Source organism: Nannobrachium achirus (assembly GCF_963921795.1).
Source record: "Nannobrachium achirus genome assembly, chromosome: 12".
In the NCBI taxonomy this organism is placed as follows: domain Eukaryota; kingdom Metazoa; phylum Chordata; class Actinopteri; order Myctophiformes; family Myctophidae; genus Nannobrachium; species Nannobrachium achirus.
The window spans coordinates 53,847,608-53,919,696 of record NC_137832.1 but is presented as its reverse complement, the minus strand read 5'-3'; the positions used below and the strand labels follow the sequence as shown (position 1 = coordinate 53,919,696).

General features: G+C 44.1%; 3 protein-coding genes across 3 annotated transcripts; 1 reads left to right on the top strand and 2 right to left on the bottom strand.

Annotated features, from left to right (window-relative positions):
* Nucleotides 1-24,701: 24,701 nt before the first annotated feature.
* Nucleotides 24,702-30,152, bottom strand: LOC308295710 (uncharacterized protein; the record flags this gene model as incomplete). The annotated part of the gene is made up of 1 exon (XM_080738757.1): nucleotides 24,702-30,152. The coding sequence occupies one exon, from the start codon at nucleotides 30,150-30,152 to the stop codon at nucleotides 24,702-24,704; it is 5,451 nt and encodes a 1,816-aa protein (XP_080594883.1).
* Nucleotides 30,153-33,751: 3,599 nt separating this feature from the next.
* On the bottom strand, nucleotides 33,752-34,876 carry LOC308295028 (L-threonine 3-dehydrogenase, mitochondrial-like; the record flags this gene model as incomplete). Its single annotated transcript, XM_080737968.1, has 1 exon — nucleotides 33,752-34,876. One exon carries the CDS (start codon nucleotides 34,874-34,876, stop codon nucleotides 33,752-33,754), a length of 1,125 nt encoding a protein of 374 aa, XP_080594094.1.
* A 4,379-nt stretch (nucleotides 34,877-39,255) lies between these two features.
* Nucleotides 39,256-39,756, top strand: LOC308295709 (uncharacterized protein; the record flags this gene model as incomplete). Its single annotated transcript, XM_080738756.1, has 1 exon — nucleotides 39,256-39,756. One exon carries the CDS (start codon nucleotides 39,256-39,258, stop codon nucleotides 39,754-39,756), a length of 501 nt encoding a protein of 166 aa, XP_080594882.1.
* Between the last annotated feature and the right edge of the window lie 32,333 nt (nucleotides 39,757-72,089).

Below are 72,089 nucleotides of genomic sequence, written 5' to 3'. Positions count from 1 at the left end.
ACACAAGATTTTGCAAGTGGGTCTGTCTGCAGACCAAAGATTAGGGGGCGGATTGTGGGGGGGATGCTATTGGATAGTATGAGTTAGGGGGCGGATTGTGGGGGGGATGCTATTGGATAGTATGAGAATGAATCAATCCGCCCCCTGGAATCTCAATCCACCCCCTATGACGTTGCACGGACGGGGCGGAAATGAGCCCAGGGGGTCCCCGGACCCCCAAGAGAACCAGGGACCACCCTCCCCACCCCAAACCCGAGTTAAGACACCCATCTGGGCCACTTTCCACCCAGCACCACCCTCTTCACCTCCGTGATGGAGGGTGTGCTCACTTTGTGCGGGAGGATTTTTCAAAGGACAGGGGCAGGGGAGATTTGCCCAGGCTCTGGTACCTCCAGAGCACCAGGGCCGACTCTCCACACCCTCTAGCCCGACTCGGGGCTCCCTCCTCGGCCACTTTCCACCCAGAGCCGGCCTCTATACCTCCGTGATGGAGGAAGTTCCCACTTTGCTCAGGAGAGTTTTACAAAGGAAGGAAGGGGGGAGAGAGCCTGGGAGCCTGGAGCTCGGAGCTCCAGGGCCCAGGGGCCGGCCCCTCACTGCTCGAGGCCGACCTGGGGGCCTCGGCCAGTCGAGCTTCTCCAGGGGCGTCAATTGGGTATGACAGGGGTATGCAGCTGCCATACCTTGGCTACAGGGGGAAATAATAAAAATGTACTTTTCATCGTGCCTGTTGCTAAGGTATGGCAACATGACTGGTGTCAAGACACCAGTCATGTTGCCATACCTTAGCTTGTTCTGAACTGACGCCACTGAGCTTCTCACTGCTGCGCTCAGCAGTGGCCAGTGGGTGGGTGTGTGTGCGTGCGTGTGTGCAGACTGTGCAGTGTGTAACTCTACTCTAGTCCCAGAAGCTTGGCTGGTATGTGATGAAGCCTGTTGAATCATGTGTGTATATCAACATATATTTTGCTTGCTTTCGTGTTGCTATGAAAATATGGTTGTTTGTGACTGAGTTTATTGTATTGGGCTCTGCTACTGGTGCAGGCAGTGGCAGTACGGCGCAATTAATTGTCAGATCGTGGCTACGCGAGGGCGTGTGCACATGCGCGGGCGTGTGCACGCGCGTGCATATGCGCAGCAGCCATGGCGAAGGCCCGGGTATTGAACCCACGGTCCGCCACTGTGTTTAGTTGTAAAGTGCACAATGACTCTGTTGGAACAAAAGAACAGATCTACTGCTGAATGCGTCCAACTTGAATATAGGCCTATTCACAGAAACAGTGGAATGCCCTGAAGCAAGCTGAGATGGTAACGCCATTGAGTATGCTGCTATTCCAATAGCAGAACTACCCTCCTCCCGTCCTCCCGTCCTCGGAAGTCCCTTCTCCCAAGGAGAACTTGCTATTCTGAACTCCCAAGGAGGGAAGTCAAAGTCATCAAGTATTTGATTTGATAATCGGCCTTTGTGTCTCCATAGGGAACCACTGCTGGTCATATTGGCTTAGAAAAAAAATAACGTGAATTTAGGTCTCCATGGGGTGAGTAATTGATGGAAAAATAGTTATTTTTGGGCTTGCCCTTTTTAAAGCTTGTACTTAAATACTGGGGTTACTGCCCAGTCTTTGAAAGCACTTCTTACACCTTCTGCTTTACATGCAACCTTCATCCACTGTCCATACATTATGTCAAAACAAAATCAAAGTTCTTATGCTAATTCCTTCATTCCAGACCGGTCTGTGGGATCCAGCCTCCAGGTGAAGATGAGTTTTCCAGCACTATCCAGCACCGTTTTGTCTAAACAGGAACCCGAAAAACACGTTAAAAGGGAACCCGACGGCCACGTTAAACAGGAACCCGAAGACCACATTAAACAGGAACCCGAAGACCACATTAAACAGGAACCTGAAGACCAGGAACCCGGTCCCGAAGACCACGTTTTACAGATCAATCTCGGAGAGTTAAAATATTGTGTAAGTTTGTTTTCTTCTGTATTATAATATATTTTTAAAACTTTCATATATTTTCCAGCACTATCCAGCACCGTTTTGTCTAAACAGGAACCCAAAGACCACTTTAAACAGGAACCCAAAAAACATGTTAAACAGGAACCTGAAGACCACATTAAACAGGAACCTGAACTAAGACCACGTCAAACAGGAACCGGGTCCCGAAGACCACGTTATACAGATCAATCTCGGAGAATTAGAATATTGTGTAAGTTCGTTTTCTTCTGTAATATAATATTTTTTTCATTCATATATTTCATATATTCTAGATTCATTGTGCATACAGTGAATTATTCAAAACCTTTTTTTGTTTGTTTTGATTTTTATGGCATACAGCTCATGAAAATCAAAAAATCCACATCTCAAAATATTAGAATATTACACACAACCGTTGTCAGGGTCACAAGCTCATCTGTGTGGTTGAGTCTGGTGTCTCTCATCTTCCTCTTGACAATACAACACAGATTCTCTGTGGGGTTCAGATCAGGCCAGTTGGCTGGTCAATTGAGCCCAGTAATACCACCATGGTCAGTGACTCAGTACACCAGTTACTAGTAATGTTGGCTCTGTGGGCAGAAAATGAACTTTTACACAATATTAACATTTTCTGTACAGGAACCAGAAGACCACGTCAAACAGGAACCCGGTCCTGAAGACCACGTTATACAGGAACCAGAAGACCACGTTATACAGGAACCTGAAATCCACCTTGTATGGGAACCCGAAGTACACGTCAAACAGGAACCTGAAGACCATCTTATACAGGAACCAGAAGACCATCTGGACACCAGTAGGTTCCATGCACTCTCTCTTCCTTTAAAAAAATGTTAGTTACTGTATTTTTTTCCAAATAGTAGCCCGGGCGTTTACGGTGTCGGACCCCCGTCGGGTATTCAGTGCCTGGCCGCTATATGCCCCTGGGTGATTATTTGGAAATATACGGTATTAGGGCTATAAATCAAACCATGGACGGTCGCACTGATGAAGGCTGTATAGTCGAAACGACTGTCATCTTGTTTGGAATATGGACTTTTATATCTGAGCTTGACCATCGTGGTTTGATTTATTGAATGGTTATTTGGATATAATAGTGGCAGTAGAGTGAAGTTTGTTAGTTGGCTATCATCACTTTATCAACATGTCAGTATTATGACCAGTAAGACTCCCTAATCGGGAGATAAGTGACCGCTGGTCGCTTATCTCCACAAATATCACAACCTCCACCTCTCACGTCATACGGGCAGCCATAGTTACACCTGGAATGTTGAATCTCCATATATGGAGATAACCATCTCCATATACGGAGATGGCCATATATGGAGATACGATGACATCACAGAGTCCACAGCTGATGATGTGGCGTGATGTCATACAATACACAAACAAGCCCTATATCTTAAGATACTCAGCTAGTGGGGAATGCTCTCTTCCCTGGTGAGAATTGCCCCTTTATATAGGGCTTGTTTGTGTATTGTATGACATCACGCCACATCATCAGCTGTGGACTCTGTGATGTCATCGTATCTCCATATATGGCCATCTCCGTATATGGAGATATAAGTCGTCCATGCCCAAGTATGGGCTGGTGAGGTCAGACTTTGTGTGATGCGTAGGTTATCTCCATATATGGAGATTCAACATTCCAGGTGTAACTATGGCTGCCGATGTCATACTGATGTCAGCAGTGTGATGTCATACTGATGCGGAGATATGAGCAGGGCAAAGGTGTGACGTGTGACGTGTGACCGACGGACGGACGGACGGACGGACGGCCGGTGGAGGTTTTGATACTAAACTGCGACCTTACGGTCGCAATTATCATGGCAAAATGTCACATAAACATGCATTGGAAGTTCTCAGTCACCACAAATCTTTTGGATTCTATAGAAGCCAGCAAAGTTCTTATGCTATTCCTTCATTGCAGACCGGTCTGTGGGATCCAGCCTCCAGGTGAAGATGAGTTTTCCAGCACTATCCAGCACCGTTTTGTCTAAACAGGAACCCGAAGAACACTTTAAACAGGAACCTGAAAAACACGTTAAAAGGGAACCCGACGACCACGTTAAACAGGAACCCGAAGACCACATTAAACAGGAACCCGAAGACCACATTAAACGGGAACCTGAAGACCACGTCAAACAGGAACCCGGTCCCGAAGACCACGTTATACAGATCAATCTCGGAGAATTAGAATATTGTGTAAGTTCGTTTTCTTCTGTAATATATATATATTTTTTTTCTTTCATATATTTCATAGATTCTAGATTCATTGTGCATACAGTGAATTATTCAAAACCTTTTTTTGTTTGTTTTGATTTTTATGGCATACAGCTCATAAAATCCACATCTCAAAATATTAGAATATTACACACAACCGTTGTCAGGGTTTGCTTTGATAGAGATCACAAGCTCATCTGTGTGGTTGAGTCTGGAGTCTCATCTTCCTCTTGACAATACAACACAGATTCTCTGTGGGGTTCAGGTCAGGCCAGTTGGCTGGTCAATTGAGCCCAGTAATACCATGGTCAGTGACTCAGTACACCAGTTACTAGTAATGTTGGCTCTGTGGGCAGAAAATGAACTTTTACACAATATTAACATTTTCTGTACAGGAACCAGAAGACCACGTCAATCAGGAACCCGGTCCTGAAGACCACGTTATACAGGAACCAGAAGACCACGTTATACAGGAACCTGAAATCCAACTTATATGGGAACCCGAAGTACACGTCAAACAGGAACCTGAAGACCATCTTATACAGGAACCAGAAGACCATCTGGACACCAGTAGGTTCCATGCTCTCTCTCTTCCTTTAAAAAAAATGTTAGTTACTGTATTTTTTCCAAATAGTAGCCCGGGCGTTTACGGTGTCGGACCCCCGTCGGGTATTCAGTGCCTGGCCGCTATATGCCCCTGGGTGATTATTTGGAAATATACGGTATTAGGGCTATAAATCAAACCATGGAGGGTCGCACTGATGAAGGCTGTATAGTCGAAACAACTGTCATCTTGTTTGGAATATGGACTTTTATTTCTGAGCGCGACCCCTCATGGTTTGATTTATTGAATGGTTATTTGGATATAATAGTGGCAGTAGAGGGAAGTTTGTTAGTTGGCTATCATCACCTTATCAACATGTCAGTATTATGATTATCATGGCAAAATGTCACATAAACATGCATTGGAAGTTCTCAGTCACCACAAATCTTTTGGATTCTATAGAAGCCAGCATGTATTCATGGAAGCAACATTTGTGGCAAAAACAGCCCTATCTACTGTACAAGCTCTTGATAGGCTATTTTTTGCTTATTATTTTAAGATTGTAGCATTTAAAGTGGCCAAACTAGCAATTGCAGTATGTTCAGAAGCATCTTCCATAAAAACTTAACCGTCTCTGAGAATTTCATATAAAAGCAAAGGTTAAAGTAAGCCATTTACCATGAGAGGGAGTGGGTTATTGGCTGATTTACCACTGTTTCAGGGTTGTGGCACGAGGCTCCCCCAGAGTTGTTGTCGAAGCAATCTGGCTAACCGTCGTCAAATAAAAGGAAACGCCCACTCCGTTTGTTCCTCTTCATCTCATGCGTATAGCCATCAGTCTGTCTCGAGAGATTAGTGTCGAAGAGTCCTTGAACAAGACACTGTCTCTAGTTCCCGGTGAGCAGGTTGGTGCCTTGCATGGTTTCCTTTGCCTTGCATGGCTTCCTCTACCGGCGGTGTATGAATGTGTGTGTCCATGAAAAGATTAAACAAGAAGCAGAGCTGTATTTTTGATTACATCGCATCCTGTTGCCTTTTACTTTATGAAGCAGAACATTATGAAGCCGCTGGTTGCTGCTACGCTGCAACACAGTGTCTGTGTGGGTGAGTTGTTGTTGAAAGCAACATGTTGTCCGCACAAAGTTAAAATGGAGGGACATCAATGTTTTTATCTTATGAGTTTTGACACAAACTGATGACCCCTCCAATTGTTTCATGACTTTATACGAGTGCATGCTTAGTTTTGAGCCATGCACGCACGCTGGGCTGTTTGCAGCCAGCAGTGCACATTGTCGAAATGGCCGACAACATTTTAAGTTTATGGGTTCAGCTTTTATTGTGAAGTTATTATAGTTATAGGGAGTTATTATAAAAGCAGTATTTTTTTTTAAATTTAGAGCAGAACGAGAACATTTGGCTTGAATATTTAGGAAAGTCATAGAAGGGGAAATTTTCGAGAGCTTCATAAGCAGAGATAATCCACTTAAAAATCTCAAAATCAGTCAGAATGACCGCTTAGACACCCGTGTGATTAAAGGGGAAAGTTAAAATAAGAATAAAACTGTTTATATGATCATAACCAGAGAATATGATCATAACCAGAAACCGTGAACATAACCATAGGAGACCAGAAAGAGGAAGGGTCCTTGACCCTGGACCTGCAAAGCTTCAGGAGGTCGGGGAAGAAGCGCAGCAGACTGTTTGTGGAGAACCTGCCGGCCAGCACCAGCAAGGGAGACCTGGAGAGGCTGTTCTCAAAGTACGGCAAGCTCTCGGAGGTCTTCATCAACAACGCCTGCGGCATCGGCGTCATCCGCCTGGAGACGCGCATCCTGGCCGAGATCGCCCGGGCCGAGCTGGACGGCACGCCGTTCCGCGGCCACCAGGTCAGCGTGAGCTTCGCTAGCTGGCGTGGCTGCCAGGCCAACAGCGCCACGCTGGCCGTCAGGAACCTGCCCGAGTTTGTCTCCAACGAGCTGCTTGAGAAGGCGTTCAGCGTCTTCGGTAAGATCGAGCGGGCCGTCGTGATCGTTAATGACCGTGGCCGCAACACGGGCAAGGGCATTGTGGAGTTCACGTCTAAGCCGGACGCCAGGAAGGCTCTGGACGAGTGCAGGGACGGAGCCTTCCTGCTCACAGCCTTCCCCAGGCCTGTCATCGTGGAGCCCATGGAGCAGCTGGACGAAGAGGAGGGCCTGCCCGAGAGGACCATCAACAAGAACCAGCAGTACCTCCAGGAGCGCGAGCAGCGGCCCAGATTCGCCCAGCCGGGCTCCTTCGAGTTCCAGTATGCCATGCGGTGGAAGGCCGTGATGGAGATGGAGAAGCAACAGGTATTTAAACCATTCTTTAAGCTTTTTAATTTAAAGGACCTCCAGATTGGACCCTCATATATCAGAGTGTAAAATTTAAATCTTTAATTTACAGACCTATATCAATACTTCAGCAGGGGACCGCCAAAATGACCGATGGAGGGAACTAATCTAAACTCACCTTATGTCATGTACACTTTTTATGCTAAATCCTTTGATTTGTCATTGTGACTCCATCCACAGGATGAAATGGTTGACAGGAACATGAATATCGTCTCTGTTGGGTGGAAACCTCATGTGTCCAAAACTGTTGCTTTACTACCTTAAAAGTAGCAATGGACCTGCTACCCTCAGTACTTTAGTGTGAAGCTGTAGTATGATCAAGTACGGTATTAATTTACGAAAAAACAAAAGGTTTGAATATGGAGATAAGGGTTTTCTGCCCGACAACAGCGATATAAAAGTCATTGGGTAGGTTTCCAAAAGTGTGCGTAGCTTAGCTCTTGTAGATTGTCTATTTTTTGGCAAAGAGATTTGGTAGAGAGACTGCATCAAGTACGTTATTTCCAGGTCCGTTTTACCATATAGAGGGTTTAAATGGTACCGGATATGCAGCTTGGTAAAGGAAAGGAATTGATTTGAATTGAATTGATCCCTGTGCATGACGGAGGATCATTTCGATAAACGATAATAACAATTATCGTCCCATCCCTAATCCACAGTATGAGATGGTGGACAGGAACATGAAGGAGTGCGCCGAGACGCTGCAACAAGAGATGGAGGCGGTCAGACTCGAGCACCAGAGGATGCTGATGAGGCAGGAGCTCCATGGGCAGGTGCTCCTCCGCATGCAGGAAGACATCCTTCGCATGCAGGAGGACATCCTTCACAGGAACATCCTCTTCCACATGTGGGAGGTGCTCCACAGCCAGGACCTCCATAGCCAGGAGGTGCTCCACGGCCAGGAGGAGTACCACAGGCAGGAGGTGCTCCACGGCCAGGAGGAGTACCACAGGCAGGAGGTGCTCCACAGCCAGGACCTCCTCCGCGGCCAGGACCTCCACAGCCAGGACCTCCTCCACGGCCAGGACCTCCTCCGTCAGGACCTCCTCCACGGCCAGAACCTCCTCCATGGCCAGGACCTTCACGTCCAGGACCTCCTCCACGGCCAGAACCTCCTCCGTCAGGACCTCCTCCACGGCCAGAACCTCCTCCGTCAGGACCTCCTCCACAGCCAGAACCTCATCCACGGCCAGGACCTCCACAGCCAGGACCACCTCCGCGGCCAGAACCTCCTCCGCCAGGACCTCCACAGCCAGGACATCCTCCGTCAGGACCTCCACAGCCAGGACCTCCTCCACGGCCAGAACCTCCTCCGTCAGGACCTCCTCCACGGCCAGGACCTCCTCCACGGCCAGGACCTCCTCCGTGAGGACCTCCTCCACGGCCAGAACCTCCTCCGTCAGGACCTCCTCCACGGCCAGGACCTCCTCCACGGCCAGAACCTCCTCCACGGCCAGGACCTCCACAGCCAGAACCTCCTCCACGTCCAGGAGGAGTACCACAGGCAGGAGGTGCTCCACAGCCAGGACCTCCTCCGCGGCCAGGACCTCCGTGGCCAGGACCTCCACAGCCAGGACCACCTCCGCGGCCAGAACCTCCTCCGCCAGGACCTCCACAGCCAGGACCTCCTCACGGCCAGGACCTCCTCCACGGCCAGGACCTCCAACGCCAGGACCTCCAATGCCAGGACCACCTCTGCGGCCAGGACCTCCTCCGTCAGGACCTCCACAGCCAGGACCTCCTCCATCAGGACCTCCACAGCCAGGACCTCCACAGCCAGGACCAACTCCGTTGCCAGAACCTCCTCCACGGCCAGGACCTCCTCCGCGGCCAGGACCTCCTCCACAGCCAGGACCTCCACGGCCAGAACCTCCTCCGCGGCCAGGACCTCCACAGCCATAACCTCCTCCGCGGCCAGGACCTCCTCCGTCAGGACCTCTACAGCCAGGAGGTGCTCCATGGCCAGGAGGTGCAGAAGATGAGGTAGGCAGGGCTATGGCAGGCAGAGGAGCGGCACCGAAGATGATGAGGAGGCAACTGGCGGGGGAACTTCCAGACATGCATGAGGATGCACATGGGGGGTGGGGTTATGTCCCCCATGAACAGGAACTCTGGATGGTGGTGGGGGCAACACTGGCACCGCTGCTAAGAACTGGCTACTAAGAAGAACACATTACAGTCAACAGGGGTGATTATCCCAATAAGCAACACAGAATTTAAAAGGCCCCAGACATTTTTAGTTTGTTTTGTTTTTGTTCTATTTTTTTTTCCTGTTCACAATTTATGTGTATGAAGTCCAAATGTTGAGCATTGCCTTTGAAATTGGATAAATAATTCATTTTCTTTCTTTACTTATGTATCAACTATCAATGATGATGGTGTTCTTGATTTAAAAAATAAAAATAAGGACAGGAAATCTCACGTCCATGAGTTGGTTGAATTTTACTTATAATTGTGGGTGTGTAGGATTTTTTTTTTCTTATGGGTACATGATATGTGGAAAATGTAATTTATAAATTGAAACTATTCTAGATTCATTACACACAATGAAATGGTTTAAACCTCTTTAATTTCATGGAGAAAAAAGAACAAATTTGCTTGTTTCTTTCAAAGAAATTAGAATATTGGGTAAAGGTAATATCTGTGTTGCCTAGAACTGGAGGATTGATTGTGGGATCATGTGATCAGTGACATCATGAAGGTGTACTCTTTGGCCTGTAGAGTACACCTTCGTGATGTCACTGAACACATGACCTCACAATAAATCCTCAAGTTCTAGGCAACACAGAATGGGGGAGACCTTTTTCTTATTTCCTCTCTTTAAGATATATTAATGACATATAGTTCAATGTTGAAAATGAGAGGTATTCCCCTTTAAGCTATATAGACCTGGAACACCATTATACTTTGGCTATTCAAAATAGCAGATATAAAAACTCAGCGCTATGAGCTTGTAAGAGCTTAATCGTGAAAGTGTGCATATTATATATACATACACACTGCTCAAAGAAATAAAGGGAACAAAATGTTCCCTGAATTCATTTGAGTATAGTATACTGTAGTACTGCTCAAAGAAATCTCAAAGAATTCAGGGAACATTTTGTTCCCTTCATTTCTTTGAGCAGTGTGTGTGTGTATATAGGCCTATATATATATATAGGCCTATATATATAGGCCTCAGGTCTTAGTGGGGACAAGTATGGACAAAAAAAAACATAGGCTCTTTTTCCTACTTGTATTGATCCCAAATGACAGGCCATGGGGTCTATTTGCAGAATTGCCCCTGTCGTCCAGGAATTTGTTGTGGTCAAAAATCACACCAGTCTCATACTTGCATAATAGTAACGGGTTGACGCTAAAGTCTCAGAGGCACTTGCCCGTCGGGCAAGTACAGGTCGTGTCATACGTGCCCAAAGGTCATGCCCACTTGCTCGAAAAGTAAACTGTCCATTATAAAATGATAGGTAAAAATGTAATTACCGTTCAATTTAACACTTATTTATTTACTTTCTGGAGCTGTGCGATAAAATATTTCATCCCTCAATTTGTATCCCAATACCATGTAGCCTATGAGGACGCACACGCAATGCACATGCAGTCACCACTGGAAACCTACTGTAGGTGTTAAAGTAGCCTATCCATATGAATTGGGTAGCCTACTTGGGCTTGTGAATCTGTGGGATGCTGGTAAACCTGGTCAACTTGATATGCAAATAGCCATTTAATTAGATAGGCTATGGCGCATCGTCACTCGTATAGCCTATAACTCTATGGTTCTAGCATGCACTGTTCCGTGCCATTCTTGCGCGTGCATGTGGGAAATATATTGGCCTGACGGATTCCGGTCACGTCCGGCCTCGAAAGCACTACTGGTTTTGTCCCCTCTCAAACGAGCACTTGCCCAGTTGGGCAACCTGAAAGCAAACTTCACCTGCCCGAAAGTTTTATTTACCTGCCGGGGGCAGGTGGGCAAGCCTTAGTGTCAATGTGTGAGTAAGGACGAGTGGTTTGTCTACAAGAAAAATCACTGATAAATGTGTTTAAAAGTGTTTCAACTGGTCATCCAAATGAGATATCGGCATAAGTGGTAATACACTATCTGTTCTTGAGGTAATTGTTTCTCCTCAAAAATCACATAGGCTAATCACATAATCACAATTATTTTAAATAATAGCACAAAAAAATTAATAATCGTCATAATCGATTCAAATTAAAATGTTCATATATTATTATTTTTGCATATATTTTGTTTTGTTATTAATATAGAGTAATTACATGTAATTGTATATTGTTATATATGCCCTGTGCAACTTTTTTTTACCAAGCCTAAAAGCCAAACAGAAATGTCATTTTATGTTCCAGTGTTCTACACGACAGTAACACAATCGTTAATCACAGTTATTTGAGTGAAAATCGATTTTTTTCTGTGGGACAAAGTGAATTTTCTCAATGATGTGACACTCTTAATGTGGATTTGTACTGTAAATCCAGCTACGACAGAGCGGGGGGAACCGGGTCAATCATTATCCTTTTGTTCTTTATAATGTTTCAAAAGGGTCTGACTAATGGCCAATGTTTCCTACTGTGCCTTCCTTTCAATCCATAGTTAAAGCTATATTATGTAACTTTTTTAATAAAACAAATCTTAAAATTGTCCTAATTATTAAATCTCTAAAGTTTTAGAACACCCACTCTGTTAATCTCAGCTCCCAAAGCCTTTTCTTTATATGTGTTCTACTGAGCCCTGGTGGCCGTGACCGGGGCTGTTTTTCCCCAAAATTATGTCATATGCATCATTCTGTACACATGTCTCCCTACAGGCCAATCAAAGCCCAGATCATTCACTGCCGAGCTCTTCAGGAAGTACACTGCAGTGTTTACACTGGTCCAGGAGTTTAGCATGTAACTCCCCATCCGAGGCTCGTAGAGGGACACGAAAGACCTCTATGAATGTGTCTCGGCGAGGCGAGGCGGACACGGTGGTCTGAAGGCCCGGTCCGCGGCGAAAAACGGACGAAAAAAGCAGACGCGACCGTGGTTTACTATACCGCTACTGACCACTAGTTGAGCAACTTACACAGTATAGCTTTAATGCTAGTCGTAAAATAGTGAGATTTTTAAGTTGCTGTCTGCTGATGATGCCTCCTCTCTCTCCTCCTTCTAGATCTCCAATTCCTTCCTGTGTTTAAAGAGGAGGATCCCCCTGAGCAGCAGAAGAGCCCCAGTCTGGTCCAAGTGAAACTAGAACCTCCACAGATTAAGGAAGAACAGCAGGACTGGAGCCCCAGTCTGGTCCAGGTTAAACCAGAACCTCCACAGATTAAGGAAGAACGGCAGGAGTGGAGCCCCAGTCTGGTCCAGGTTAAACCAGAACCTCCACAGATTAAGGAAGAACGGCAGGACTGGAGCCCCAGTCTGGTCCAGGTTAAACCAGAACCTCCACAGATTAAGGAAGAACGACAGGACCGGAGCCCCAGTTTGGTCCAGGTTAAACCAGAACCTCCACAGATTAAAGAGGAACAAGAGGAGCTACATCAGAGAGAAGACGGAGAGGCAGAGCTGTTAGCCAGCCCCTCAAAAACACGGGGGAAAAAAAGGGGGGGGGAAAGGGCTCCTTGTACAGTTTGTAGCAAAACCTTTAGCCAAAATGCAAATCTTAAAACACACATGCTTATTCACACAGGGGAAAAGCCCTTTGAATGTGCGGTTTGTAGCAAAACCTTTAGCCTAAAAGGAAATCTTAAAAAACACATGAGGTTGCATACAGGGGAAAAGCCCTTTGCGTGTACAGTTTGTAGAAGAACCTTTAGCCAAAATGGAGATCTTAAAACACACATGCTTATTCACACAGGGGAAAAGCCCTTTGCATGTGCGGTTTGTAGCAGAACCTTTAACCAAATTCAGAATCTTAAAAAACACATGTCTAAGTTTCATATCGGGGAAAAGGCTTTTGCTTGTACAGTTTGTAACAAAACCTTTGGCCAAAGTAAAGCTCTTAAACAACATGATGACTCATACAGGGGGAAATCCTTAGTTTGTAGATAAGGTTAACTCATTGCATGCCAGGCCCGATAGTCCCGAGATTATTTCAATGTCTTTCCCTGCCAGGCCCGATAGTCCCGAGAATTTCCGCCATTTTGAAAAAAAAAAAAAAAAAAAATCAAAAAAAAATTTTTTTCATTTTTTTTTTCTGACCCCAAAAAATGTAGTAGGCATGATGGAAATCGCGAAATTGCATGTTTAACCCCCATAGCAACCCCATCTATCAAACATGGCAGCCATCTTTGTTTACATTTTAGGAAAACATAATGGCTTCTATCTCATGAATGCCTGAACGGATTTCCATTCGGATTTTTTTGTTTGAAAGCTGTGAGCAATGTGGACACACGTGGTGCATTATCTAGGCATGGGTGTGCATGATCCGTGCACTATGAATTACATGGAAGTCTATGGAGACCAGAGGCACCGTAGAGTACGAAGGTATGTTAAAATGGCGGGGAATGTGTTAAAGCCCTTTTCACACAGGCGCGTTTATCCGCACGGATAAAACGGACAATTTCATTTTTTAAAAAGAAAACAATGATTCTCTACGACCTCAGGCACACCGGATCCGAATTAGCCGTGCAACGAGTGGCTGCGGCCGTGCGTTTATTTCTCGATCTAACCCAGTTCGATTTGTGCGTCTTGTCGCATGCGGTAAAAAACTCATCACTCCTTTTATGACTCCTTTTGGGATCTGCAGCGCCGATTCCGCACAGCATTGCACACCAAATCCAATGCGTTTTATTCACGCAGCAAACAAAAAAAAAGAAAAAAACGCAACTGTCCTGTGTGCAAAGGGCGGTGCCTGATGGCTTGGAAAGGAAATGGTTGGCTGATAAGGTGGACATTTATAATGTACAGTTAATTAGTAATTAGTGAAATGTATAATCTACAGTAAAATGTAGACAAACTGTTTTGAATGGTCTCTTTGTCATTGGTTCTCTTTATAAGTTGTGACTGCCATTCACTCCTCTTCAACATAATACAATATACTGTACGTGGTGCTGTAAGGAGCAGGTTTGTTCGGAGTTTTGTTGCGCCCAAAACCATAGCTACTGTACATACTCTTTCACAGGTGTTTCCCCCAGGTAGGAGTGGTTTTGGGGTTGGGTTTAGGAATAATCTCTTGTGAGGTTAGCAGTGGTGGAAAAAAGTACTCACATTATTTACTTGACTAAAGATATCAATACTGCAATAGGAATACTCTGTTAGGATATGGTCACACGAAAGTATGGTTGCCAGCATGGATAGATGGATTTCTTTGAAAATCCGCTCCATTCCCATTGAAATGCTTTGGCAGAATCCGCTTATCAGCTGGCAACCATACTTTGGTGTGACCGTACCCTTACAAGTAAAAGTCCCAAATAAAAAATATACCTGAGTAAAAGTATAAAAGTATTGGTTAGAGTACCAAAAGTAGAAATCGTAAATAAATGGTGCATTTATATAGCGACTTTATCCAAGGCGCTTTACAGAGATTTATTGAAATTATTATTCACACACACATTCATACACCGATGGCGGAGGAAACCATGCAAGGCTCTAACCTGCTCACCGGGAGCAACTAGGGGTTCAGAGTCTTTCTCAAGGACACTTCGACACTACCTCTGGGGGAGCCCGGGATCGAACTGGGAACCCTTTATGTTCTATAATGACAGTCCCTACAACTGAGCCACTGCCGCCCCTAGAAAGTCCCATTTCACAAGTTTACAAATGTATAAACTGTCTAAAAATCCTTTGAACATAGCTGATCTACAAGTTGCAACACATTGTGAGCTTGTAGATCGGCTATTTTCAAATGGCTGAAAATGTATACAGGCGGGCTGAAGTGGGTAATGTATGTTTTGTGATAATAATCAAAATCTTAAAGTAACTAGCAACTAAGGTTTTCAAATAATTGTAGTGGAGTAAAAGTACATTATTTGCCGGGGAAAAAATATGGGAAAATAGTCAAAAGTAGACGATCATACATGTGACCTGACGGTCGCTTATCTCCCGATTAGGGAGTCTTACTGGTTAAACTAAAATGCGGGTTTGCATACTAAAATACTACTTACGTAGACAACAGACATACGGTATATACAAAGCCAGATGTAGGAGTACCGCTCAAAAATAGCTCTAGTTACTATTTGTGGCAAATGCTTTAGTCAAAATGCAACTCTAACAGAAACATTTAATCGTTAAACAGTAACATGCTTTTTCAAAGAGCTGTATATCATGTGTCAACATGATCTACAGAACAAACCTATTCTGCTGGGTTTGAAAGTTGAAACCTGCCTTACAGTATATTCATTTCTTTAGCAACACAAAATCTCACAAACTGACTTGGGCCCACCCACTGCATGAACTGTAGATTTACTGAATTCAAAGTGTTGATGGATCTGTCTTTAAAGATTTCTTGCAACAGCCTACTGCAGTGAAACCTGATTTTTTTTTTAGATTTATATATAATAGATATACCAGAAGACCAACATATGACGCAAATTCGCAATCCCTGACTCCTTTAACTATTCCTAGTTTCATCCAATCACTGAGGTATGGATGATGACTATCCATGCAGGAATGAATGCAGTCCATTAGGGGGCACAATTACACAAAATATAAGAGAAAAGTAAAAGACACAGATTGCTGAATGAAGCTTCTGTTGTTGTCATCCTGATATGTCCTGACTTGTTCCATCTGAACCAATAGAAAACCCCCCTGTTGACACCATTGATGACAGTCTTGTATTGCTGTAAAATGAGGTGACACTGTTTCAGGTGTTTTTGTTTATGTCAATGCCTATAGCTCTACTGATATGTATTAGTAGTCAGATGTCATTACAGAGAGAGGACACAGAGAAAAGTGATTAGAGGTTTTGGGTCCTAAACTCAAAGAATCAAATTATCAAATTAATACTAGCAGCTGAAGTAGGCTATAGAACAATACAAATCTGCAAACATAACTATTAAATAAATAAATATTTGCAGTGGAGTAAAAAGTATACGCATGTGCCTCTCAGAGGTGGTGCCATTTTGTACTGTTTGTTTTGTATTAGCCTGGTTCCAGACGCTGAATCGCTAGCCACACCCCTTTAAAAATAAGTTGTAGGCGAGTGAAATTAAATGTCAATTCAGGCGTGTCAGGCTAGTTTTGTATGTGTCTATGGGGTTAACATTACTCTAATACAGGGGTTTTCAAAACTTTTTTTTTAACCACTTGAACCCCATTATGCCTATTCTGGGGGAAAGGTTCACCAAAAAATAGCCGATCTACAAATTGTGAGCTTGTAGATCTGCTATTTTTGGTGAAGAGAGTTGTCGTAGATGGAAAAAGATCTCATCAAGTACAGTGCAAATCAAGTCTGTTTTACTAAGCATAGTGAAGTGATATTGATGTAGTGATATTGATGAATTCCAAATATGATCAAATTATCTCGCGGCACCCCTGGACTGGCATCACGGCACCCCAGGGTGCCCCATCACCCACTTTGAAAACCCCTGCTCATTGCTGCAATGTAGAAATACTTTGTTACAAGTAAAAGTCTGGAATTCCAAATTTACTTGAATAAAAGTTAAAAAAAAAGTATTGGTATGAAAATGTAGGCCTACTTAAAGTAACAAAAGTAGAAAGTACTCATTATGCAGCTATATGTCCCATTTCACAAGTGTTAAAATGTATACAAATTTGAAAATAGCAGCTCTACATGCTCACAATGCAGATGCATTGTGAGTTTGTAGATCGGCTATTTTCAAATGGTTGAAATGTATATAGGGCGGAATTTGGTTAATGTATGTTTTGGAATAATAATCCAACACTAAGTACCGGTAACAACCAAAGTTTTCAAATAATTGTAGTGGAGTAAAAAGAAAAACTACAATATTTGCCTCTGAGATGTATAGTGGAGTAGAATAAAAATGACTGAAAACTTGAAATACTCCAGTGAAGTAAAGGTAGGCCCATAACCTAGCAGTGTGCAACGACCTTAACACTTATGTTGCAATGATTTTTTTCTCTTCAATGTCTCGCGTTGCCATGGTTACCATAGACTTCCATGTAATTGTGCAATTGTGTAAAAAGTGCACGCCCATGCCTAGATGATGCACCACGTGTGTAGATGCTGTTCACAGCTTTCAAACAAAAAAATCCGCTTGGAAATCCGTTCAGGCATTCATGATTTATGGGCCATTATGTTTTCTACAGATGTAAACAAACATGGCTGCCATGTTTGAAAGAATGGGTTGGTATGGGGGTTAAACATGCAATTTCGCGATCGCGATCATGCCTAATACATTTCTGGAGGTCCAAAAAAAAAATTTGAAAAAAAAAAATTGAAAATTTTTTTTTTTATTTTTTTTTCAAAAACGGCCCAAACTCGGGAAACTCGGGGTTGGCACAGCGTTGGTATCAATACAAACTCGGGAAACTCGGGGTTGGCACCAGATGTGTTAATAGAATCCCTTTTATGCCCATCAATATTAAGCCCATAACTGGGAATGCCCATACAATAGAATAGAATCCCTTTTATGCTCATCGATATTAAGAATGCCCATATATGGACATATTGTGTCAGTCTAACCAGTGTGGTTGCCCCTTTTGTCCCTTTTATGCCCATATATGGAGATCTCTGTCCCGATGTCATCAATATTAAGCAATATCTGGGAAAACCTCGCTTCTCGCCCTTAGGGCGTCTGATGGGATTTTGGTTTAATTCCCATATTTGTAATTCCTTTTCCAGAAGACGTTTCCACCCACAGAGTAAAACCACAGTTTGTCAGAGTCAATGAATATCCCATATTGATTTGAAGACACAATAAAGGGAGACCACACCGGGGAATATGCGTTTTTTTCTATTAGATGTATTGAAAATATAGTCAGAGCATTTTCACCCATAGTATCTCTGAGTACAAAACATAATGATTCACAGATATATGGAGTTACAGAATACATTAGTCACATTCTGATTGGACAATTAAGCATAACAGTGGGCATCAGATGTTTTCATGTTGTTGGCCCTAGTAGCAAGGCCAGATATCATGGCTTGGTAATATCATTTTGTTTCTTACTGGTGAAATTTAGTCGACTAAAACTAGACTAAAACATTTCAGACTAAAATATGACTAAAACTTCCTGACTGATCGGGCACAACATGTCAGGGTGAATAAAGCAATATCTCTCCCTATTATGACCAACACAGGGCCCCACAAGGGAGTGTGATCTCGCCGGTATTGTTAAATTTGCTAACAACACAGCTATCGTTGGTTTGATTGAGGATGATGATATCTATCTAACTAAACTAGATTTCCTGTCAAAATCAACACTGATTCCAATTGGGATGGACCAGAAATCAGACTTTGGGCAGCCAGTCTAAAGGTAGCTACCCGTAGTAGCGATTAGCAAAGATTGATTGATTGAGTGATTGATTCATTGATTCACTGAAGACTTTATTAGAGGTTTGCGTAGGAAAAGGTACAGTTTCATTACAGTACAGTTCACTGGTACAAGGTCAACTAAAAGGATAAACCCAAAAATGCCTATGGCATGTATATAACATACGTGCCATAGGCATATATAACATATCAGTCAGTCAAGTTCTCCTCAAAACTTTGTACCGACAGTACAAAGGCAGGGCCCTTAGCCAATGAGGTGCAGCCAAAGGGTAGATCTTTGTGCCCATATATGGTGTTGCATGCGAGCCCACACTGTTTCGTAGGAACAGTATTTCTAGTTCAAATTGAGATTTTATGTTTTACTCATATAACATTGAAAGACAGACAGATAGAACACAGTAGGCTACTATGCAGAGGATATCATCAGAAAGTCGTAAAACACAATGCATAATACATTTTATTTACAATAGAAAGGTCAGAGGGAGGTAGGCTTTGTTTTCATTTACCAGTTTCAGATGACGATGAGATGAGATGGGATGAGATTCAATTTATTGTCAGTGTACAGTACAAGTACAGTACAGTACAGCGAAAAGTATTTTCCACATCTCACCCAAAGTGCAAACATGTCAGCATTAATGAGTACAGTAATAAATAAATGCAGAGATGAGCAGTATTAATTAAATGAATAATTAGATAAATATATCACTAAATGTATCACTAAAACTAAATTAGATTTCCTGTCAAAATGAACACTGATTCCAATCAGGATAGACCAGAAATCAGACTTTGGGCAGCCACGGATGGCTTCCCGGCAGCTCATGTTGGCCAATGGGCCCAGGCTGGTCTGTCCGTCGTTGGCTTTATTTATAGTCAGCAGTGCCACAAGACATCTGCTGCAGACTGCATCCTACACTCACGTCTCTGTGTCCACGCACACGCGTGCACACGCGCACACACACACAGAGGGAGCTTGTCAATGTGGTGGTGGAAAGTAACTAAGTACATTTACTTACTGAGGTGTTTGTACTTTACTTGAGTATTTCCAATTTTCTGTATTTTTACTTCTACTCCACTACATTTCAGAGGAAGATATTGTACTTTTACTCCACTACAATTATTTTAAATCTTTAGTTACTAGTTACTTTGTAGATGTTTAGCCCTATATCCACGAGTTTCCAACGCCCCATAGTGCATTGCGCAGACGTCTGCACCGAGCTTCCGCCGCCGATTTACAAGCTCGATCACAACGGGTTGCATCTGCGACGCGACGTGAGCTTGTATGTCTGCTGTTAAACCCGGAAGTTTGGTCCTGATTGCCTCCAGTAAACTCCCGGGGAAACTTGTGGATATATTTATCTGCTATTTTTAAAAGATTGTTTTGTGCATTTTGAACTTGAAATGGGACATTCTGCACAACGAGTACTTTTACTTTTGGTACATTATGTACATTTTCATACCAATATATATATCTTTTTTTCACTTTTACTCAAGTAAAATGTTGAATCCCGGACTTTTACTTGTAACAGAGTATTTCTACATTTCAGTATTGATACTTGTGCTTGCTTTTTCCACCACTGGCCAAGTGTTTGCAAGGGGCAAAGAGATGCCATCTCAGCAGCTTCCTCTTTAAGAGAACATGCGTCCCCCCTCCCCTCCCACAGCGATCTCTGCACCTCTGGCTAACGGGAGCGGACAGAGGGAGGCTGCACAGCGGGTCGTGTCTTGCGCGTTTTGTGCCGACGTTTACTTGATGTGAGAGTGCTGTTGTTTTGTTTGGTGTCTGCGAGTCTGGTCGTAGCTCCACGCTATTCCAGGATGCTGACACTTTGGATACGTCTGGAACATCTTTCTCTCCCCGGGCTGTCCCCCCTCCATGTCACACTCTGTTTTTCTCCTCTCCCATCCCCGTATACTTCTAACCTGAAGATCATGTCCGTGCATAATTGTCAGTCTCATGTGGACGCAGTCATCTCCATATTTGGAAACATGGCCACATATTGTCCAACTTAAACAACCAACCGCAACGCGATTCACACTTGAAAATGAATTCCATCCTTGTCCCTTTTATGCCCATATATGGAGATCCCTGATGTCATCAACATTAAGCCCATATGTGGGAATGCCCATATATGGACATATTGTTTCACACCCAGTGTGACGTGTCGTGAAGCAGAGCTTTATGAGTTAACTTTTGGCCAATGTGATCCTAGGCAACCCTTTTCTGGGGACAAACGGACAAAGCTAGATGTAGGAGCGGTTGGCTCCTTATAGTAGCCAAATATTATTACCAAATCACATTCCACAGTGGTAATGTATGGGCCTGGCATTGTGAGTGCCATCAAGCTCTTATAGTGGAAAGAAATTGTCTTGTTGCTTTAGTGTGCTTTGAGTTTAATCCCTGTAACAATATAGAAAGGCATCTTCCTTTACTCTTTACTATTTATATCCCACGATTTTGTAACCCATTTTTCACCCAGTGCCAATGCCTAAGATGTAATCGTGGGCGCTACTGCCAACCTGGGGAGAGCCCCGAACTGAGCTCATGCTTCCTTTAGTACCGGTACATGAGGAGTGAGTAGGCCGCTTCTTATCACCTGACGGGGGAGTTTCACCGGCTGGACGTAGCGTGTGGAAGGAACACGTTATTCCAACCAGTTTCTTTCCCCTCATCAGGCGCCCCAGCTGGCCAGGGGGAGGCATTATAGAGAACAGGATTACTGCATGTTTTTGTGAGGGTACATATACCCTAGGGGACACAGGGTAAGGCATCTTCCTTTACTCTTTACTATTTATATCCCACGATTTTGTAACCCATTTTTCACCCAGTGCCAATTAGTGTTTAAGATTTTCCGGGAAATATCAAATTTTAATTCCCGGGAATTTTCTGGCCTTTATATTTTTCAATTAAAACCATGGAATGTGCCTTTAACCAAGCTGAAATGCATTATAGATCCTATTGGGGGCGACATTGCGTAGCCCATCGTCTGAATTTCCATGCGTCTTTGAAAACAGTTGATCTGTAAGCTCACAACGCCTCGTAGATTAGACGCTATGTGAGCTTGTAGATCGGCTATTTTCAGCATGACACAACACTCCCACGACAAACTATAGCCTAATCAAGCTTAATGGGAGATGGACGAGGCTATGCACAACTCTTCCCAATGCAAAAACAATGTTCCTCAATGGCTCGTTATAAAATATCGCATAGGCCTACCTACAGTTACATGGATATTTATTTTGGGGGATATAACATTTGCATGATCATTCTTCATCGTTCACCCCAAAGAAAGCAAGGTATAGAACACAAAACTTGGCTATTATTTACAGAACATTATGCTGTGTCTCTGTAATGGTAAAGGGACTGTCGGAACACAGTATTAATGAGCTTCTAATGAGCCACCACGTTATATTTAATCAAACAACAAGTTTATCTAGTATATGGGACATATGGGAATTCCACAGCACTCTCCGTCCACCGCTTCCCATGATAGCCAAACCAAACTTCCATTCTCATGCTGAGAATCGGCCAGAAGAGAGAGTCAGAGAGAGATTCATTTGGTATTGGAATTGGCAGGATTATTCTAGCCCTGAAACATGACGGTCGTATGATACGACCAGCATGTTTCAGGACTAGGATTTTTGTATTGCAGAGCCTTGTTGGGCTTTAGCAGGACAGGACTGGGCATTCTGATAAATTTTTCCTGTTAAAAAAAGGAGGCGAGGATAATGTGACATGCAGCCAAATTGCCTCTGCTCTGTAGTAGGACTTTCTAGTAATTAGTAGCAATGTCTAGCAAGAAAAAAACAACCTCCGGGATTCCCGGGTAACAAAGCCTTTTCCCGGGAGGCTAAATACGTTCGTTTTTCCCGGGAATCCCGCTTCCCGGGAATCCCGGTATTAAACACTAGTGCCAATGCCTAAGATGTAATCGTGGGCGCTACCTTCCCTCTGCCAACCTGGGGAGAGCCCCGAACTGAGCTCATGCTTCCTTTAGTACCGGTACATGAGGAGTGAGTAAGCCGCTTCTTATCACCTGACAGGTGGGAGTTTCACTGGCTGGACGTAGCGTGTGGAAGGAACACGTTATTCCAACCAGTTTCTTTCCCCTCATCAGGCGCCCCAGCTGGCCAGGGGGAGGCATTATAGGGAACAGGATTACTGCATGTTTTTGTGAGGGTACATATACCCTAGGGGACACAGGGAGAACATGCAAACTCCACACAGAAAGGCCCTTTCACCAACCCCACCTAGGCTGATAACGCGAAAAGAACACGCCCCCCAGCACCCACAGCGTCCCCAGCAGGAATCGAACCCAGGACCTTGGCTTGCACCACCATGCCCCCTCCTTTTAGATTTATTGTTAACAGAAGAATCATCTGGACTGCTGTCTATGTCATTCCTCTGGGATTACGATTATTTCCACCTTAATCAGGAGGTTATAGAGGGTGTGTAGGTTGTTGGAGGTGCATTTAGCTGCCACCAGGAACAAGATTAATACCATCATTTATTATCACATTAATGTTTGTTTGTGATAGGGGCAACCTTTGCTGAAACCTGTAATCCTGAATGGATCAATAAGAATATAAAACTCCCCCCTAATAGGTGAAAAGAAGCAATTGAACTTGGACTCCTCATGCATAAAAGGAAGCATGAGGTCAGTCTGTTGTCTCCACAGGTTGGCAGAGGGAGTGTAGCGCCCAGGATTACATTAGATAATTGATACTGGGTGAGAAATGGGTTACAAAATCATGGGATACAATTTTGGAGTATAGCTTTGCTGGACCAGAGGAGGCTAGCCTAACAGTGTTGATTTTGACAGGTTTTTTTTTCACAGTATTTTGAATAAAATTGCATTTGGGTTTAGACACATTTTGGTCATCTGAAATGTTTTAGTTTTAGTCAACATATAAGATTTTAGTTGACTAAATCTACAGTTGACTTTGTCAACAAAAATGTAGTTTGGCATAACTTCGTAATGCTTGATTATACACTTGGTTGCATGCTGAAAATAGTATCTACAAGGTCACGAGTGCAACCAAACATAAAATGCCATATATTTTAACACTTTAGTCTAGTTTATATTTGTTTGGCGACATTGTCAATATATTTAGTCTTAGTTTTAGTCATCATAGCTTAGTTTTTATTTACTTTTCACTAGTGACAAAAGGTAGTCGCGAACATTTCACATAGTTTTAGTCGATGAAATCAACACTGCAGCCTAATAGGCTGTAGGCTGGCTAACGGACTATTGTCCTTCGGCCAATTGCACTTACTCACAAAACCCTTAACCTCACAAAAACGATGCCTAAACCTAACCTCGCAGTAATAACAACAATTTGTCATGACATGCTGTCGAGTAAAAAAAAATAAAAAGAAGATTTGAACCCATGACTGGAAATGGCTTCCTAACACAGTGTGCTACCAAGCTTGCTGTTCAACCCATTGTTTAGGATGCTATTTGAAGCTCTAACCAATGATAGTTTGTCACTTTTTTGGCCATACCCACTCCAACACATAACTTTTGCACCCCAACTCGTCACATATTGTGGGTATTTTCAGCGGCTACTGTATATACTGTGTAGACGGTCTATACATACATAGCCATTGAAATTACATTGTTTTGACATCTAAGCTAAGCTTAGCCGGCTAAAAAAACCTTTCACTTTTTTTTCACCTTTAGTTACAGGCTAACCCAGTTTTGCCTAACCATTTAGAGGTCGTAAGAGAATATCTCATGGGGTCCCAGACATATCTTTTCAAATAGAGGTCCGTGGGCTAGTAAGTGTCAATTTGGGGGTCCTTGACATGAAAACGTCTGAGAACCACTGGTTTAGAGGTATTTTAGACGTCTAATAGGCCAAAAGACGCAGGTGTCTGTGGGAGGGGCGGGATAGTGCTCTCTCTAATCAGTCAAGAATGTTGTTTAGACAGATGCTAAGTTCATTGTCTACCTGGTATCCAAGTGTCTTCAAGGCACTACTTTGTTCTCTCTGCTCTCTGTTTTTGTGACTATTTACATTGTTTATTTTCTTGAGCTCATGCTTTCTCAACTTATTCCGATTTCGCACTTGTGAGTCCCTCTGGATAAAAAATGTCTACTAAATGGTCATTGTAAATTGTTGATTAACAGTGTTTGGTTCTATGCATTCATGGCTGCTGGCCAAACCCGGAGAAGCTGCCCGGTTGCTGTCCAAAACCCGGAGCCTGCTGGGCCAGGCCACCAAATGAGGGAGTGCTCTGATTGGCCTGGCCACCAAACGAGGGAGTGCTCTGATTGGCTAGGCCACCAAATGAGGGAGTGCTCTGATTGGCTAGGCTACCAAACGAGGGAGTGCTCTGATTGGCTAGGCCACCAAACGAGGGAGTGCTCGGATTGGCTAGGCCGCCAAACGAGGGAGTGCTCTGACTGGCTAGGGCGCCAAACGAGGGAGTGCTCTGATTGGCTAGGGCGCCAAACGAGGGAGTGCTCTGATTGGCTAGGGAGCCAAACGAGGGAGCGCTTTGATTGGCTAGCGAGCCAAAGGAGGAGCTACCTAGGGACGACTTGAAGCCTAAATCTCCCGCGTTAGGAGCTGCGGCTGCCGTGGCGGGACTCGAACCAAACGTAGCTGCACCGCCGAAAGCTGGAGAACCTCCAAAGGAAGCAGCACCCCCAAAGGAAGCAGAACCCCCAAAGGAAGCAGAGCTGCTGCCAAAAGCACTAGGTTTCGCGGGAACAGAGAAGGAGCCGAACCCCTGGGACGCTACGCTTCCTGCTCCCGTGCTGAATGTTCCACTGGGCTTCTCGCCAAACGAGGTCTGTCCAAACCCAAACGTCTTAGTGCCGCTGTTTCCAAACAGGCTTGTAGTGCCAGCACCAGTGTGACTTGACTGAGTGGTACCAAACGGGTTCTTTTTGGCTGCGTCTTCACTGGGCTTACTGCCCAGGCCACTGAAAAACCCACCAGCAGAAGGGCCTGTTTCATTTGCAGAGTTTGAACCAAATAGACTGTCTTCACCTGATGACTGCTGTCCAAAGACGCCCCCACCACCAGACTGTTGGTTGAGCACCGATGAAGTGTTTGACCTGCCAAAAGATGAGGACTGTCCAAAGCTAGTTACGGTAGGTGAGATTGTGGTGGTTTTAGCACCAAACACAGACCCTTGACCAAAACCGGTGCTCTGCTGTCCAAAGGCTGGTGTAGAACCAAATCCGGTAAAAGGCGTGGTGGTGTTACTGCCAAACACTGGCGCCACCGGCCCGAAACGAGGAGAACTTTGACCAAAAATCCCTGTTCCAGAAGTGCTGTTGCCAAAGGAAAAGGGTCCTGCTGTTGCTATGGTAGCTCCAAATCGAGCTCCTCCTGTGGGGGGACTATTGGAACTCACTCCAAACGCTGCTGCCTGGCCAAATGAAAAGCTTGCTACCTCTGGAGCAGGCCTGTGAAAAACATTTCCGTACTCTCTCACAGGGGCTACTGGGGCAGAGGTGACTTGAGCGACATCAGGCTGCCTGGACACAGTGGCAGTGGCTGTACTGCTTGCAATGATAGGAGTAGGGGTTGTGGATGGAGAGGAAACTGCATTCATAAGTGGAGAGGAAACTGTGTTCATAAGTGGTGTGGCCCCTATAGTGCTGCTGCTTGTTGTTGCGGGGGAAGGCTGAGTGAAGATTGAACCTGGTTTGTCAGAACTCACAGCCTGGATGGCTGGTGGGGCTGGCAGAACAAGGGCCTCTGCAGAAGGAGTTGCTGTTGTTGGCAGTGCCCCAGGACCAGGGATATTTTCTGGGGTGGGTTCTGCTATAGCAGTTGGAGAACAACCCTCCGGTGGAGGGGATGCTTTCGCTGGTGTGGCAATGGGTGAAGCAAGGACTAGAGAAGGCTTAGTTGAAGAAAAGCCTTTACTGTTGCTCAGATCCGCCATTCTGCAAGGGTCCACAGATGTATGATGTTTGGGGACTCCACTAAACATGTAGCCCGCCTGCAGAGCAGACACACTTTCTGTGGTTGTCTTTGGGATGTCTTGGGCAGTGTTTTGTTTAGTGTGGTTGGTGGTCAGCGTTGCAAAGTGCAGTGTGGAATTATCGACAGTGGAGCATTGCATGGGAGGTGCTTTGTCCTTAAGCTCTTCACTTTGAACTGCTTGAGAAACAGTCTTCAGAGTGGACTCTGTCAGGGAGGCACTGATAGGAGGCTCATGACTGGCCGTTTGTCTACGCAGGGCAGCGGAGGCAGCAGCTTGCTGAGCAGGAACGGGGACAGGTTCATCATTCTTGGTAGCCCGTATCACCTTACCATCCAGGCAGCCCATGGTGTTACTAAAGGAGTGATTCGAATCTAATGGGGCTGCACCATCAAATGCAGGCGAGTCCCCTAAGAAAGTGGGGCTGTTGGACACTGGGGCCCCACCAAAACCACTTGGTTTTGTTGGTGTAGAGAAGGAGACAAATGCCTGGGATGCTGCACTCCCTCGATCCGTGTTGATGGCCCCACTAGGCTTCTGCTCACCAGAGGAGGTCTGTCCAAACCCAAATAATGTCTTGGAACGGCTGTTTTCAAACAGGCTTGTGGCACCAGCCTGACTTGACTGACCAGATGGCCTTGGGGAGGCAGTGGTACCAAGTGGGCTCTTTATGGCTGCATCTTCACTTTGTTTACCAAATGGGCTCTTTATGGCTGCATCTTCACTTTGTTTACCAAAAGGGCTCTTTATGGATGCATCTTCACTTCGTTTACCACTAACAACCCCACCAGCAGAAGGGCATGTCACATTTGCTGAGTCTGAACCAAATAGACTGTATGCAGATGGTGACTGCTGCTGTTCAAAGACACTCACAACACTGGACTGTTGCACTAGAAGGGTGCTAGGTTCCAACTCCTTTTCCTCTTCCTTGTGCTCCAGGTGGGTGGGGTCAGGGTGTATGCTTTTAGGTGAGAGGAAGGCAGAGCGATTCAGGTTGGCTGGTGCAGTTGAGCGAACTCGAGGCATTCCCTTAGAGAGAAAGTTATGCAGCTGGGACTGTTTTGCAGAGGATATTTTTATTGGGGATTTGATGGTGGTTTTTGGAGGGGTAACATCCAGTTTGAAGTTCAGGAGGGCATCTTTCAAACTCTCGAGCTCATTGTCCAATCCAGCAGGTGTATCCGTGGTAATCTGTGCCTTTGGTTCTGGTGTATCAGTGGTCCAAGTTGTGGGCGTGTTGTAGAGGTGTAGAGAGCTGAGTTCCTTGGTCAGCTGATCCAGTCTGCTCTTCTGCTGACTGATGATGGACAAGTTGTTGGCCAGTGTGGTGAACAGAGTCTCACCTCCCGGGAGCACCATATCTGTCCGTTTCCTTCTGTCTTTCTCCAGGTGTTTATCCAGGACATCATTGACATCCTCCACCGCAAATGCAACAGACTGGTGCAGCCTACGGATCTCCATAAGCTGCTCTTCACTACGAGGATCAAGCGGTTTCTTGCACAGGAGTTGCAGGTAGTTTCTATCTTTGCCAAGCTCAATTCGGGACTTGGCATCCACTGCCCCTGCAAAGCCCTCCAGCAAGTTGGTCTTAAGTGTGCCAATGTCCCTGTGAACAGACTCTGTGGTCTCCTTGATCTCAAGCGTGAATTCATGGAGGTCCTTTGATTCCTTCCTCAGCTTCCTCATCTCCTCAGTGGTGCCCACCTCAAAGTCAGCCTTGGCAGTGCGTGTCTGCAAGTCATCCAGCTCTTTCTGAAAGTGTTTAATCTCTTCCAGTGTGCCCAACACAATGGGGTCAGAGTCTTCTTTCAGTTGAAGCTGTTTCTCCAGGTCCTCAACACTAATGGCTGGCTGAGCAGCAGTGTTGGCGGCATTGGACCTGGGTGATGGGGAGGGCTTCCGGTCCACAGTGGTGTGTATGTTGGTTGGGAGTGGATGCGATAGTGTGTATGTCATGGCAGGGGGCTTGGAAACAGAGGGAGCAGGAACTGCCAGACTACTCGGTTCAGAGAATGCCAACTTGGACATGGGATGTTTTAAGGTAGAACCCTGGGAAGTTGGTGCTGGGGTGTCCACTGTTAAAAATGTCTCAAGAGCTGCAGCAGACTCAGGTTTGTCGCTCTGTGCCATGATCGGGGGATGCACCAGTGAAGCAGGTGGTACATCTGTTTCAAGTTTGCCTGGACAAATTCGCGGCAGTACAATGGAATGGCTTGCAGCTGAAGATGTGGAACTCTGCGAGGACAATGTTGAGTGTTTGGTGCCTAGACTGGAGGTCATGCCAAGTGTGAACAATGATGTTGAGGTTGATGCAGGAGAATGTCCCAGGGCAGACAGGTGACTGTTCTTCAGTGGAGTTTGAGTACTAGGGCCTTCACAGGGAATTCTCTCTCCCTCTAAGGGCATGGTGACCGGGGCAGATACCAGTCGCTCAGGTTTCTTGAGGTTGATTAAGGTGAATGGACAAAGCACACCATCTGTGGACAGCACCAGCATGACTGGGGCTGGGGGCAATATCTTCTCCTCGCTGATCTTTATTTCGAGCTGACTGGTTCGGTCTAATGCTACCCCAAGTGGGAGGGTGATGTCGTCGTCCAACGCGGGCAGCTCGGCCCTGCTGGTATCATCCAGAATCCACGCCTCCCAGCTGGTCTTGTCCTCCTGCAGAGCAATGCTGCCGACTTCGTTGGAAGCTGCTGACGCAGCAAAGACAGCGTCCCAGTCCTCTACTTGGCTGAGGAAGTAGTGGTGCTGTCTCTGGGTACAAGTGCCATACACCAAGTCACTGAAGTTCACGTAGCGCTCCGTGGTTCTCTCTTCCTTTTTAGGAAGGCTGATCACCACCAGCTCAGGAGGGGTGGAAGAGGAGCCATCAGCCGCAGCGTACACCACCGCAAACACGTATGTTCTCAGCCACAGCACGTCCAAAGCTTTGAACAGGTCGTCAGAGTTGTAGAAGCTTGGACAGGGAATCACTTTCTTTTCCTCCAGCGTTGGCGAATACTGGACGACGGTGCCGTTCATTTTCCCAGCAGCCACTTGTTTCCCCTTGGGACTCCAGCAAACACACGTAACACTGTTTGAAGCAGGTAGCCGGTGGGCCACTGTGATGCTGTCTGTGATCTCCAAAATCCACATGCTACCATCGGTCAGACAGAGGGCCAAAGTGGATGCCTGGACTGGGTTCCACTTCAGGTCCTGCACACAGATGTGTGGGTCAACCTCTGGCCGTATACACGCAAAAGGTAACTTATATTTGTTGGCTTTGTTCAGGAAGGCACGAGTGTCATAGAAGTTAATCAACAGCCCCTCCTCAGTCATGCCGCACGCCGACAGGGTCCGATCATCACTGCTGAGGGACACATGATGCATGGACATCTGCACGTCCAATTCCACTATCCCCTTCAGCCCTTCTATGACAACGTTGGAGTTGCCATCAAGCACATCCACGGCGAGAATGTCTAAAGTCCAGTAGACTTTAAGCATTTTGTTTAGACCAACAAATGTTAGTCCAAATATATTTGAGAGGGCAAGCAAGCTAGATCTAGATTTTGGCAAATCTGCAGGCTTGTCAAAAACTCTTAATTTCTTCATATGCCGAAACTGAAAATCATCCATTTCCCTCTCGGGGGGAGAGTTCAGAGAGTCACTCATCCTAAACTTCTAACACTCGTCTCCAAGCTTTAAATGCAGATGTATTTGTCACGCTGCACTGAAATGAAATGTGTTGCAAAAAGATAGTTCTCCCCGTCACTGTCACTCTCTGTCTTTTACGCCTCCGTCTCGCAGATATGTTAAATTCAAAGTCAACATCTAAAGGCAATCTTCACCTTTAAATCAGAACCAGAGGGTGTTCTTTGTTGTGTTTGACATCACATTGTGTGTGACATCACAAACGACACAGGCAAGACAAATCTGCTATTATGCTTCATCGTGAACTATACTTTGTCACATTGCATTGAAATGTCGTGAATGAAAGATTTGACTGAAGTGGAAAGCCCTTAGTATCGATGAACAGGATAGCCATCATCGCAACAATTTGGCAGGAGTCGCACTTCTGCAAGGACTCCTGCGCAAATCGGTGTTGTCAGGAATGTCTGGCAACTGTGTGTGATGTCACACACAACCACTCTGTCTTCATTCTGGTCAGCCTATATAAATTCAACTGCTAAGACCAGCTTTACACATCTTTGTTGGAGAGAACACCAGAGGCAGAGTCGGAGAGAAAGTGGCTAAAGGACAGGAGGGGACGAAAACAGCAGGAAAGCATCAGGAAAGACTCATCCCCAAGTATAATAAGTGGTTGCAGTGGCGATGAGCGCTAACGAGTGTTTTGGATGTGGCCAGACGGGTCACTGGATTAAGAGCTGTCCAGGGAGAGGAGTGGGACAGGCCCAGCAGACCCTCCTGGGGACTGGGAGAAGAGCAGGACAGTCGACGAGGTCGAGGGACGGTCGACAAGGTCGGGGTAAACACCTGTTCTGCTATCGCTGTGGTGAAGGACACATCACCAGGGACTGTGAGAAAACCGCAGATGCCTGTTATAACTGCGGCATGTCAGGTCATTTTTCCAGGGATTGTAAGGAACCCAGAAAGGAGAGAGAGCAGGTTTGCTACTCCTGTGGAGGGGTTGGTCACATCCAGTCAGGATGTGAGAAGGTCAAATGTTACAGTTGTGGAGAGATTGGTCATGTGGCGGTTCAATGCAACAACAACAAGGTATCTGAGGCATAGAGTTAACTGCACGTACCCCTACAGACTGGGACGATGGGAGGACCAAGGCTCTACTGTACTGTACTCCTGGTGAGCCACTAGGGTACAACAGCAGTGATGACACACAAATGTGTGTGGTGAGGAATTAATCGCCATGAATGAAGACTCAATTGGGGAGGAAAAGATGTAAAATACCCCCAAAAAATACATTGTAGGAAACTCAAAAAAAGAGGGATAGATAATTTACTTCAGTGTAATTGGGAACCGCTGATCCAGGTTTGGGACCAGAAATCAATGGCCATGCATTTCAATAAACTGGGTAGTACTGGGTTACTCACCCAGTACTGCCTTCCAGGTTTAGGGCCCTCTGGTTTGATTTTACAACTAGAACTTTGCAAATGGAAATCACAAGTGTGGTTGTCGTGACGCGAGTCACAATGGCAAATTAATTCCGTCTTCAATTTTCCCCATAAATGGAGATCTCTGCCTCTGTCCATATCCCTTTTATGCCCATACATGGAGATCCCTGATGTCATCAATATTATGCCCATATCTTGGAATGCCCGTACGTGGACATACTGTGTAAGTCTCATCTGGTCTATGATGTCAGACATCTATGATATCAGTCATCTCCATATTTGGGAAAAGTTTTTTTTTTTTTGCGTTTTTTTCATTCAAGTCAATGGAGAAAATTAATTCACTAATACATTCATTAATATAAATTAAGCTATACTTATCTCTTAGAAAATGCACCCAGAAGCATTGTTTGTTTTGCATGAAAAACATTCCTTGGGCTAAAAACGGCCCCCACAAAACTGTGAAAAGTTATGACTCATTAGTTGTGGGGCTGTTTTTATACCAAGGAATGTTTTTCAGGCAAAACAAATGCTTGCAATGGATTCAGTGGACTATTATAAAAAAAAATCACAGTGTGAAGTGAGCAGTACTACTTTAAGCCAAAACTTTGTGCCAAGATGTAGGCCATATCTAGGCCAGGCTTCAGTTTACTTTAGGGCCTGGAACATTTTTTGGGAACCGGACAAAGCCAGATGTTAGAGCTAAGCTCCCTCCAGGATCACCGCTTCCTGCTCAGAATAATACATTTAGCAATGGGAAAACATAACAAACTAGAACTGCAATCTGTCGAGGTGCCAACTTGCGCCCACACACACACAACAGATATACGCCACTCTACTGGCATCACCAGGAATGGTCCCTCATTGGCTGACGTTACCAGAAATGCTTGTCCCTGATTGGCTATGGGCTTAAACACGCACGGCTACCTACCTACGCAGCCGAAGGCAGTACTTGCACGCTCTGCTGGTGCAGGTAACTAGAAAGATTCGATTCTGGGAAATTGCGAGTGTGGTTGCCGTTTTTGCATTTCCCCATTCAAGTCAATGGGGTTACTTTATAGAGTAAATTTTAGCAAATGAGGAAGCAGTATGACCTTTACATTCTGCAGACATGTAGCTTTGTCCCAGGAAAATAGAGAACAGAGAAAAATACTATGTAACAGGCCAGGTTTCTCCCTTCAGCAGACGACTAAACCCGCTGCTGTTTTGTTCTCTTAGTTGGCACGAGTGACACGTGTTTCCTGGCCAATGTAGTTGAGCATTGTCTGCACAAGCTCTGGAAGGTCATAATCGTGTTTCCAGCCCCAGTCGTTCCGTGCATTGCTGTCATCAAAGTTCATTGGCCAACTGTCAGCGATGGCCTGTCTGACGCGGTCGATATCATAGCTGACCTTCAGGTCAGGCAGCTGCTTCTGGACCTCCTGTGCAAGTTCCTCCGGGGTGAAGCTCATGGCGTTGATGTTGTAGGTCCGCATGGTGAGCGTGTCTGCCGGTGCCTCCAGCACCTCCAAAGTGGCACGTAGGCAGTCATCGATGTACATCAGTGTGAAGTGAGCAGTACTACTTTAAGCCAAAACTTTGTGCCAAGATGTAGGCCATATCTAGGCCAGGCTTCAGTTTACTTTAGGGCCTGGAACATTTTTTGGGAACCGGACAAAGCCAGATGTTAGAGCTAAGCTCCCTCCAGGATCACCGCTTCCTGCTCAGAATAATACATTTAGCAATGGGAAAACATAACAAACTAGAACTGCAATCTGTCGAGGTGCCAACTTGCGCCCACACACACACAACAGATATACACCACTCTACTGGCATCACCAGGAATGGTCCCTCATTGGCTGACGTTACCAGAAATGCTTGTCCCTGATTGGCTATGGGCTTAAACACGCACGGCTACCTACCTACGCAGCCGAAGGCAGTACTTGCACGCTCTGCTGGTGCAGGTAACTAGAAAGATTCGATTCTGGGAAATTGCGAGTGTGGTTGCCGTTTTTGCATTTCCCCATTCAAGTCAATGGGGTTACTTTATAGAGTAAATTTTAGCAAATGAGGAAGCAGTATGACCTTTACATTCTGCAGACATGTAGCTTTGTCCCAGGAAAATAGAGAACAGAGAAAAATACTATGTAACAGGCCAGGTTTCTCCCTTCAGCAGACGACTAAACCCGCTGCTGTTTTGTTCTCTTAGTTGGCACGAGTGACACGTGTTTCCTGGCCAATGTAGTTGAGCATTGTCTGCACAAGCTCTGGAAGGTCATAATCGTGTTTCCAGCCCCAGTCGTTCCGTGCATTGCTGTCATCAAAGTTCATTGGCCAACTGTCAGCGATGGCCTGTCTGACGCGGTCGATATCATAGCTGACCTTCAGGTCAGGCAGCTGCTTCTGGACCTCCTGTGCAAGTTCCTCCGGGGTGAAGCTCATGGCGTTGATGTTGTAGGTCCGCATGGTGAGCGTGTCTGCCGGTGCCTCCAGCACCTCCAAAGTGGCACGTAGGCAGTCATCGATGTACATCATGGGCAGCCGCGTGTCTGGCTTCAGGTTGCACTCAAACTTTCCTGTTTTGACCGCATCGTGGAAAATCTGGACGGCATAGTCTGTTGTGCCACCACCTGGCTGGGAGTCAGCAGAAATGATTCCAGGGTAGCGGAGACAGCGGAAATCCAGGCCGTAGCGATGGTGGTAATACTCGCCCATCAGCTCTGCGTGGACTTTGGAGACCCCATAAATAGTGCGAGGCCTCTGCACACAGAGGTCTGGAGTTGGGTTGCGGGGAGAAGTGGGCCCAAACGCCCCAATTGAGCTGGGGACAAAGAGACGCAAGCTGTGTTCCGCTGCAATGTCCAGGATGTTATGAAGCCCGGTGACGTTGACAGCCCGGGCCAGAGGAACGTTTGCCTCACCGACAGCACTGAGGAGAGCACTGTAGTGAACCAGCCATGTGATGCGGTTGTTCACCACGATCTCTCTCAGATTCTTGTAGTCAAGGATGTCAGAGTAGATGAACGGGCCACTGTGGAAGACATTGCTTGGGGGCTTCCTGATATCAGACAGAATAACGTTGTTGTTTCCAAACCTCTTCCTCAACAATTTGGAAAGTCCCACTCCCAGCTGTCCAAGGCCACCGGTGATGAGCACCTTGGGGTGGTCTGTCTCGGAGGAGACAGAGTGAAAGCTGGTATCGGATCCGGTCACCTGTCGAGGGGAAAAGCTTATGTTGCGTATGGCCACCGTGAGAGGCTGGCTCCCACACCCTGGGGAGGTCAGGAGGGCCTGCTTGGCCACCTTGCTGAGGTTTCTGATGACAGGCATACTGTTACCAATAAATGATTTGTTTTTTTATTATTATTATCAAAAATGAAAAAAGCTTCCTTTTTGCTTTCCTGATGTCCTGATGCGAGATGTAGGATTCTGCCTCCTCGCTCAGTTGGTCCTGTCACTGGAGTAGATTACAACTGACTCTGTGTACACCTGTCTTCCACTAGTATTGTTAAATGGCTCCTAGTGTGAGTCATCAATATGAAGATAGTAAGTTAACCTCAGAATTGTTTACAGTTTTGATGTCACAACAACCCTGGTTGCCCAGGAAACTAAGCACGTCGAGGGGACAACTGACGGCTTGATGTGATGACGCCAGACATAAACCCATATGTGTATAAATCCTTGTATCTCTGTGTTAATGTCAGAAGAATTAATCTGGAAGCATGCTTTTCTAGCGCTTGTATATATAGAGTTTTATATATATATATATATATATACAGAATATATATATATATATATATTGAAATATGAGCATACCAGAAAGACTCCCTAATTGGGGGATAAGTGACCGTCACGTCGCATACACAAACTTTAGAAGGCAATCGTAGGCAATCAGTAGGGAATATGGGAAATGTGTACCGCTTTGCATGATTTTAGGCCCAAATCTGTAGGATTGTCCAAAAATGTGTTTTGCAAACATCTGCCTGGTGGTGGTGCTAGAAGAGGGGCATGTGAGGAATGAGGGTTGGAGGTTGATGTTTGCCAGCCAAGGAGTGTGTGTGCAAGTTCTGATATTTATCTGGCCTCGCTCGGACCCTCTCTGATTAATCCAGGACGTCCGTTTTGGTGGGCAGGATTTATGTTAGTTGAAATGAGGTGATAGATATGACTAATCATGGTTTGCCTTGATCTGGCCCCAATCGAGACGTCACTGATTGGTCCAGGTCCTGACTGTGCTTGCTGGTTTATTTCACTGTTGGATAGATATGGGGTAAGAAAAACAAAGATATCAGATGCAATTCTGGGAAATTGCAAGTGTGGTTGCCATGACACGAGTCGCGAGGAATCCGCTGGGAAATGAATTCTTACTATTTATTTTAGATATTGTGACGTCAAGTGAATTATGACCAAAAGCTTAACTTTTCCGTTGTGCAGCCGCCCAATCCGGATAAGATTACTCGGAAAGTTTACAAAAGTCAGGTTCACTTTGTTGGGAAAAAGTTGGGGTGTGGTTTTTTACAGCCTACATACTGCGAAGCACACTGGCTTTTAAAGCACAATGAGCTCTTTTCTTTAAGGTATGGTGATGACCAAGTGACCCTTATTTGTAACTAGCTTATACCTTTCAAGGCTGGAAGCCCTGTTGGGGTTGCTGTTGCTATGTATAGTATAAAGCAACACACTTTTTTGCCATCTTTCCAGCAAGGCAGAGCTCTCTGAGCGTCCTCATCTTGAAGACGCGTCCTTGTCTTGAAGACGCGCCCTCAAAGTGAGGACGCGTCCTCACGGGAGGACAGAGTGTCGGCAGGTTAGCATTTCACCAGCGTCGAGGACGGAGCATCAGCAGGTTAGCATTTCACCAGCGTTAGTTTTACTGAGGTTGGGTTTAGGTTGTACCTACTGACCCATGAGAACGCATCCTCACCGTGAGGACACATCTTCAAGACGAGGACACTTGGGGAGCTCGCCCTTCCTCCATTTTTGAGTGGTACTAACCACGCCAACATCTATCTGGCTTTGTGTGTAGGTAGGTCCCTATGTCCGTACGAGCACCGTATGCAGTACAAGACTAATATGTCACACGAGACTAACGTCATAGAAAGTACGCAGAGACCAACATCACCACCGCTGATGTCACGGACAGTTTTTCAGAAAACATAGGTCAGGATTTGCCATTCATTTCCTTTGAGCGGTGCTAACCGCTCCTACATCTGGCTTTGTCTGTATGTCTGTCTGTATATTGTCCATGTATTGTTTTGGCATGGCTTTAACTCATAACAGGCACCGCTCACTTCACACTGGGTGTGATCTTTTTTAATCCTTTGAGCTTTGCTAACCGCTCATACGTCTGGCTTTGTGTGTGGGTCCCTAAGTATGAGTGTCCGTTTGAGCACAGAACTCTATGTATGGAGATTATAGACGTAATGGACAGAACCGCCCATACAAGGAGATATGCATGCGTAATGTTTTTAATGTTTTTAGGGTTTTCAGTGTTTTGTCAATTATTTTGGGGTCCATTCTCAATATCTCCAGGTAACTTAAGTAACTTTATTATTGCCAGCTGTTTTGGTTGTGTGCATTTGAGTCACTTTTGATTTTTGAACCAGCTTGTCTGTTGTTTTGACAGCAGTTCTAGTTCATTTTGTGTTTTGAACCTAAAAACCTTCGGTCTATAAAGCCCTGATTTTTTTGCTTGTGTCACGCTGGTGCAGTAAATATGACTGGGAATGAAATAGCCTAAAACTTTCTTTCTTTCTTTCTTTCTTTCTTTCTTTCTTTCTTTCTTTCTTTCTTTCTTTCTTTCTTTCTTTCTTTCACTTCACCAATGTTCAATACTTTAACTTCTACTCTACATCTGAGTGGAAGATGTTGAACTTTTACTCCACTACAATTGTTTAACAGCAATATTTCATATTGATTGATTCAATATAAAATCAACAAAAATGTGCATTAGTCTGGGGCGTTAGTGATATTTCGCGCTATATTAGTCTAAAAGCGCCAAATTTTGCACAGATGTAGCCCAGGGCATGCTCTAATGATTTATCTAGGGCGCCCGAGTCGGCGACCTTCGGGGTCGCCACAGCGGCCAAGTCAAGTTGGGCTCCCATCGACTTTCTATACAGGAGGAAAATACCCAGAAAATAATCTGCTAGTAGGATGGGAGGGGTCTAACTAGGGGTTTGTCATGATGCTGAATCGATTGCAAGCATTTGTTTTGCACAAAAAACATTCCTTGGGCTATAAATGGCCCAAGAAAACGCCCACAAAACGGTGAAAAGTGATGACTCATCACTTTTCATCACTAAACCGCTGCCTAGTTTTCTTCTGCTCTGAGCTGTTTCTGTTGTTTTTTTTTCACACTGTTTTTCGACATTGCACTACTAGGTTGTGTTGGTAGTTTCTGAGTATTTGTCTTGTTTAACAATGACAGTGAGATACTTGTTGCACTAACTAGCATTGACTGCTTTGGTCTTTTTTTTGTAAGACACTTTATGTATATATACTTATATTTAATTCGCCCCCTCTATTGATGCACCTTCTCTTTTTTGGTACTGTACTGCTCTTGTTTTTTACTCTTATCTATCTTTTCCTACTTCTCTGTAACTTTGTAAATAACTGTATACTGCTGTGCTACAACTGGACAACTGAATTTCCCCCTTGGGATAATAAAGGTATCTATCTATCTATCTATCTATCTATCTATCTATCTATCTATCTAGATTCCAATTAGATGATGGCTGAATCGACATTGATTTAGAGTCAGCTATGGTTGAAAATCCAACGTTTGTTCAACATTTTGCTATCTGGGGATGCAGACGATTAAAATCCTTTAAGATTTTATGTTCATTATTTTACATGACTGCAGATTTGATGTGTATCGATCTGTGAGTTTTTGAGAAATGTGTAGGAGAGTAGTTGCAAAAAAAATGTATTTTGTAAGAAAATGCAAAATGTTAGACAATGTAGTTAATGACCAGAGCAAACAAATTAATTCTAATTAGCACTGAGGATTGTACCGTGTAGACTGGAGGTTCCAGTATATCATTTACTTTAGTAAAGCCATGATCACAACAACTGCAGGGCGCCTGCTGGCCTACCGGTCCAGGCGCATACCACATAGGCTCTGATGGATGACAGCATGTCATTTGCAATGTGTCACTCCCCATCTCTCTCCCCATTTTCCCAGAAAAAGTACTCAAATGTATCATTACTTCGCGTTGCGTGGGCGAAACGTATAAGGCTGAAGTTGTTAATGTATCTTTTGTAATAATAATCAAAATCTACGAAGTAACTAGTAACTAATGTTTTCAAAATTATAATGTTTTGATCTGAGATGTAGTGGAGTAGAAGTATTGGAAATTGGAAATACTCAGTTAAAGTACAAATACCTCAAAATTGTAGTACAGTACTTGTAAGTAAATGTACTTACTTTACACCACTTCACTTTTGAAGGATACCTGCGCAAACCAGCATCGCTAGGAACACATTGGCAACTGTGTGTGACGACACACACAACACTCTGTCTCCGTTATGGTCAGTCTTTATAAGATGGAGAAGGTGGCTTTGTACCACTTTGTACTAGAGGTAGCGAGATCGGTAGCGAGAGAGTCAGAGGAGAGACAGAGGTGCGAGAAAGAGGAGAGAAAAGAGGAAGATTAGACAACAAATAAAACAGCTTGAGAAGTCAGATCACGTCACCAGGTGTAACAATGACGAGCAATAACGAGTGCTTTGGGTGTGGCCAAACGGGTCACTGGATCATCAACTGTCCCAACGCTGGGAACGCTGGGAGAGGGCGGGCCAAAGGGCGAGGCCGAGGGAAGGACCAGTTCTGCTACCGCTGCGGTGAGCCGGGTCACTACGCCAAGTTCTGCGAGAGGAACGAGGACGCCTGCTACAACTGTGGCAACGAGGGCCACTTCTCCAGGGACTGCAGGGAGCCCAAGAAGAGAGAGCTGGTCTGCTACACCTGCAACACGGCGGGCCACATAGCGCGGGACTGTGACCACGCCAACGAGCAGAAGTGCTACACCTGCGGAGGGTTTGGGCACATCCAGTCTGCGTGCGAGAAGGTCAAGTGCTACCGGTGCGGAGAGATTGGCCATGTGGCGAATCTCTGCGTCAAGCCGTCCGATGTCAACTGCTACATCTGTCAGCAGCCGGGTCACCTGGCCAAGGAATGTGTGGCAAATACAGTTGAAGCGAACTGAACCCTGCTCGCAAGCTAAACAACCCACACCCCTCCCTATTATGTCTTTCATTTAATGCATGACTATTAAGACGCGAGACCTCAACAATGATGTTTTTGAGCAGCTACATCTGTCTTTGTTTGTTTGTATGCCCAGGGACATATTGGCCAAGCTTCGCGGGATGCTTAATGAAATTAACTCATAAATAGCACCGCTCACTTCATACTGGGTGTGATTTTTTTTTCTGTCCGAGGGTAATTTTGCAAACAGCAGGACAAGCTGAACACCACATTTCTTTGTAGGCCAAGAGGTACCGGAGCGACCAATCTTTTTTTTTACCCAAAGAAGAAACCTCGAGCAGAACCAGGCCTAGGGTGGGTGGCCGGCCATCTGCCTTCACTGTATCAGGGGTAAAACGAGAGGAGGAGAGAGGGAAGAGGGGACACAAGAATGGACAACAATAAAAATGGAGAGATTGAGACAAAACAACACATAATGACAATGATAATAATAATAACAGCAGCTACAATACTGCAGCAGTCAGCAGTCCAATTCCATGGAAGCCTTCCATCCACAACCACGGGGTCTGCAATCACGATCCATGGGAACAAAAACACTGCAAAGAGGTTCCGAAAAATACATTTTATGACATGCATTGACGGGACATGGACACACAAAAAGGGGAGGGAGAGGAGAAGGGAGGACAGGAGAGGATGGCGAACGGAGAGGGAATGGAGGAGAGAGACGAGAGGATGAGATGGAGAGGAGAGGAGAGAAGAGAAGGAGGAGGGGATGAGAGGACAATGGAAGAGGGGAGAAAATATGGAAATGTAGAGGAACGGGGAGAAGGGAGAGAGGAGGAGACAGGAGATTGGTGAGCCATGGGGAAAGTTCACCAGCAACTACACCTATAGCAGCATAGCTGTGGGCTGGTTAGTTCCTTCTAGCGCTACATTAGACCGTAGCGTCAGAAGGAACCACGGGAAAGCCTACTTAATGGGAGCACACAGTGAGCTCTAAGATCTAGTGGTGCCTGAGTGACCATTAAGGCTTAAGTGAGGAGAAATGTAATTCTATTCTGTATTTTACAGGGAGCCAGTGCAGAATATATGTTCTCCTAGTTCCCGTTAGCATAGCGCAGTACAACAGTGTTTCTAATACCTTTAAATGTCAAGGTCTCCCCTTAACTCGGACAGTGTACAAAATGGAACCAAATTGTTGGTTCCATTTTGTACAGTACACTGTCAGAGTTACAGACTTGTATGGGTCCATTTAGACCCCAAAAAGAATCCACAGAATCCCTGGAATCCACATTGAGAAAGATTGCATACAAGGAGGTATGCATGTGTGTCACGTTTGCACCGCTCACTTTGCACAGGTGCAATTTTTATTTTATCTTGTGGAATTGCAGGATGGACAAAAAAAGAGTCCAAAGAGAATTTATCTATGGGGACAACAAAAGCATATATCTTCTCTACGTCATCATGCCAATACGGCTCTAATCGAACTGAAACCTCTTGCCCAAATGAGGAGACATACAGTAGGCTACAGTATGTCCAGATGGCCACATCACTTCACACTAGGTGTGATTTTTTTTTCCATTAGTAGGCTTGATCTCTAAGAGAGCCCATTTTATTGTCACTATTTATTGATTTTATTGAGCGCTGCTAACTGCTCCTATGTCTGGCTTTGTGTGTAGGAGCACGGAATGAGCACAGAACTCCATGCATGGAGATAACTAATGTCACTGACAGAACTGCCCATGAGATATGTATGTGTGTCTTGTTTGATACCGTGCAATTTTTATTTTATTTCGTTGTCTATCTCAAAAGTTTGACATGCACGCTCTAGCTCCACCATACTGTCAAGAAGACTTGTTCAGACTTAGCCTTTATTATCTTTGAAATCTCAATCTTCAAATCTTTTTTGAAATATTAAACTTGAATATATATTTTTCTTTCTTTTGCATGGAACATCCTGTGCCAGGTGTCAAAAGATGAGCCCACAATGTTTCTCTAACAGTACCCATTTGTTTTACTTTGATCAGTTTTTCTTTGATCATCCTTTTTCCAACGGACCGGGAGACGGGAGTCTTTCAGCCTTGGAACCAGACAAATCAGAGCAAAGAAGATACAGAGAACAAACACTTAAGAGAGAAGGGGAAGATAGAAATCCTTTGTGGCATAAGTGTATGTAGGCTACGTCATGGTTGAGATGAATAACAGAAATGTAAGAATAAGATGAGTGACTCTCCAAACTCTCCCTCCAAAGAGTGAAATGGATAGATTTTCAGTTTTAACAGATAGACATTTTGTGACAAGACTAGATTTGGACTAACTTTTTTCTGGAGGAGTGCAGTACAGCAATGACATCCTATCCAACATCGAGGAAGCAGGAAACCAGAAGCCGGTTTTATCACACTGTCAGAGCTGGTTATGTGGATTTGGTGTTTTGCTGTACAATGACAATACTGGTCATAACATTAACATTACTCAAAAGGTTTACAAAGCACAGGTTCACTTTGACTCCCTCATTGGCTAAAGGCCTGTCTTTGTACTGTCTGCCAGTCTTTTGAGGAGAATAACCTGGATATACTGTATAAAGATTCGGAGAACATACTGGCCTGGGAGAACATACGCTTCCATTGTAGTGGTGGTCGATGATCAAGAAGGCTGCTCCCTCATTGGCTAAAGGCCCCGCCTTTGTCGTGAGACACTCTCCGCTGGGAGCCCCAAGGTTTCATGTGGGTGTTGTTGTTATTTATATCAGGTCGCATTTGTTGGTGGTGATGTCACCATGAACACTACTCCTCATTGGCTAAGGGCCCTGCCTTTGTACTGTCAGTCATTTCTTTTAGGAGAATAAACTTGACCGATAAAGTTTTGGTATAACATACTGGTCTCGTCTCTCAGACGAGACCACAATAGCATACTAGTATGGTCAGAAATAAAATAAAAATGTTGGCCAATTCTAAGTTAAAATGATAGTAGGATGGATAATTAAAGGAGTTCCATGTAAACAATGTTCTCAGTGATGCCCTCGTCATTATCCACAATGAAAACCTGACAGCGCAGGCTTTCTTTCCTCTTGAGAATGCCATAGCTGGCCGTGAGCGAATGAACACAGGCTGAGGTAAGTAGATGCCAACTCTTTTTCTTGCCCCTGACCTTTATTGATGGTAACTGAGAACGCTAACCTGATTGGGAACTGGTGTCTGCAAAGGGTGAAGGGAAGCTCTCTACTTCTGTCATGGTGAGGGATTCTTTATGGGAGGAAGATTCTTTCACTCTTGTATGTCCCTGTAGCAATCTCACATTCAATGATGTTGGCCATCGTCTGCAACACTATCATTCTAGTGCCATTTTTGAAAGTGTCTCTTTGCAGGTTTCTAAGCAGCATGACAGGTGCTTGCAGTTTCAGGTTATGGTCAGGGATTCCAGGCGTCTGTGAATTTAGGAAATCTATAGGTACGGATTCTTTCTCATTGTCCTCCAATATCGAATCAGCAGAGAAGTACAATGTTTCTTTTCCGGGAAAGTCAGTCAAGCATTTGTCGTTAATTCATCTGATATCTTTGTTTAATGGAGTGTATATTGTGCCTTTTGAGAAGGTTCTCTTTGTTGATACATGCATTTTGCAAGTCTGGAAAGGTGTATGAAATGAGTGTGTTCAGATCTTTAACCAAGTATTGTGGTGGAATATGAATCTGACTTTCAGTGTTTTCATCTGTGAGTTTGCCTTCACCTAATGGCCTAATGAGGCCTAAAAGGAGATAGTCAGATAAATTCTTTTCAGCTCTGTTCTCATTTTACTTTGCGTGTTACTGCGTATAGTCATAATGTTACAGTAGTAGTTACTAGTTACTGCCCAACATTGGGTATTACTAATGACTAGAATGTTCACATGATTTTGTTCCACTGAATAGGCGATAGACGGTAATTCAACTAGCGTCCTGTAGGTGTCACTCTATATCTGCTCTTACTGTACTTGTGACACAATAGTCTCTGGCTCCACAGAACAAGAGCTGTTGGTTATATTCAGTGATGGAAAAAGTACTCAAATCTTTAACTTGGGTAAAAGTATCAATACGGCAATATAAATATGTAAAAGTGCGGAATTAAAAATGTACTTGAGTAAAAGTACAAAAGTATTGGTATCAAAATGTACTAAAGTAGACTACCAAAATTAAAATGTATAGGCCTACAAATCTTTTGAAAATAGCAGATCTACAAGCTCAGATGCCACATAACTTCAATATGAAATATAGCATGTTTACATTATTATTATTGCACCCAAAAGATAAAGACATTTGCTATCATAAATAGGCCCTTCCTTGATGCTTTCATTTTTGCTAATAGGTTTCAACATTGCATATGCTATGATTTTGAAATAATAAAATGTGTGTGTGTGTGTGTGTGTGTGTGTGTGTGTGTGTGTGTGTGTGTGTGTGTGTGTGTGTGTGTGTGTATTTATGTATATATATATATATATATATATATATATATATATATATATATACATACATGTCATTTTGGGGGTCCTTGACATGAAAAGGTTTGAGCACCACTGACACAGAAACACGAAAAAAAAAAGCTTAGAATGATTTAAAATAATGTGTTCCCAGTCTGGGTTAAACTCCCCTCCCCCTATGAAGAACATTCATGGGGCCCACAGTGAATCCTTGTACCCAGGGCCCAGAATTTGGTGTGATACCCCTGCACACACACACACACACACACACACACACACACACACACACACACACACACACACACACACACACACACACACACACACACCGCGCGCACACTCACAACACAAGCTTGACCGTTTAATAGTGCAAATGAAAAAGGCTGAATGAATGAATGAATGGCAGATTGGGCTGGACTGCCTTTACAGTTCACTCTGCAGACCAATAGGGGGTGCTCTGGTACCTCTGTCTTTATAGAGACGTCAACTCCCAGCGTGCAAGAAGATGCACTCCATGCATGATGCAGCAGGCCGATAATAACTAGTGTACCAATCAGGTGATGATCCATGATTTATTCAAAGCCCATTAGAACAGAACAATAATTGAAGTTATGATCAAGGAAATGACAGGAATGGGACCTGCGGACAATCAGAAGTGGATGCATGGATGGACGGATGGATAGGATAGGGATATATATATATATATATATATATATATATATATATATATATTATATAAACACACACACAGGTCCTTCTCAAAAAATTTGAATAGAATTTACATTTCTTTCAAATTTAACTTTCATAGGCCTTTATTCTAGATTCATTGCGCATGCTAGGGTTATGCAGTGAAATATTCTTATGGCATACAGCTCATAAAAATAAAATAAAAAATAGAATAGGAGACCACTCAAAAGAAGGATTTAAATACTGAAATGTGAACCTTTTGAAAAGTATGTCAATTTATGCACTTAATACTTTGTCTGGAATACTTTTGAACAAATTCAATCATCAATGGGACGTGGCATGGAGGTGGTCAGCCTGCGGCACTGTTGAGGTGTTATGGAAGCCCATGCAAGTTTGCTTTGATAGAGGCCTTAAGCTCATCTGTGTGGTTGAGTCTGGTGTCTCTCATCTTCCTCTTGACAACACAACACTGACTATCTATGGGGTTCAGGTCAGGCCAGTTGGTGGGTGGTCAGTCAAGCACAGTAATACAGTCAGTACACCAGTTATTAGTAGTTGAACGGGTCCATGTGTACCCTTTCAGAGTTATAAGGGTCCACCTGGAACGCCGTTTAGGATTCGTTAGATGGAAGCGTTAAGGAATGGGACAGTTACGAGGGAATCTTTAAGGAACTGGAATCTCTAGAATCCTAAAGGATCCCCAACCCTGTTTGGGACAAAAGAGGAAGGAGCCTGCTTTGTAGCCTAGTAAACTGACTCCTCCCATCTTCTGTTCGAATCTGAGGAGGAGTCTGGTTTACGAGGCTACCTGCTTTGCACCAGTTCTGTCACCACGTGTTTAGCCAGTGACAACTCAAGTTGAACGAGACAGTGAATGTGACAGTGACTCGTTCAGTGACTCTGACTCGTTTTAGTGAATGAATCAGTCAGCCCGACCAACCAGTGAATAAGGTGAGGGCGGGGCCACATGATTCAGACTAACTGTAAATCGCAAAAAAAGAATCCTCAGTGTCAACGACTCCAAGTAGAGAGAACGAAATGCTTGTTAACGCTGCTATACGCGCCTTTCAGATGAGAGGCGGTTGACTCGCCCTAGTGATTCATTTTCAATGAGAGGCGGGCGATTATTTGGGACGCGCGGAGAAATTGAGGAGCGGAGAGGCGAGGATCCCAAGTGGTTATCTTTTTGAAATACCGCCCGGCGTTTACGCACAGAGCAATTGTTTTGTGTCTCCATCGCAGTGCGATTCCCGCTGATCCAAGCGAGAACGCCCGTGTCAACCGCCTCCCATCTGAAATGCGCTATAGACCTTTTTGAGCGGTGGTAAACCGCTCCATAGAGTGGCTGTGCGTGTGTCTGTAGCCACTTTTCCCCAGCGTTTTGCCATAGCAATGTGTTTTCCTCAGCATTTTGCCATAGCAATATGTGTGTGTGAAGCCATATTACATCACCAATTACATCCTAGACCTATCTGTAGCCACTTTTCCTCAGCGTTTTGCCATAGCAATGTGTTTTCCTCAGCGTTTTGCCATAGCAATAGTGTGTGTGTAGCCATATTACATCACCAATTACATCCTAGACCTATATCCTAGTCTTTTTCCTCAGCGTTTTGCCATAGCAATGTGTGTGTGTAGCCTGTATTACATCACCAATTACCAATTGAAGACGTTATGCAAGAACGATTTTTCTTTTGAGCGGTGGTAAACCGCTCCATAGAGTGGCTGTGCGTGTGTCTGTAGCCTTTTTCCTCAGTGTTTTGCCATAGCAAAACATGTGTGTGTAGCACAGCCGCTCCATAGAGTGGCTGTGCGTGTGTCTGTAGCCTTTTTCCTCAGCGTTTTGCCATAGCAAAACGTGTGTGTGTAGCATAGCCTGTATCCTAGACTCAAATCCTAGTCTGAAGACGTTATGCAAGCACGACCACCGCTCACTTCACATTGGGTGTGATTTTTTTTCCCCAGAACGCTGCTGTGTAGCTGCGGTGTCGCTGTGCGAAGCAGTGCCGCTTGACACCGCAGTTATGACTGCCGCTCTGAGAAATCGGTCCATATTTACTCTCTCTGAGTTAAATTGACATTCCTTTCTTTCTGTAGGCCTACATCTTGGCACAAAGTGCTGAATGTCTGTTGATTGGGCTCTGAAGCGTGGCCTACATCTGGCCTCCATCTTGGCACAAAGTGCTCGCTCAAAGTTTGCTGTACACCCAGGGTCACATTGGCCAAGCTTCGTGTGACACTTAATAATGAAATGAACTCATAGCACTGCTCACTTCACACTAGATGTGATCTTTTCTTCTACAATGCAGCTCTTGGGACAACAGGAGGCGGAGTGAGAGGGAGAAGGTGGGTGTGTGCGGATGCTGGGTGGGGTGGGGTGGGGAGGTCTCACTCAGACGCCGTTGCACCAGCCCACCGCCCCTCCACCCAAACCGCCAGTCAACCACGGCAGAGTTAAGTCGTCTGGGGGATGGAGAGGGGGTGGGCGTGAGGTTCTCAAGGTCGAAAAGGCAGGGCCACCGATTGGGCTGGACTTAATGAGATCCTTCCTGCCCTCCCTCCCGGATCACGGTGGCATCACCTTCCACCACTGCCGTCATCATCCCGTCAATCTAACCTAACCCTCCACCTCATCCCTTTAAAGAAACCAGGGGCGAGGTGCTAAACAGGAAGGTATGTGGGGGGCGGGTGGGGGACCCCTGTTTATTCTCCAACAGGCTTCTTAATGTATTTGGACTGGCTGTAATAGAACATTTGCATGGCGCTCGACAGCAAGGTGTCTGCGATAACCGCTGGGGTTGTGACATGCCCGCCCACCCGAAATATGCTGAGCTTTCGCAAACCCCCCCCACCCACCCATCATCAAATGCTCTGATCTTTATGGACTGTATCATATTGTGCCGTAATGTGCTTTATTGTCCACAGAATAAGCTTTTCTTAAAGGTAATTGGAAAGCGGGAAATGGGGGCCCGCTATCGTATCGGGGGCCGGATTCCTTTTTTTTTTTTTTTTACATTACTCCTGAAATGTGGCTTGTGTAATGACCCTGTCGGTGTAAAAAATGCGAGATTTATCTTGGCAGCGGAAATTGATCCATTTCACCTTTGTCTAATGGAAATTTTTTATCAAGGATTATCTGTTTATGTAAATGAGCGTGGCCCCCCGGAACGGAGTGGGGGGGGGGGGGGGGGGGGGTTGGATAAAAGGAAGTTGAGGGGGGGGGGGCTTAATCTACGGCTCTTGACATGTCAGTCGGGACGTAATGCATACAGGATTCATCCTGAGTGCGTGCGCGTGTGTGTGTGTGTTAGTGTGCCTATTTGAGTAAGGATCCATATATATAATTGACTTAATAATAATGCATTAATTTATTAGGAATTATTCCAAAAGAAGGTGATAATAATAACAACACTTATGCTCAGATACAATTAAATGGGCTTCGATTAGCTTTGATTAGTGCGCATTCCACATACGTCAACATATAAAACAGTGACCGCCAACAAACGATATGCTTTGCATAATTCAGCGGCTCGCTCTCACGTGTACCACGGAGGCTGAGTGTTGACCATATTCTCAAACCATAAAGATCCTTACCGACAGCTACCCTCTGCATGGCATTACATGCCGATTCAAATGTAAGATGTCAGCTTAAAAAAAAAAAATATATATATATATATATATATATATATATATATATATATATATATATATATAAAGGATGGCACATGTCCATATTTTGGATCAACAGACTGTGCGTGATGAAATATGAATGGATCTAGGGAGGGGGAGGTGGGTTTCTGTGATGGTGGCAGGTGATGGAACCGTCACTTAAGCTCTGAGTTACACGCGGTTCCGCATCACGTCGTCGCAACGACCCCGAAATAGCAGAACCTACTGAAGCTCACAACGCGTCGGTATAGGGCTGTCACGTTTATGACATTTTACATGACGATTAATTGTCACTCAAATAATTGCGATTAACGATTCAATTGTGTTTTTGTCGTTGACAATTACATTTCTGTTTGGCTTTTAGGCTTTGAAGTTGCACATGGTAGATATGATATGACACATAACCTAAATATACAAAGAAATGACTGACATATTTGACAACTTTATACTTAAAAAAGAACATTGATAGCGGAAATAGCCGATCTACAAGCTCACAACGTGGTGCGATGCGTCGCGTTGTGAGATTGTAGATCTGCTATTTCCACAATTATTTTACTTTTAAAAAAATATATGAAAGTTTTTCAACATGGAAACGATTATGACGGTTATTAAAAAAAATCCCGATTATGTCAAATAATTGCGATTAGACGATCATGTAATAATTGTGACAGCCCTACACGTCGGCTACTGCGGGCTGCGCGACACCGGTTTGCAACTAAGTATAAATCAACCTTTAGTTAAAGAGGTTGTCGAGACTGACAAGGCCTCCTCCCCGGTTACAGTGTTTATATAGCGGCGGTCGGAGGGCTTTTGATGTTTTATGGGAGAGGCCTTGTCTTGTTGCCGGCCTCAGGGGCGTCACAAGGTGGAGAAAAGTGGGACTGAGTTACTAGGGCCCAAGGTGGAGGGGCCTTAATTATTTAATACTTTAGCTTTGAAAAATAGCAGATAAGCTCACATAGCGGCACCGAGTGCCGCACTGCAGCTTGTAGATCTGCTATTTTTGAAATGTCGTGAAAATGTGTGCAAATCTTTGAATATGAGTATGTTTTAAGCGAACATTTGTAACTCAAATTCTGCTTCTGGGGGGGTCCCTGGAACTAAATATTTTAAATAAATAAAAATTGGGGGGTGTCCTTCACATGAAAAAGTTTGAGCACCACTGACATAGAAACATAGGTTTTGTTTGCACAAATCTTCACGATTTAAAAAAAATAGCAGATCTACAAGCTCACAGTGCGGCACAGTGCCACGCTGTGAGCTTGTATATCTGCTATTTTTCAATAGTTAAAGCACAAAATAATGCGTTCCCAGTCTAAATAGGTTAAACCCCCTCCCCCTATGAAGAACATTCATGGAGGGCCCGCAGTGAATCCTTGTACCCGGGGCCCAGAATTTGGAGTGACACCCCTGGACAGCGGCGGTGCGATGGCTTGAAATACAGCTGCTGGATCTTCCGTAGAGAGAGCAGCAAATGGGGCTTCGCCAGGGGGGATGCCCGGGGTTTGGCCCCCAGCAGTGTGACAGCAAATCTTTTAAAGATTTTGTTTTTTTTATTAATTATTATGTTTAGTTTTAGTCATATATTTTAGTCACCTCCTGAAATGTTTTACTTTTAGTCTAGTTTTATGCTTAGGGGTGGTAAGGGTTGGCAGCCCAAACCACTTCTTCCGTGAGGAAGAACCCAAACGCTACAGACTGCAGAAAGAAACCTGCAAGGAGGGTTTAAAAATCAGCCTCTATTGCCCTGTCGAGGCTAAATATCATAGGACTTTAGTCGACTAGATATTCAGTTGATTATGTCGAATGTCGACACCTTGATGGCGTCGTAAATAATACCTGTCTTTACCCCTCGTTGCGTTCTGAAAATAGATGATCTTCAAGCTCACAACGCTCCGCAGCGCAGCCAGGGTTTGGTCCCCACAGACGGAGCAAGGGAGACGGAGAAGAGACGCGGCAGCCGGGCTAAGTGGTCAGTCACGCCCCAATGTGATCCGGCGCAACACCCGAGGGGACTTCATCACTGTCTTAAAAGGTTCCTGGTATTGCTCTCAGATGCCAGCTGCTGAGAAGAAGAAGAAGAAGTAGAGAAGGCGATCTTAACCCTGGCTATAACCTCGGCCTCCAGCCTCCCCTGGTGATCAGATGCCAGTCCCAATGCCATCACGGCAGCCAGCCGCAGCAGAGCTATGGTGGTTGGAGAGAATGGATGCATACCCATGTGTCCATTCTCTCCCGCCACCGCACCTCCATATAGCTCTGCATGGCAGTTAGATTCATGACATGGGCTCATGCTCCTCGTCATGCCATTGCATGGACAATTCCTGGGGGTCTAGTCGCCTCCTCTTGCAGTCCGAACTGCAGACACTAAACGCTCAGCCGCAGCATGAAAACGCTACCTCTTCAGACTCAACCTCACCCTCTAGCTCTCATTTCATTTACTATGAAGACCTGCAGCTCATGTGTGTCAGTCGGGGGGCACTCTCCATTCCGACATGTTGCCATTCTGACATTGACTTCTAATTGTCTGAGTGGTGGGACTTCCATAGAGGTTAGGGTTAGGTATAGGGTTAGTGTCGGAATGGGGGGATGTCGGAATGGCAACATGTCTGAATGGGGGGATGCACCCGTGTCTGTCAGTCACATCTCATGGCACGCTCCATTATGGCCAAGGTATAGTTCATTTGCAAGTCAGTGTAACTCGGCAACCACACTTGCAAATGAATTCCGTCCTTGTCCCTTTTATGCCCATATATGGCATAGATGACTGATGTCGTGAGCTGGATTAACCATTGGGCCGGTGGGGCCGTTGCCAGGGGCCCTTGGCTCTCAGGGGCCCTTGGGGGAACTAGTCTGCGTGGTCATTGACAATTTACTATTAAATGTATATGTTAATTAAAAATCTAAATGTGGGGGCCCCTCCTCTGTTGTCTACAGGTGCTTTCTTGGCACACAGATGATCATCATGTCTTAAAATCCGAGCTGGGTAGTGCGTGTCGGGAGGGAGGGGGGTTTATGGTGGAGGGTGGGGGAGCCCTAAAACATTTTCGACCAGGGGCCCTCGCGGGGGTTAATCCGTCCCTGAGTGGTCTAATGATCTGACTTTCAGCAGAGAGGTTCCATATTTAAACCCCAGTCTACCTGTAGTTTGATGATGGAGTACGTTTGCATGTTCTTTGTAAAGATATGCATCGGTAACTCAAAATGTCTTTGAAAATGCACTGGGTGCCCGTTGTATGTGTGTTGGGGTGGCTTGGTTGGAAAAGCTCTTGACTTATCATCAAAAGGTCATGGGATCAAATCCCATTACTGGCACCTCAGCATCTGAGCAATTGATACTGAAGGTTTGATTTTTCTCTCCTTTAAATGTCCATTGTCATTGACAATGCATTGGGCGCTTAAAGTTAAATATTTCAAAAGCTACAAATTATTTCAAAGTAAAAATCTCAAGCATGCATGTCCACAGTAAGGTGGAATGTTTTAATTGTGAATCAAGTTGCTCCGTTAAAGTATGTAGGAACAGCGAGGTGCCAAAGTTTTCAGATTTAAGTTTTAAAAGTTGAATATCTCCAAAACTACAAAACAGTTCAAAGTAAAACATTCAAGCATGTGTGTCCACAGTTAGGTGAATTATAAAAACTATGAATGGAGTTTCTAGGTGAACGTGTTTTTTTGAGGCGCACAAATCTGTCATTGAGCCCCATGTTAATTTTCCGAATTGTATAAAGACTATATCTCTAAAACCATGAAACATTTCAAATGTTCATTTTCAGGCAAACATTTCCACAGTAAGCTGAACATGATAAAGTTTGAACTGTGTTTCTAGGTGTACGTTTGTAGCTCTAGTAGCCTGCCAAAATTTTTACTATTTTCCATCGACAATGCATTGGGCACTTAAAGTTAAATATTTCAAAAACTACAAATTATTTCAAAGTAAAAGTCTCAAGCATGTATGTCCACAGTAAGGTTCAATTTTAATGTGTGATTTTACTTTTCACAGTTTTGTGGGGTCTATTTTAGCCCAAGGAATGTTTTTAGTGCAAAACAGATGCTTGCAATGGATTCAGAATGATGAAAAACCCCTAGTTAGACCCCTCACATGCAACTTAAACTTTTTTTTCTTTTTTCCCCTGTATAGTAAGTGAATGGGTAGGTGCAAGACATCATTAAAAATGTACCCCTTGGGACGATATTTCAGCCTGTTACCTGGCAGAATCTTAAATATACCCTTTAAGAGTTGAGCAAAAAAATTGGTGGCGAAAACAAATCTACCTAGCCATAAATTATAACTACCAGGAGATGTCGCTAATATTCGGACGTTGTGTCTCTCCTGGAGTTATAAGGCAGAGTCAAATGGCTCTCGCTGGTTGAGCCTCAACGTCCATATTCGCCTCAAAACATGTATAAATCAAGAACTTGCTCACCTCATCGTCGAAACAGCTTTATATCTACCGATGAGCCCACTCATTGGCATGTGTTAGTCCATATGTTTCTAATAAATTAATGTTTACTCAAACTTCTCCGAGACTCGCGTTTCCTCGTCGGAATCCTTCCGCCTTCAGAACGCTTCAGAACTACAGAGCGTTGGAATACTTCCGCATACAAAAACGTCATGTCCTAGTATGAGCGAATCGCAACGGCGATCAACGTCACGTGATATGTTCGGCCATTTTTACCCAAGCAGTTCAAAAACAAGGAAAGCGATGAGACTCTGAGAAGTTTGAGTAAACATTAATCTATTAGAAACATATGGACTAACACATGCCAACGAGTGGGCTCATCGGTAGATATAAAGCTGTTTCGACGATGAGGTGAGCAAGTTCTTAATTTATACATGTTTTGAGGCGAATATGGACGTTGAGGCTCAACCAGCGAGAGCCATTTGACTCTGCCTTATAACTCCAGGAGAGACACAACGTCCGAATATTAGCGACCTCTGCTGGAAGTTATAATTTATGGCTAAAATCTACCCTATGCGTGTGGACCCCCCTTTCCTACTAGACTAATATATCCATTCACTAACACCATATACTGTTGGGCTGTGCTGCTTCAATTACCTTTGTTGCTCTGGAGGGAAAGTATTCACATGTTTGGTATTTAAAAATTTAGTTGTTATCCTAAAATACAGATTAATAAGAATAACAATGACCCCCGACAGTCCTTGATGGCATGGGGCTTGATCATGCCAACTGTCTGAGGCAAAGACAACTGTCCAAGCACACCACACCACTGATCCAAGGCACCTTAAACTAAGCCCTCAACAGCTATCTCCTGTTGCTTTTGAGTTGTTCGCATGTATTTTAGCTGTGAAAATGTCAAAGTACTTCAATAAGGTAGGAGGACTGGAATGTGAACATGCAACCTCTATACTCGGAGCTGCAGTTACACTGTCTAACTGCAGCTTATCATTGATGCTTTTGAAAAAATGCTATAGTTTGAGAGCTTAGTAGTTGACTCCACCCCTTTCCCTTGATTGGTCAAATAAGTTGGTTACCTGCTATGCAAAGCATGCTGGGAAAAGCATGCTTCTATGTTTCCAGGGGCATTTCTAAGCGTTCGTGAGCTAAAAATGCTAAATGTATCATGTCCATGTATGCCTCGGCAAGCTGACTGACACATCGTAATTTGATTTGTCAGTATTTGAGCCTAGAGCCTAAACCCTAACCCTAGCAGCTAGGGTGCTAGGTTAGGGTTGAGCTCCCTCACCCAGGTGGTGCTTTGATCTGTGGGACAATGACCTGCACTTTAATGTGTAAGGGCATAGTATAAATTGTGCAATATCTGACACAATCAGTGGGAGGTAGCAATATGCTGAGGGGCGTCTAGACTGCTGGAAAGCCATAAAAAGAAGAAGACATGTTGTTCAATGTGCAGGAAAGAAGAAAATTACAAGCCAATATTACTCAATAATACGGATTGTAAATACTGGCCATAATCTTATAAAGTAGCTTATGTGTAATGTTTTAATGGTGTAATATTTCACTAAAAAGTGCAAAATCTAACAAAACGTGATAAATTCAGTGATTAAGATACAGTCCTTGCACATAGAGGGTTCTGAGTTCAAATCCAGCATCAAGTTTTCACTAACTTATACCTACTACAGGTGGTGCAGTGTTAAAGGCATAGAATTAGCAAACCAGCAAGAATATTTTCCCAAGTTTTACCTGGCTCTTGTAACCCAATGTTTTGCTAAAATGACAAAGTAAATTCATAAATTAAATGGTAGAGTAGTTTAAAACCAGTCCTTGAGTATAGTAGGTTCTGAGTTTAAAAAAAAATGGCGTTGATTGTCTCTGGATCTGTTATCTTTATCTAATCCTATACTGCAGAACATGCAACAGAACCATGAGTACAAATCATGAGTATGAACTAGGGCTACAGTTGGTGCAGTGGTAAAGATCTAGAGTTTGCAATTCTGAAGACCCTTACATAGATCATTTTTTTCTTCTTGTTTTTGGTCTTCCCAGTGTCTCTTCCAGCCAAAAAAAATAAAAAATAAACATTCATTAACTCTAAGCCTTGCCTTTCATTTCTTTTATTTTCTAAATGGGCGTGTCTGAATGGTACTCTTTTTAAATCAAGCCCTTGTTTATGTCACAAAGGGGTTCATTTCCTATTGGGCCCCCTCGAGAAGGGGGAGGTATTTTTGGGAGGTTGTATTCTATTGAGATTATATATACTAGCCCTTACCTGTTCGAAGATATGAGCTCAGAAATGATGTGCAGTGTGTGGGTTATGGGTTGTGCACTGTGCACACAGTATATGATGGATGGAAAGTAACTTTAACTGGTGCTTGCATGATAATATGTTTAATGGCTATAGAGATACTGTGTACCGATCTGCATGATTTTTGGACAAAATCTGTGTTTTACCCAAACCCGCCTCCTGGTGGCGCTGTAACAGGGCCAGACACTCAGACAGACAGCAATGGTGTGTAACGCCCGAGGAGCCACCGAGGAGAAACTCCAGCCACCGAGGAGACACGGTCGGTCGGACAGACAGACAGACAGACAGACAGACAGACAGACAGACACTCAGACACTCAGACAGACAGACAGACAGACAGACAGACAGACAGACAGACATTCGGAGAATTGTATGTTTGATGAGGTGGAACCATGCGGTAAAGTGGTACTAAAATTGTCTTGAATGGATTGGCTCTATATGGTTCTCTGTGAGGCACAATGATAATCTTTTCTTTATCATTCCACTTTTAGCCCAAAGAGTGCCTTATTGCCAACAAAGGGCATTTTGGTATTACATCTGAAATGGCTTGGAATTAGAGACAGTCAGAACATGAAAATCAAATATCCGAGTGGTTGGTTGGCCAAAACCTATATATAACTGTGTTATGGACCAATATTTATATAAAATATATATTTTGAAAAGCATGGTGTGGCCCCTTTAAAAACGTACAAGAGTAGTTTCATTGAGTTAACCTTGATGTAGTCGTGGTTATGATATGGGCCTTATTGCCAGGAGGTCCCCAGTTCAATCCCAGCAAGAGTAGTTCTTCTAACCTTGTAGAATTTAGATGGAGAGTGAACATTTGTAAATGTGGTCAAGAACTGCAAACCGTGAGCTTACAAACCACTGACATAGCTCTGGTGCCACAGAAGCATAGAAAGTATTGGTCGTTATTTATAGTTAGTACTATAGTCAGCATGATAGTTGTTAAGCCTATCTTCACCATAGATCCCATCATGGTCAGTCAGTACCATGGAACATCTAAATGACAGGCCATGATCACGTGACTATAGATATGTAAACTGATTTCCATCAGGTTTGAACACAATCTATTGGGTAAATATAGGCTAATATTTGGCTAGTGTTTTGTAGCATTATTTCAGTGGGTTCTGTTTCCAGTGGTTAGTTACCATAGGCTTTACTTTACTCTTGTGTTCCTTTTATTTTGAAGGCATTATTGTTCCTAGTGTTCCCTGTCTACCCTTGTTACTGTAACCTGTCTTGTCTCACCTCCCTGTGCTTGCTCGTTTTCTCCACCTGTGTCCTGTTAGTCTCTTAGCCAATCCATGTGTTGAGTGTCAGTTGTGTTCACCTGTGTCTGGTTAACCCTGTGAGTATTTAAACCCTCAGTTCCATGATTCTTTCTCTGCCAGTACTTGAATGCTTTCACAGTGTTCAGTAGAAGTTATGTCTCTGTACATGCCTACGGCTGGTTATTCTTGTGATCCTGTGTTTGGTGGAATACATTTTGGGGAATTTGTCCTGCTTTGCCTCTTGACTATCAACAGGAGTTAGTATGTTTAAGTCAGCTCCTGCATTAACATGGGAATATTCTATGAAAAATGTAATAGCCTACTCTGAAAAAAGTCATACACTAGTACAGTTAAGAAATGTATGTCATACTTCCTTGTGAGGCTAAATTGTTTGCAGTACAGCTATCAGTTGTTTTATTTAAATGATTGGTGTTTGTACAATAAACACTTTAAATGGAAGTGGTCGTTTTCAATTTATGTCATTAGAACATCTCAAAGCAATGCAGTTCGGAAGTTTTCTTGAATCTTAATTTAGCTAATCAATGAAGCTGGGGTTATAATACCACAATGAGAAACTAGTTGCAAAGAGTCATATTTTCTTATTCAACAGTCAAAAGTGAAAACCGTAAAAAATGCACTTGATTTAACAAAAACATTGAAACTGCTAGTTTTCATCAGCTGAAACTAAGTTTCTATTTTTTTTTTTTTTTATTATTTTTTTTATGAAAGTGAAATATCTGGGTGTTCTAATGACATGGTTTTAAAGAACAACCTAAATTGCAGTTGTCATAATGAACCCTGGTCATAAGAGGGTGTATCTAGTAGATTCAGTCATTCTGTCAGGGGTAGAGGTGTTTGCTGTGGATTTTCATCTATTGACCTGTTGGCTCTCCTTTTCACTTTAAATACAACCTCCGACCTGTTCTTAGTGTGAAAATCCTAGTGGTGCAGTGGTAAAGCAGAGGACTCACAACCAGAAGGTTGTGGGTTTGAATCTGACTACTGGAAAGTCTTTAACTTTGGTCTTTTTAGGGCAAAGAGCATGGAAGCAGCCCACCTCCCTCATCATTCCCTCTGGTAGGAGAGGGAGGAGCATAGATAAAGCCCACCCCCAGGGGGAGGAGTTTAATACATTTGCATATTTATTATAGAATTGGGTATTTATCAGATCTCTATTTGGTTTTCTGAGGCTTTTGGTTTAATTGTTTTTTTTTTTTTTTCTCCCCATTGCAAGCTTGAGGTTCAACCAGGTTATTTTATTGAGGGTTTTGAGGTTTTTGTTGTTTGAGTTTTTTTGTTTTGTTTTTGTAGTGGATCTTTAGTTTTGTTTGAGCTTTGAACCTGCAACCTTTGGTACATGGACCTTTGACTTATCTTTTGAGCCACGCTGGCATGTAGAAATAATCGGGAATGTAATACTTGACCCACGTTTTAGATTTCAAATGGACAGTGAAAATGTTCATCATGGGTTTCGAACTTACAACCTTTGGTGCACAAACCTTTGACTCATCTTTTGAGCCACGCTGGCATGGAGAAATAATCGGGAATGTAATACTTGACCCACGTTTTAGATTTCAAATGGACAGTGAAAATGTTCATCATGAGTTTCGAACATACAACCTTTGGTACACAAACCTTTAACTTATCTTTTGAGCCACGCTGGCATGGAGAAATAATCGGGAATGTAATACTTGACCCACGTTTTAGATTTCAAATGGACAATGAAAATGTTCATCATGGGTTTAGAACTTACAAACTTTGGTACATGAACCTTCGACTCATCTTTTAAGCCACGCTGGCATGGAGAAATAATCGGGAATGTAATAGTTGACCCACGTTTTAGATTTCAAATGGACAGTGAAAATGTTCATCATGAGTTTCGAACTTACAACCTTTGGTACACAAACCTTTGACTCATCTTTTGAGCCACGCTGGCATGGAGAAATAATCGGGAATGTAATACTTGACCCACGTTTTAGATTTCAAATGGACAATGAAAATGTTCATCATGGGTTTAGAACTTACAGCCTTTGGTACACAAACCTTTGACTCATCTTTTGAGCCACGCTGGCATGGAGAAATAATCAGGAAAGTGCACCAGCTTCGACTGCTCTCTTCGCATTCAATTGGACTTTTTCACCATTTCTCAGACGTTTGAATGCAGAGAGTATCCACAGGGTATCCTGTTTCCGTGCACTTTGATGTACGCATGCGCCGATATCTGTCGCCTTGAATATTATATTCCCCTCGCGGGAATCGAACCCAAGCCGTGGGTTTGTTGCATCCGTGCTCTACTGACTGAGCTAATGAACGGATGATGTGACTCCTTTTTTGTGCATTTATCTTTGACGTGGATAGTGGGGTAGACGTGCAGTGGGGTAGACGTGGATAGTGAGGGACTGAATATTTACTATTCTGTCCATAACGGCACATATCTCGGTAACGCGGCTGAGTGGGATTGGTCGCCGTTCCCACCGCTCGTAGCGGCAACTCGGCTCGCTAGCGCTCGCCTCGGTGGCGACTCACGGGGGTCATCGGCGCCCAATACCGCACCGCTCGGTCGGGGTCTGTGGCGTGGAGCATTACACCAGGGAACAGAGAATCCATGGCCTCTAGTTCAAAGCTGGAATTCAGCTCAGATTTTATTATTGTGTACCTCTGAGGTTGACCAGTAGATGTCGACATTTCACTACTAATCAAGCCACTGTTTCATTGTTTTTTTCTCAACCATCCACTGTGAGATACCGGGATACCCAGTATCCGGTATCTACGGATACCTCTGCATTGAAGCGTCTGAAAACACGTGAGAATTTCGCATTAAGTGCGTTGATATCATTCGAAACAGGTGGGAAAGTAATACTTGACCCACGCTTCAGATTTCAAATGGACAGTGAAAATGTTCATCATGAGTTTTGAACTTACAACCTTTGGTACATGAACCTTTGACTCATCTTTTGAACCACACTGGCATGGAGAAATAATCAGGAAAGTAATACTTGACCCACGTTTCAGATTTCAAATGGACAGTGAAAATGTTCATCATGAGTTTTTAAATAACAACCTTTGGTACATGAACCTTTGACTCATCTTTTTAGTCATGTACTTTAACCACTGCCCCACAATGGCTCATACTGATTTGTTCTCTTTGGCATGTTCTTGATTAAAAGATTAGACAATGCTAAAGGAGGCAGGTAAAAGTAAACTAAAGATCCTTACTGGGATTGAATCAACAACCTTCTGGCAGCTAGTCCCATGTCATAACCACTAGTCCAACAAGATTAAGATGTGTGGTTCCTGTGGAAATAAGCCTCGGCTTTCTAGGATCTCCTTTTAGTTGACCTTGTACCAGTGATTTGCCCAGTCATGAAACTGTACTTTCTTCTATTGCAAACTTCTAATAAATTCTTCAATCAATCAATAACTTAATCTTTCATTTAAAACAACAAAATTGAACTAACCACATGTTAAATTCATTAGACTAGTGGTTAGCTGCAGCCCTTGAATGTATAGGGTTATGGGTTCAAAACCAGCCAGGAAATGTCTCCATCTTTTATCTAGTTCTTTGACCTTCATATAATCTTTAAAGAAAACACATTAATAATTCCAGTGGTGCAGCGGTAAGATCCCTAACTGGCAACCTATACGTTTCTGGTTCGACTCAAGCAAAGGATTCTGTCTAACTTTTAGTTTACTCTTGCACCTTTATCTAATCTTTTACTTAAAATGTGCAAGAGAACAGAACCTGTGCAAACCTTCATGGAGTAGTGGATAAGGTGAAGGACTTGAGGGCAGGAGGTTATTAGTTCAAACCTAGCAAGGATGATTCTCAAAGCTTTAACCAGCTCCTATACCTTTAACTAATCTTCACTTAAAATTGTGCAAGAGAACCATTGCTGATTGTTGGAGTTGATTTTTAATCCTCAATGAAAGTATTGTCTGTGCTCACAGTTCCTCTGAACTGAAAACTTTAGACAAACTGCTGACTGCAAGCAGTACCCCAACAAGATGAGTTTGGGTGAGCTGGAGAACACAGTACTGACTGACTGACTGACTGACTGACTGACTGACTGACTGACTGTCTGTCTGTCTGTCTGTCTGTCTGTCTGTCTGTCTGTCTGTCTGTCTGTCTGTTTCTCTGTCTGTTTCTCTGTCTGTACCTGGATCCTCTGGTGTACAGTAATGGAGAATTAGTTTTTCTTTTTCCATTGCCAGTGAGGCTTGTTTGACTTGTTTTGTATATTATTTTTTGTTATTTAACTACATTATATATTTTATTTTTTTAACAATGTCTAATTATTTTTAACATGTTCAAAATAAAGACTTTCATTCATTCATTCATTCATTCATTCATTCATTCATACATACAGTAACAAGTCCTGATCACCTCTACTGCAACAGCTAATGGTAGCAGGTCCTGAAAGCACACTATCCAAAACACCACAGCACTGTTAAAGGTCCCACTGTAGTCCTAGATTGGCTGTGATATTCCTTTAATTTGTGATATTCCTTTAATGTATGTATTTCATATACAGTATAAAGCCATACAGTAGATCACTCCTATGCCCTCCTATGTCAGTGACATTGTGAAATGTAAGTAATATCATCACAGCCATTCTAGGGCTGAAGTTGTCAGATAGCGTCCACTCCATACTCACTTATAGAAACCTGTTGAAAACACTCTCTTCTCCTCCAGGCTAGTGTGTTAGTTGACCAGCCATAATGCATCTGGTAGTTATTAATGTCAGCTGGTTATGGTAGAAATACTGAGTGAAAACCCAGCTCCAAACACACAGACAAGCTGATACATCCACGCTGATATTAATCCCTGGCTCTTCATTTAACAGATTAGTTAATTCATAAACATTTCTGTTTTCACCTGTTTCTCTCACTCCTAGGAGCAAGAGGAGAAAACACCCGGTGATGCATTGGTGACCACGCCTATCCGCCATGACACTTTGGGTGGCGGTGTCGGCACCGGAAGTTCGGTGAATAACATTAGCGTCTATGAGCTTCGGCTGGGACAGCTCATGAACAAAAAATAATTCTGAACGATAGAGACCTTTGTTGTATAATTGCTCCAGGAATATAAAATAAGACATATCACAGGTATTTTTACAATCACATGCTTTTCGATGTGCACAGTACATAATGTTATTGAGGCACCTAAACAGCGGCAAGTATAGTTTCTGTCTCGGAGCTATCGCGAGATTTGGATTCCAGACAGGGAATGGTGGAGAGTCTTGCGATACTATCTAGTTCAGAAACGTAAATTGTGCTCTTTAGATGCCTCTATAATGTTATACAATGTACTCACCGAAAAGCAACACAGCACAAAACAATGTGTGACATGTTTTCTTTTATATTCCTGAGCTGAGTGTTTTATAAAGGTCTCTATCGTTCAGAATTATTTTTTGTTCATGAGCTGCCCCAGCCGGCGCTCATATACTCCAATGTTATTCACCGAAACTCCGGTGCCAGTTTTGCCACAGAGAGTGTCATGGCGGATGGCCATGGAGCCTAAAATTACGTCGGTGTCCATTCCTTCTTTGATCTTCCTTGTCTCACTCACAGACTGTTTTCCTTCCTGCTTTTTTAATTGAGTCCCACCCAACTAGAGTTGATTGACACCTAGATGCCCAATGACAAGTAGATGCATGTCTGCCCCCTAGTGGACATGGTGCTTTAGTGCAGCTGCAGTGAAATGGGAAACCTGGGTACAAATCACCATCTGAACTTTAAGAGAGCTGTACATGCCCTGGAATTTCTGACAGGTAATAAAGTGGTCTAATGATCTGACTTTCAGCAGAGAGGTTCCATATTCGAACCCCAGTCTACCTGTAGTTTGATGATGGAGTACTTTGGAATGTATTTGTAAAGATGTGCATGAGTAACTCAAAATGTCTTTGAAAATGCACTGGGCACCCAGGGTATGTGTGTATGGGTGGCTTAGTTGGAAAAGTTCTTACCTCATCAACAGAACGTCATGGGATCCAATGCCAGCACCAGCACCCGTATCTGAGTAATTAACACTGATGGTTTGATTTTTCTCTCCTTTAGATCCATTGTCATCAATCTGGCAAGCCATCGTCAAGAAAAGGGACCGCCCACTTGTCCCTTAGCTACTACTCTGTATCTCCCCCCACTGTATCTCACTGCTGACCCCCAGAGATTAAACTCCCAACGGGCGCACAGAGTAACCCCCAAAATACCCCCACCCACCCCCATCGCTCCCAATTCCTCCCATCCGTGACTCTTGCTACCCTGGGACCAATGAGTAATTAAAGCAGGTTTATTATGCGTGCATTAAAAATGGAGGGGCCCCCCCATCTCAACTCCCATCATCTTGTCTGGTCCAAATGCTGCAGGAGGGAAGAAGGGTCTGTCTCTTCCTCAAGATGTCCAAGTGTGGAAGCTTTTTGAACGTTTCCTGGAGCAGTTAACTCTTATACTGCTTTGAACGTTCCTGTTCGCCCCAATTCTTGAGGTCGAGTAGGGCCAATACGGGCGTTCGTTCGTTTGATGTTTTTTATGGATTATGATAAAAGACGTCCTTGCGCAACTTTTGAATGCATAATTGGTCGTCGGTGTCTTTTGAGGACAGCCGGAAACCTTTCATAAAAAAAAAAAGTAAACAGACTGTCCTGGCTCCGCCTGCCCAGAGCGACTCTGCACCAGCCTAGCTGCCAGGGGCGTCAATTGGGTATGGCAGGGGTATGCAGCTGCCATACCTTGACAGGGGGAAATAATAAAAATGTACTTTTCATCGTGCCTGTTGCTAAGGTATGGCAACATGACTGGTGTCTTCACCAGACACCAGTCATGTTGCCATACCTTAGCTTGTTCTGAACTGACGCCACTGCTAGCTGCTAGCAGCCTTGAAGGACTATATTGTTTTATGCATCGGGCTGTTAGTAGAGAAAGAGAGAGAGAAACGTTGGTAAAAGCGATCATTTTGTCGGAAATCAGTTGTTTTATAGTATTAGTAGTATAGTAATTGTAGTAGGTAGTAGTATTTAGCAGTACTAGAATATTGAGATGTATTAGGCCAACTCAGCCTCAACTTGCTGGTATCATTCCGCCGAAGTGCGACCCTCCCCCCCTGGCCGGAGCAGCAGCCAGCAGCAGAGCAGATCCACGGATAGAAACAAACTTTGTTAGAATTAGGATTACAAACCTACCCGCGTTGGTGACTCAGGACCAGGCAGCGCCCACGAATGGTGGTGGTGGTCGTGATGATGATCATGATGATGATGATGATGAAGAAGAAGAGAAAAAGATCACTGTAGCCGTTGGTATTGAAGATAAAAAGATTGAAGATGGTGCCAGTCGCGAAGAACCGGGGTCCAGAAGTGGATCAAGAGCCTCGTGATATTGTGGAAACCGATCCCGACGGAGCTCGACCCCCGTGTAGGATGGATCCCCCCGCCCGGGGGCTCACATCGCCGCAGCAGCAGAGACCCATGTACCGCCGCCACCGCCGCGAAGAGACAGACGAACTGGGCGATTTGGCCAATGAAGAATGGCTTCCGCGTAGAGACCCCTCGGAGAACAGAGGCCACGATTCTACTGTCCAAAGTAAGACTTCCAATCCAGTGCATGTATGTATTGTATAGTTGTATACTGTATATAGTTGTATACTGTGTGATAACAGAGCATCCGTGTGGAACTGGAAGCCTGGGATGGGGGGATGGTCAGTGATCAGTGAGATAGGGTAACGGTTTTCCATTGCGACGTGTTGCCACTCCGACATTGGGATCCGGTCTAGAGCCCGCCTACTGCATCCGGCTATTTACACGTACACATACATGCAAGAAATGTTTCCGTATCCGGACCGGATCAGTAACTTGATCCAAGCAGTTAGGATCCACATGCTTGGTTTGTTTTTGTCGCTACTCAGGACACACGTGGAGTTCCTATCACGCGCGCGCACGTACCGCGTGTAGTGTACGTGCACTGCACAGCCTACTAGGATTATTTGATGGGAATTTAGGATTTATTGGCTTAGTTTGTGTGTGCGTGCGTACGATGTGTGTGAGAGAGAGGGAGAGGTTTCTTTTTATCGTCATCATCATCATCATCATCATCATCAGTAGCTGATGATGTAGCTTTTCAGTTCAATTCAAAGGAGCTTTATTGGCATGAGAAAACATACGTTTACATTGCCAAAGCAAGTGTTACAAATAAAAACTGTTGAAAATGGGGAACATATATACAGTTGGAGGGAGTACAGCTTTGTGTAAACAGAGCTATGTTGCATTGTAACATTTTATATAGGTATACAGGGTATAAAGGGAATTTCACTGTGACAGTAAATGCATGGTAACTATTTACTATAACTGCATTTTATGTTATATATGAACTTATTGTAAGTCATTTGCTAAATGTCAAAATTGTAAATTGATTTGTTTAGATATAAACTATTTGATATTTTCCTGGCTATGATTTTAGATGATGAGTCGACGATGATGATGAGCCTACTTCTTCATTTCCACATCGTGGAAAAACAAACTTTTTTCTGTAAATCAGACTTAGCACCATGCACATGCTCACATAGACATCAAAGGGGGCTTGAGCCCCTGCCCTTTTATCCATCTGTAAAAAGTGCCCTCTCCAGACCATGAATGCTGTTTTTACATAATTACTATATATATATATATATATATATATATATATATATATATATATATATATATATATATATATATTTGTGTGGTAAGCAGGAAGTGCATAGAATGTTAGAGAGGCAGGGGTTGACATTTCTAAAACGGCCTTTTGATGAAAATAGTAGGCCCCCAACCTCCACGCATTCTGCTGTGACGCGTTGTGAGCTTGAAGGTGTACTATTTTTCATGTATTTTATAGTAATTATGTATTTGTATAATTTACAGATCGACCATGGGCTCGTGTACGAGTTCAGCAGACCCGGTGGAGCCCTTCCGGAGGAGCCTGGCTGGAGTGAAACAGAATGGAGCCCCAGGCCCTGTGCAGGCTGAATGACACACACGCACGCACGCACGCACGCACGCACACACGCACACACACATATACACTCTGTACTGTAGACATGTAGTGTCACAGTAGTGTCACAGTGAGATAAAGAGAACCCTGAAAGCTGAAGCAGGATTCAGGCTGAAGCTCATGTCACTGTGTCAATGTTCTGCACTGCTCTTACTACTGCTCTTACTTCTCTTACACACTAAAAGTGTGTAAAAAGACACTTTTTCTTGTTTTTATTTTTTTGAATTTGTTTGTAAACAACCACTGATCATAGGTGTGATGTTACTGAAGCCAACAATAAAAGGCTAAAGAGAGATTTCTGCCTGAAAATGTATTCTTCACAAAAATGCATTTTTCTCAGCTTTATGTTCTCAAAGAGCTGTTTTTAGGCCACATTCTGCAGCTTCTAGCTAATGAACAGAACAAGATAAAAACTCGAAATCTTTTTCTGTTGCAAAGTAGACATTCTATTCTTCGTTGCCATATAATTGTTGTCTTTATAGTCGAAACCAAATTTCTCCAGTAGGCCTTCAAAGATGAGCGACAATTCTCAATTTAGCTGGCAGTGGATTGAGCTTTTTGTTCAATTCTGTGGCAGTAAAAGAGTTAAGAGCTCAGCAGCGATGTTGGATAATGGGAACAGGATATCGTCGTTGTCGGCTGGAAACCTCGTATATCCATGTTTCAAATTTGTATGTTCTTTCGCAAAGAAAAGCCCTGCTTCATCATACAAAGCTGTCGCACAAAAGTAACAGCCATCTACAAGCACAGAACGCCTCGCACCGCGAGGCGTTGTGTGCTTGTAGATCGGCTGTTTTCACTAGTTTAAATCAATTTAAAAATGATAAATGCAAAACAAACGGTTTTGGACAAGGTTTTCACCCGACAACGACGATATACAGTAGGATTCATGATTCATGAGGAGTTCTGTGTCTAAAACCACCCCATTTTAACCATAGATATAAAAAGCTATAGATACCTCATCCGCCACCAGATAGGCGGAAGTGCAGAAGTGTCGAAGGCATTGCTGCCACTCAAAAATACTTCTGGCCTACCGAACGTCCCCTTTTTGTGACGAGCAACCAGAGGTTATACTGTAGCTGTGTAGGGGTTAGGGTTGGAGTTATGCCAATTTAACCGCTGGTACGCGCACCCACCATAAATAGCAGATCTACGAGCTCACATCGCGTCTGCACGGTAACGCATTGCTAACTTGTAGATCTGCTGTTTTCGGTACAGCTGCAGGCTTAAGGGTTAGGCGTTCAAAATGGGGAGGAATTTGTAATTTGTATGACATTTGTACATAGTACATAGTAATAGAAACAAATGTGTGTTTGTGTGTGTGTGTGTGTGTGTGTGTGTGTGTGTGTGTGTGTGTGTGCGTGCGTGCGTGCGTGCGTGCGTGCGTGCGTGCGTGCGTGTATTAATGTGCGTGCGCGCACACATGTGCCCCTGACTCCGTGTCATCTGCTCCCCACTGATACTGCTATAGCTGTAACACTGCACCTCCCCTCGACACACGCACACACACCCACACACACACACACAGCCACACACACACACGACGCGCGCCTGCACACCCCCCACCCCCCGTGTCAGAGCCCTTCTCCTGTCAGTAATTTGTTGCTAATCAGCTGTCAGCTCCGGGGCGATGATGAGGTGATCATGGCGGCGGCGGAAGGTAATGGCCTTAAAAGTCACCAAGTCAATGTCAATGGGATCACGGGGATTCAATCAGGGGCCCGGCCCCCCCGATGAAGGATGGCTCCCGCTGACATTACCACTCATTTTGAGCCCAAGCATCTGCGCCCTAGTAAATAACCATCAGTGGGTGGGTCCCGGGGACAGGTCATTAGCCCTGAGAAAAATAAATATCTCCTCTCTCGTGAAGGCTGCAAGTCATTTAGCACAGACTAGGAAATTTCACCCTAGATTAAGTATGATGAACCAATATCAGTCAGAGGAGCCCCACACTGAGCATGGGGTTGAGGGGGGGCACCGATGATGATGAGACCGGAGGAGAATTTATATGCGGGCGCGGCAGCAAATGGAATATGATTTTAAAGGCTTTAGGAATGCGTGTCGGCGCGCGGTGGGCGATATGGGGGCCACGAGGGGTCACGGTCTGGCCGGCTCAAAGTGTACACTTCCTACGCCTTCTCCTCCACCCCTTTTTCCCCCCCACCCTCTGTCCTTGCATGGTCGTTGACTTCTCTTTAAACCCGCCTCTGGTCTGTGCGCTCTCGCTCTCTCTCGCTCTCTCTCCCTCTCTCTCTTTCCTTTTTTCTTTAGGGGGTCGGAGGGGCGTGCTTCCCCTGGCGTGACACCGTTTCAGAGTGAAGAGTGCAACGGGCGTGGTAGGGTTGTGATGGCTGATGGGACATGATGAGGGCTGCATATATATATATATATATATATATATATATATATATATAGGGTCGGCTGGACGTCTCTCTGTCTGTCTGTCTGTCTGTCCCCGTGTCTGTAGACTCTAATATTTTGCGCTCGTTAAGCAAAGGAGGTTTGTTGTAATTGGCCAATTAATGTCCTGGTAGCTACAACCAGCCACTCCCTGCTGCAAGTCAACAGTAGCCAGCTAGCAGGCGACCATTTCACAAGTTTTCAAAAGTGTAAAACAACTTTGTTTTGGGGCTTTTATGCCTTTATTGATAGGCCAGTAGACTGACAGGAAATGGGGGGGAGATGGGGAGTGACACGCGGCAAAGGTCATCCGGATTGGGAATCGAACCATCCAAATGCCTATGTAGCAATGCCTAAGTGGTATGCGCCATGTGCCAGCGAGCGCCTGTAAAGAAAACTTTTTAAAATGGCAGATTACAATGTGTCGCATTGCCGCACATTGTGAGCTTGTAGATGGCTATTTTCAAATGGCCGAAAGGTATAGGGCTGAAGTGGTTAGTGTAGGTTTTGTAATAATGATAACTATGTAACATTTTCCAATAATTGTAGTGAAGCTAATATATTTGCCTCTGAGATTTTGTGGAGTAGAAGTAACATTGGAAATACTCCATCAAAGGAAAAAAAATACCTTAATTTTACTTTACAGTACTTGAAGACTGTACTTTACAGTAGGCTAACTTCCTGAGCCTTATGAAGCAAAGTTACACAATTCTTGGACCCAAACCTGCGGCCGATTCAACAGAATTCCTTCTAAATCGGTTTTCTGAGACATTTATGTTCACATTTAAGTTCTTATATGAGGTGATCTTAAGAGTCCCTTATGGAGATTTCAACACAAAAAATAACAGCCTCTAGCGGGCATTGACGTCAGACCTCATGGTCTATAGTGGTTCTCAAACCTTTCATGCCCGACCCCAAAAATGATCATATTTTAACTGGGTACCCCCCACCCTGACGAGCACCAAGAGTTGAGGCATTACATTTTGTATAACACGATTCTATTGTGAAAATAGCAGATCTACATGCTCACAATGCCAACGTGAGGCGTTGTGAGCATGTAGATCTGCTATTTTCACAATTTCTGTCTAATTTTGACAATTTGGCCAATGTTTAATTTGTCATTTTAGAGGTATCAAGAAGTCCTTAAATTGGACCCACAGGTTGAGAACCACTGGTCTAATAGTGTAGCCTTTGTTTTAGTTTTTAACATAATTTTCTATTTTTCTTTTCTTCTTTTTTACATTGGACGACATAGTGTAGCATAGGGGTTTTCAGTCCAAGGACACCTTAGTTGAGAGAGAGATGAAGCAGGGACCCCCACAACCTTTTCATAGATTCCATATAGTTTCATTGTTTGACAGCGCAATCGTCAGTGTATTTTGGATCCATGTAAATTTGTGTTTTCAGATATTTAACCACTTGAACCGTCAATACTTAATAAACTTGACCTTTCACTCTGTACTTAGTCTGCTCTTTTTCCCCTCTACACCAAAGCTCTTTGCCGAAAATAGCCGATCTGCTATCTTTGGCTGAAGTGCTCAGAACATGCATGCTAGGATTCAAGTGGTTAATATAAAGAAAAAAAATTCTATCACACAACGATTTTGAGGACCCCCTGTAGTAACTATGAGGACCCCCTAGGGGTCCCGGACCCCCTGTTGAAGACCCCTGGTGTAGCATGACATGTCTTTAATCGTTGTTACATACTGTACCAATACTTTTGTACTTTTACTCACGTAAAGATTTGAATACAGGACTTTTAGTTTAGTTCTTCCACCACTCTTCTAAAAGTAGGGCACTCATAAGTCAGTCCAACATGACTAATGTGACGCCTTAATGATGCTCAAATGACCCAGGCAGCCTTCAACTGTCATCAGTCCAATTAATAGCAAACGACTCTGAATCCATTACAGCAAATATAATACAAACATTATCATATTAACCTCAAAATCCAGTCTAATTCTATCAACATAATTAAATTAATCCATTTTGCAAAGTGAGGGTTAGTTGAATAATTGATATCAACACTTAAATATTAAATATTCATCTTTGCTAATATATCTCCTCCGGCCTGGCTCACTACAGTACTCTCAGCTGTGCATGTGTGTGTGTGTGTGTGTGTGTGTGTGTGTGTGTGTGTGTGTGTGTGTGTGTCAGAGACACATACTTCCCACAGATCATAACCATCCAAGGAGAATTTGAAAACATAACCAATGATGAAAAACTCCCATACCAGCTGCTGCGATAGGAGAAGGATATCAAATGGAATCCAACCACCTTAAAAAAACAAAAAAAAACATTGTATATATCCCTGCTTTGCCTACACGTAACCTTGATGCATGAAAACGGTTACACTCTTTTCACCTGTACATATTTTGTTCCGATTGTATTGTATTGTATTGTACACTTCTGCTTTGACAATGTAAACGTATGTTTTCTCATGCCAATAAAGCCCTTTGAATTGGAATTGTGTGTGTGTGTGTGTGTGTGTGTGTGTGTGTGTGTGTGTGTGTGTGTGTGTGTGTGTGTGTGTGTGTGTGTGTTTGCACGGAAGTACAATGTGTGTTTATGCACATGTACACTACAGTATGTTTCTGTTGAATGTGTGAAGGTGCGTCAATGGGTGATGTGTGAATGATTGCGCTTGTCTGCATGTCTGTGTACAGTATGTGTACTGTGTGTGTGTGTGTGTGTGTGTGCGTGCGTGCGTGCGTGCGTGCGTGCGTGCTGGACATAGTATTACAGTAGGGCTTGCCAGACTGACCTTGATGGAGCAACAAGCCATCACAGCATTAGTGTTCACCACCAGCTCTCTCTCTCTCTCTCTCTCTCTCTCTCTCTCTCTCTCTCTCTGTGTTCTGGCCATATATCTCTCTCCCTGTTCTCCTGTTCGCCCGGCCTGCTGGCCCCAGACTCAGCAAGTCTTGGTGAGGCCTCATTAGGTATAATGTACACCCGTCCCCGTCTCTGTATCTCTCTCTCTCTCTCTCTCTCTCTCTCTCTCTCTCTCTCTCTCTCTCTCTCTCTCTCTGGGATACTTTGGAGTGGAAGGAGAACAGACTGACCTTACTGAAGGGCTCTGACAGTAGCCAAGCGCCTCCTCCTCCTCCTCCCACCTCCACATTTGGGCGGTGTGACATGATTGGTTCCCAAAGCAGTGGGCGTAGGTTTGTTCTAGCAACCTTGGATTTTGATGTCACCAGATGTACTTACACTGCAGGCACAAACGTACACGCACAAATAAACTTGTTACAGTTGCACACTTACAGTATGAGCGTCAAGCAGCCTACTAACAATATTATACTCACACTGGGTCATTAAGAAGAAGGCTGTCGTCCAGTTCTGTTGAATGAAGCCCAACGCTCCTATACTGAAGGGATGAGCACGTGTGTACGTTCTTTTTCGCAAAGTAAAGCCCTGCTTCATCATACAAGGCTGTTGCAGAAAAGTAGTGAAAACAGCCGATCTACAAGCACACAACGCCTCGCACAGTTTAAATCATTTTTAAAATGATAGTGAAAAACGAACGGTTTTGGACATACAAGGTTTCCACCCGACAACGACGATATGGCAGCAGAGACATCACAATACTTTGCCAGCCTTTCTGCCTCGTCTTTGTGCATCCCAAGTTGTCAAACCCTCCAACAAGCAGTCTGTGGGTAATACTGTATGTCATAGGCTGGATCACCAGAGGAAACAAAGTTCTTAGTCTTGCACAGCTGCTTGGTGTTAAAGCGCTCTCTATAGTTGCTATATTCTGACAGCGAATGGACATACCACTGGAAGGCTGCAGGGTCTATTATTGCCTCTCTTCCCGGTAACTGATCGAAGGAGTGGCCGTCAGGTAGTGTCGGCTGCTGGTTAGATTCCACCTGTGAATTGTGCCTTCTTGTGTGCAAGCATCATAGTCATGCATCCACTGCACCTACTACATTGACGATTACAACGGAGCAGTTTACAGGATGTATTGTCTTACAGTTACAATTAGAGTGCAACAGGCAGGCTATACTTCTTCTTTTCCTTTCGGCTGTTCCCCCGTTCAGGGCTCGCCACAGCGAATCATCTGCCTCCATCACACTGTCCTCTGTCTCCTGTTCTTTCACACCGACTAAC